The sequence below is a fragment of the Protopterus annectens genome, chromosome 1.part0 (assembly GCF_019279795.1).
Source record: "Protopterus annectens isolate FY-2018-M chromosome 1.part0, PAN1.0, whole genome shotgun sequence".
In the NCBI taxonomy this organism is placed as follows: domain Eukaryota; kingdom Metazoa; phylum Chordata; order Ceratodontiformes; family Protopteridae; genus Protopterus; species Protopterus annectens.
Window position 1 is genome coordinate 1,135,594,161 of NC_056725.1, and position 72,089 is coordinate 1,135,666,249.

Consider the following 72,089-nt stretch of genomic DNA (forward strand, 5'->3'; position numbering starts at 1 on the left):
GGTGATCTTGAATGTTAACCCTGTGTCTTTGAGCCATGGCAATGATGGCAATAGCCTTCACTATTAAACCAGTGTGCAAGCCATTTACCACCACTGCTTTGTGCAACCTGACGCTACACCAGGGGTGATCTTTTCATTCCAGTTCCTGAAGTTGTCATCCCAGTTCCTGAAGATATATTTTCCTATTTTTCTTTTTTTATATATACCTCCATCATCATCTTCTTTTGGCTGTTCCCATTAGGGGTCGCCACAGTGGATCACCTGTTTCCATTTCTTCCTGTCCTCTGCATCTTGCTGTGTCACACCAACCACCTGCATATCCTCTCTCACCACATCCATAAACCTTATCTTAGGCCTTCCTCTTTTCCTGTTACCTGGCAGCTTCATCCTTAGCATCTTTTCCCCAATATACTCAGCATCCCTCCTCAGCACATGTCCAAACCAACGTAATCTTGCCTCTCTGGCTTTGTCTCTAAACCTTCCAACCTGGGCTGACCCTCTAATATACTTATTCCTGATTCTGTCCACCCTCATTACACCCAGTGCAAATCTTAACATCTTTAACTCTGCCACATCCAGCTCTAATGCCTGCCTTTATGTCAGTGTCACTGTCTCCAAACCATATAACATAGCTGGTCTCACTTCCCTCTTGTAGACCTTCCCTTTCACTCTTACTGGTATTCGTCTGTCACAAATCACTCCTGACACTCTTCTCCACCCACTCCATCCTGCCTGTACTCTCTTCTTCACCTCTCTTCCACACTCACCATTACTCTGAACTGTTGGTCCCAAGTATTTAAACTCGCCACCTCTACTCCTTGCATCCTCACCATTCCTCTATCCCCCCGCCATTCACACACATATGTTCTGTCTTAGTCCTGCTGACCTTCATTCCTCTTCTCTCTAGAGTATATCTCCATCTCTCCAGTGTCTCCTCCACCTTTTCCCGACTCTCACTACAGATCACAATGTCATCTGCAAACATCATAGTCCACGGGGACTCCTGTCTGATCTCATCTGTCAACCTGTCCGTCACCATTGCAAATAAGAAAGGGCTCAGAGCTGATCCTTGATGTAATCTCACCTCCACCTCCAAAACCCTTCCAATTAGAGAACAGTGACCTTCCATTTCTTTTTTTTTCTTTTGACTTGCTAACTGATGCTGTCCCATTTCTTGTATAACATTTGCCATCTGATGACAGTTCTCTTTAATGGACATGTTATCACCCCATCCTCTTTGTGGTGTTTAGTTATATTACTTCCTATTACCATCTGTAAAGAGGAAGATGCTGGTGCTTACCACACCCTTCAAACTTATACTATATTTTGTGGTATTCTAGGATGGCAGAAGGGGTCAGGATGTGACAGTTACCCTTAAGATGAATAAGATAAATGATTTTTACTATGTGCCACCAAAAGGTAGTACACTTGTTCTGTGGTGGTATTCATAAAATGTTAAGGATGACTGATAAAATAAACTAACATATACATCCTTATTAGTATGTAGTTTAAAGCAGTTAAGAAATTAGCATAATAAGAAACACTTTAATGCAACTTTCAGTTCCCTGCCATTATGCAATCCATGATATTGTTTGCTTGATTGCTTTATTACATTCTCACTGGCATATCTTTTCTCCAACATCCCAAAGCATTTCAGCTCTCCTGAATACACAGTGGCATAATATTATTCAACACCAAACTACGTTGTAGTCTGTTAAGCTGCCAAGCACAAATGTGTTAGTCTTAATTAAAAAAACAAATAATATTGCCATACCTAGATCTGATTAGCTGAAACCCAAGAGTCAGACACAAATGATTCTTCATAAACAAGATCTAACGTTGTACTGAATGAAATAGCAGAAATGTAATTTCACAGCAAGTGAAACAGCCATTCTTGAGGATTCATAAATAACCCCACTGCAGGTCATGAAGGCCACATTTAAAAGGTCATGTTCCACAATGCATTATTTTTCTGCTCATAAACACATCAGCTGCAATGAGGAAAGGCCTCATTATCAGCTAATTTGCATGTGAATAAGGGTCTATATTAGATAAACGAACGTTTGAAAGTTCGACTGACATATGGCCGACACCATATGATCAAACTTTCAAAAGTTCGATTATCTAATAAAAAAAAATAAACTACACAAAACACCTACCTGAACATTTTAATCAGGGGGCAAGCCCCCCCTGCACTCCCCACTTGGGGGGCTACACACCCCCAAACACACACACGCACTCTTTAAATATACCAACTCCGAGATCACACTACAGTGCAGAAAAGAGAAATCTTCCCATTCCGCGCTGTATGGAGATCTCCGTTACAACATGCAAACATTCAAAAATCCAATCATATGGTGTCAACCATATGACACTCGGAATTTTGAATGTTCAAACATTCAATATAGACCCATCTATGAATCATAGTTATCTACAGCAGAGGGCACTTTATGCAGTAGTTAACAGTGCTGGCTGCATTGTGTTAGCACTGGCTTCCTCACAGTCACTCTTCCACCAACAAGCACAAAGTAAAGAATACACAGGCACACATACCGCATGCACAGTGCTTGTCTCTATTGTCAGGATGTCCACAATGTCTCCTTTTCCCCTGTCCTGTTAATTCATAGATGATTACAGTCAGTCCTTAATGCAAGACATGTAAATGCATGCTAGGGCAAAAGCTTTTGGATTATGAAGTTAAGACTTATGGTTAATATTTCCTGTCCCTTTCCCTTGTATGTCACAAAATGTTGTAGGCATTACATAATGCACAGGATCCTCTTCATATGTTAAAAGAATCCTGCTGAATAATGGGGGGGGGGGGTTGTGTCAAGGGTGCAAGAATCTAATCCCTTTGTGATTCACTCTTTTTTCATTTGTTTATTTGACATTTGTTTACCGGAGTGGTCCAACTGGGTCTACAGAACCCATTTTCAATGGAGGCCTGAGAAGAAAAGCTTCACATACAGTGCAATACAAATATATTATAGTCCAAAAACAATACAATACAAGTGACATGATGAATACTATACAAAATTAAGTTGATAGAATGCAAACTAGGTTATAAGATACACCACACATCTGGACAGTTCTATAGAGTTATATCATTATAGACAATTTTAGTCATTCTAACAACCTATACATAGTCTATGAGTAGATAAAGTGTACAAAAGTAGCATGTAGGTTGTACAATGTATGACACTGATTGTTGTAGTACATGAAAAATAAAATGTTGGTTTCAGTTAGGAAAATAATAGCAGAAGAGTTAGTGATGCAGAAAGATAGTGAGAGAGTTAATACGAATAAAGGCATTACAGACTGACCAGTAACTTAAGGATATGGTATACAAACAGAGAAGGAGTTAGGAGAGATATTAGGATCTTGTAGGCTGTGAAGGAGTGAGATGTGACAGAAGAAGAAAATGAAGCTAGTGAGGAAGAGGAAGAGCTGAGCATTAGGCTGGATTTATACAGGAGCAAAGCCATGAATATTTTAGATGATTTTTTTAAAGAGTCTTTAAAGTGGGTTAGGCCAGGCATAAACCTGGTAGCAAGAATTAGTGAATTTTAGAGACAGAATATGAATATAGAGAGTGACCTGTTTGTTTTTTTTTTTTTGTTGGTTTTGAGATAGCTGAGAGATTTTTGTCTTCTGATCGTAGGGATCAATTTGGTATATAAGGTGTGACTAAGTTGGCTAGTGCAGGGCAGGCAGTAGGCTTGAAAATAAGGTTGTGCAATGTGGACAGCTGAATAAAAGCAAGTTGGTTGGGAAGTTCAAGCCAGTTTAGTTCTAATAGCAGTTTACATTGATGTCCGCTACTCAGAGTTTGTGGTAAACTTAGCTACTTTGTTGTAGCACTGTTGCATCTTGCTTAAGGTAGAAGTTTGTAAATTAGTGAGGATAGGAGCACAGTAAAAAAGGGATAGAAATAAAATGTTTTTTGCTAGATAAACTTTGGTTGTTGTACTTAAGAAATGTTTGTTTCTATATGAGTCCCAGTTTTTGTTGAGTTTTCTTTATATTTTACTGTATATGGTGGTAGAAGGAACGTGTAGATGTTGAAATTATCGGTTACAGTGGAGATGTTTTTAGGGTGGAAGAGTACTATTTTAGTCTTCTTTGGATTAAGAAAGAGTTGGGCATTTTTTTAGCCAGGATTTAACTGCAGTAAAGGACTGTTGAGTTTTTGAAAACAGTTCTGGTAGTGATTGAGCTGTACAGATTGTGATGGAATCATCCACATATTGAATGAGTGTTCCAGGGTGAGAAGTGTGAAGGTTGTTAGTGAAAATGTTGAAGAGTAGGAATCCGAGGATGGAGCCTTGAGGAATTCCAGAAGGGTTGTGGAGAAAGGCTGAGAGTTTGTTGGACCATTTCACTGCTTTTTACAATCATAAGTTGGACAGTGTGTTCAGTAGTAGGGAGTGAGAGACTGTCAAAGGCTTTAGAGAGATCAAGGAATACTGAGGCTGTATAGCATCCTGCATCTCTGACTTTGCTTATGGTGTCTGTGATGATAATAGGGTTGTAGATGTGCTGTGGCTGAGTCAGGAATCATGTTGGGTTTGGTTTTAAAGATTGTTTTGGAGTAGGTATTGCATTATCTGCTGATGGATACCTCTCTTGAGAAATTTGGATATGGGTGACAAGATGGCTATAGGACGGAAATTGGTTAGCGCAATACAGTTGCATCCTTTGTGGATGAGGGTGATGTGAGATTGTTTCCATGAGATTGGTACTTCTGATTCAGATAAAGACCTGTTCATAAGGATACTGACTGGGTAGGTGATTGAGCTGGCAGCCAGTTTGACGTAGTGTGGTGGAAGATTATTAGCCGAGGTGGATCAGGGTTTTGGTTTTTGTAGCAGTTACTTTATGATGTTTGTGGGTATAGGTCAAAATGAGAATGGGTTTTTTATGACATTTTGTTGAGTGGAGGGTTATTAATGATAGGGTTAGAGGTAGTAGATGGTATAGGAGTGGTGCCTAAATAGGTTGTAGAGTGGGGGGTCCAGTGTTAGGCATGTTAGCAGGTCTGCTACTGATTTTATGATGTGCTTGTTAAAGTTTTTGGCTATTTGTGATGGAGGGTATCAGGTGATGGGCTGTGATCTCTTAGCTGTTGGTAGTTTGTTCTAATGGCATAAGCTGGCAGATAATTGCTCAGGGAAATAGACAGTGTACCTGAAGAGATACTTGGTGGGGTGAGATACTAGGATCCAGTCTAGGGTGGATTGGCAGGTAAGATCTTTGCTGTATCTTGTTGGATTATTGATAAGATGTGAAAAAACATACAGATTGATACTATTTATGGGGGAGTTGGAAGCAATCGTCTGCCATTCTATATTAATGTCTCCTAAGATTATTGTTTTGTAATTTACTGTTTGGGATGTCCAGGATAATATATCTTCCAACACTGGTATAGTGTGACTTGGTGGGATATATATTACTATTATGCAAATTCTTTTTGTTGTGTTGAGGTTCAAAAAAGATATCTCTTCCCCTTTCTTTTTAGATCTATCTCATCTGGTTATTGCAAAGTTTGGAGGTATTATTTCAGAGTCTTTTACATTGGGGTGTAGCCATGTTTCAGTAAGGGCTAATATGTCAGGTTTATTTTGATCAGTCCAGGCATGCAGTAGGGCTATTTTATTACATATACTTCCAAGGTTCAGTGTTAGTATGTTTAAATCTTTGGGGTTACTTTTGGGGGTTCAGATTAAAGGGTGGGCCTGGGTTAGAATGCATGTCTCCCTTTTGAGTAGATAAGTGATGAGGAATGAGTACCATGGAATATGTATTTTATACATAGATGATGGTACTGGTGCTAAGTGTAGTTTCATAGGAGGTGAGGAGGCCAATTTGTAAATTAAATAATATGGGAGGGTATAGCGGAAAAGTTGGGCAGAGATATGTGAGAAGCTGTGTTATTTATCAGAGAGATGGTTAGACATGGTTAATGATGTGTATTAGTGAATGGGGGTATGTGACGATATAGTTGTATCAAAGTTGAGACTTAAGAGTAAATATATTAGGTTAATACGAGGATATCTAGTGTGAGGGTGGGTTTACAAATAGTAGAAGTTGTATTTGTAAGTTAGAATGAGATATCAGATGTAAGTAGAGATGTATGTTAGCTAGTGATATCTGAGCAGCTTAAGGTAAGGTTAGAAATGTGTTGTCTTCATGGTGGGCTTTGACAGTTTGGTTAGATGTTTTGTCTTGAAATGTTTGCTACATGGGAGGGGAGATGTGATTGGTCAATAGTAAATTTATGGTGCAGTATTATTTTGATGTGTTTATTAACAGGTATGAAAAAACATAGGAATATTAGGAGAGAAGGAGGTAAGCCTGGAGTTATTTTAAGGTAGTTAGAGGTGGTGTTTGTATAGGGAGGACTGAAGTATAATAAGATGCAAAGAAATGTAGCAGGGGGAAATGAGATTCAAAGTGATGGAGAAAGGGGAAAGCAGATCAGCTTGGTTAAATAAAAGTATGTAAGCTATGAATGTGATGTGGGTGTGGACAGGGTAGACTTGTATATAATTGGATAATGGAATTTTGGGGGGGTGATTTGCTACGGATATGAGTTGAGGCCCTGCTGACAGGTGGGATATGGGGGTAGGGAGGGGAGCGGAATGAGTGGAAGGAATGTAATGGGAATAATCATGTCAACAGAATCGTATCATTGGAAATGTAAGTAGAGTACAATAATCAGTATTTAGACTATTATAGAGTATTTAATGACAGGAATGCAAATGAGAGGTTTAAAGGAAGGGAAATGCAAGGTATTGAGCTGTAGTATAAGGTAGGATTTACTAGATATCACAGAGTTAACACAAAGCAGTGAGAGGGGGTAAAAAGGAAGGAAATTTAAGAGGGGAGACAATGATTTGCAGAGAAATGGAGACAGGGTTGCCAGACATCCTTATTTGAGCAAGACTGTCCCGGGATCAGCAGCCTGATCCCGAGTCCCGCACTGCTAAAATCCCGGTGAAACAGCCTCAGCTTTTTTTTTTTTATTGGCCCATATGCCAGTATATGAGCCAATCAAAAAAAATTGCAAAACGGAGCTACTTATGTTTAATGCAGAACTGCCTGATGTTCTGCATTGAACAAAAGAGGGTCCGCTGTGCAGTTTTTTGATTGGCTCGTATACTGGCCAATCAAAAATCACCAAACACGGAGCTACTTGTGTTTAATGTGGAACTGCAATGTTCCGCATTAAAAACCTTTTTTTGTCCCTACCTGGCCCATTAGAAATCTGGCAACCCTGAATGGAGATGAACAAGAAGGATTATAATAAAGATGGTGCCCAGTGGTGTGCAGAGAGGCATGCAAAGCACATATAGGTTACAGGAGAGTGATTATTTTCAAACATTTACTTTATTTTGGTGTGGTGCAGACCAGAGATTTAAAGCACTGATCTTGGTGTAGGTGTTACTTGAAAATCACGTTGGGTGATGTGTACATTTTTACAACTTTATTTTGGTATGCTGCAGACTGGAGATTGTAGGTGTTACATGAATTCACATTGGGTGATTTGTAGATTTCTACAACTGAGGAAGAAAGGAGAGGTGAAATAGGTTAATGAGACAAGTAACCAGCTGAACAACATAGGTAAGGAAGAAAAGACAGAAAGGGAGACAAGCTGGATCATTCAGAGTATGGGAGAATGTTTACTGTTAATATAGATTAGTAGTAATAGTAGTAAAACAGGTCTAGCTTTTGGTTAAGGGTAGTTCAGAGACAGACAGAATAGTTAGAAATGTGTATGAATAGAGTGAGACTGTTAAGCAGGTATTACAGGTGCAACTAGATTATACACCAGCCTACATTTAAATACATATATCAGACATTAGAAACAGTGCAATTATAGAAGCAGTTTCAGTATTACTATAAAGAGATATCAGTAAATATGACCTTCACCTAAGTAGTACAGATAATATCATAGCAGGATTAATTAGATACCATGTCAGTTAACAGTGATATATCATAGCTCTATCTATAGGCAGTGGAATTTGTTTTTAAAGTCTATCTCTGGTGTCCAGTGATGGAGCAAATGATTATTACCCTCTGTGGGAGGGGAGGATACAGGGTTTGGATTCTGTTTAGTGCCTTTTAAGGCATGCTACTTATCCCTGGAATCTAGTGGTTCCCTGTATCTCTGTTTTTATATATGTGCCTTTAATGCATTCCATATTAAGTATCCCTGGTGTCTAGTGTTCCATCTACCCCATGATCCCATTCTGATTACATGTCATTCAGGCAATCCTGTAAACGGTTATCCTAGGTGACTAGTGATTAACTCCCCCATCCCTGTTCTGTTTATATGCAAATTAGCAATCCTTTAAGAAGTTATCCCCGGTGGTTAGTGGTATTCCCCTCCCCCAATTTCCATCCTGTTTATGAGCTGCTCAAGCACACCTTTAAAGAGTTATCTCTTGGTGTCTGGTGGTTTACCCCCACCCAGTGTTGCAAACTCTGCTCTTCAATCTGTGGGTATGTGGAAGTATGACAGCCACTCTGACCAACCCCCACAGTGAACACCCACACACACAAAACATCGCCCTCCTCACCAGAACACACCCACAGACACTCATCCATTCACCCATGCACAGACACACACACACAGACACGAACAGAGACACACGCACACACTCACACCTGCCTAACTTACCCCCTAGCTCCCCTAATATTATCTCCCAGGCAGACACACCTTCAACCATACAGCCCCTTGTATACACTCAAACACACACACCTCTTGACCTTTACTTAACACTAACCTTTTGTCTGTGATCAATACTACAAGGTGAAAAGGTTAACTGTGCTGATCTTCAGACAGCTCCTGGTAGAGAAAACATAGCTTATTAGCATATGCCCCTTATCTGGACTGCCTCATTATCATCTAGCACGTCTGCACAGACAGCCCACTATAGTGCTGCATGTCTTAAAGGCACTGTAGTAGGGCAGTCTATGAATACAAAAAGGTTACCTCAAATTGAATTCCTCTATTGCTGGCATGCAGCACTATAATAAGGTATTCTTTTAAAATGTTTCTAATATACCGATAACTACTCTCCATAACTGCCAAAGTTTAGTTAAATGATCAGTGAAAACAGTGATTTACTGTCAGCATATATTATCTGCTTGGTTATATCACTGGAAAATGCTCCATTATTTCAATTAAATATAAAATAATAAACATGGGACAACAAAGATCAATATATGAAAAATATACAGATGCTGCTTCAACATTCCAAATACTGTAAAATCAAGATGTCTCTGACTGGTACGCATATTATTCTGATGCAGTAGGCTTTCTATTCACATGCATTTCTAGAAAAGAAAAAGTATGAAACTCCCATGTGTGGCCCCACCTACTGGCCATAAATCACAGTGCTTTATTAGAAACCAAAATTCTGAGGGACAAGGCAACAATGTGAAACAACTTCGGAGACCTTCTGCAAAATTCTGAACAATACACAAGGAAAGCTGGACAAAGCCAAAACAAAGAGGGTGGGCGAAGGCCTCAAAACAGGAACATACTTTAAATATTGTTCTCCTAAAACCAAAGAATTGCTAGAAGAACCAGTTTTGTATTAGCATGCATTTTCACTGGATATGATGCCTGAAACTCAAATGTATTTCACTATTTAGTAAATCCACCCCCCCCCCCAACAAACCTCCAAGACCACAAAATCTATGAGAAATGGAACAAAGCATGAGGTAAAAATCTGGACATTCTAGGATATTAAGTTTCAAGCTCAAATGTCGTTCACTATTTAGTGACTGCACCCCCGCACCCCACCCCAGTGATGTGCCCAAACCACAAATGCCATGAGAAATGGACCAAAGCATGAGGCCAGTTCTGAACACTGAAAATTCTGGACAGATGAGAGATATGCCATTGACTCTAATTTACTTAAAATTTATTTGAATAGCGTAAAATATCACAATGTATTCTGCACAATAAACAATATAAAGCTCCCACTTCACACTCCACCAAACACCAGTAAACCTCAGTGCATAGAACCAAATGTTTATTGTCCTGATTCAACCTGTCATGTTTGATGCCTAGCTCAAACCTCTGACAACCCATGCTCCTCAATGTTTAGTGACTTTATTTTTTTACTAAAATGGTAAAGATGGTGGAGCATGTGCCCCAGAGGCCTCCAACTACACATGTGCCCTAGGAAAATGCCATCCTCCACATTCAAAAAAAATTGGAAGTGGTACTTATGATCCTAGCTTTGTCAGTTTCCCCCTGTCCCCTGACCACTCATGATTTCATGGCTTGAGTTAGGCATGAGATGTGCTCACCCAGTGACCCAGTACAATACCCCTTGCTTAGTTGTTGTTCATTACTGAAGTTGGGCAAAACTAGATGTCCTTTCCAGTCTTACCTGTAAAGCAGGAGTTTATCACCACTGCCTTGTCCTTATGTATCCTGGTCCCTATCTCTGTCTTTGCCTGGTAAACACCCAACTCTGCTAAACAAAGCCAGTGGTTAGAAGGAAGGCAGACTAGATCAGTTTTCCTCCTTCCACCTATATCCCTCACATAAATGACACTCACTGTGCAAACTTTGGACAACGCATTTTCTGGAGAAAAATGTGCATTATGAAGTTCCTTTCAAGAGACTGTTCACTGACTTCTCAAACTGTTTTCCCTACAGCTAATCCAAAGAACAAGGAAACAGACTATTAGATTGCTTCCAACTTAAAAGGTTAATTTCTTTCAACATTTGTAAGGTATTGATTCTATGCATGTTTTTCACCTTAACTGTAGCAATCTTAAAAGCTCCATTAATATGTTTTATTCAAATAGAAGATATATGGGCAGCTGTTAATAGTTCAATTAATTCTAATTTTATAAAAAAGCAACACAGATCATGCTAGCTGCTTTTCATATTGGCATATTATTCAACTTATAACAACAGACTTGTAAAAAGGACAATGTTATGCATTGAGTCAACCTTTTTTTCCTACAGATGTCTACTGATATTACTATGGCGTATAAGACAAGGGACTTGGTCACTAACAGAATTTACCATCATATTCCTGTCTACATCATCAGAAGAAGAGATCCAATACGGATAACAACGAAGGTGTACGGGAAACAAAAAGAAGGGCAGTTGGAAAGTACACAGAAGGGGCAAAAGTAACAAAGTGAAGATATGCAAAACTGAGGGGTATAGACAAGAAAGAAAGGAATGTATAAAAAAGGTAAAAGAAGAGTAAGCCAAAGGAAGGAAAGAGGCTAAGAGAAAAAAATAATATGTGTGAGGAAAAAAAAACGGAATTGTGCTGAAGCTCATCATCACAGAAGTAAACAAGAGAAGGAAGGGTAAGGAGATATAGACAAATAAAGTGATGTTAGTGGAACAGAGTTAGGATAATGCATGACAATGTCAGAACCTAGGAAGAAAATGGATGAACTGTAAGCACTTATAGCAGAAAATGAGAAGAGTGTAGATGAGATAGCAGAACCATGGGTAAGTAGCAAAATGGGATGGTACACGCTGGTACCAGTTAAGTGCCACTTTCAAAAATGATGTCATTAGCAAACATGGTCGAGGTTTGATAGCATACCCAGAAAGAATGTATTGTGTTCATTTTAGAAGTTGTTTTGAGGCTACACTTGTTAGGTGGGGAGGGGGGCTACCTACATAAAGGTGATGTACAGTTCCAAAAATCCTGGCCATGTCTCTGGCCACCTCCTATAATCAATACGTTGTTAAGTTATTTGGAAAGAATATAAATATTATGCACTTACTGATTATTCAGGAAGATATTATAGGAGAAGGGATCACCGAAACTATCAAATGTCTTCTCCACTGATGTGCAAAACTGAAGAGCAGCTTATATGACTACATACAGGCATTTAGTTACAACATCATTTAAATTCATGGTTAAAATGTCTTATGTCTTCTCTTCTTCTGTTTTACATTGAGATGCATTACATTCTTTTCTTGAAATTTGTACTAATCCGAGTGAATTTAACAACTTGCTCTCAGATTTATTCAAGACATGACCTGCATCTACTGTGTGGGCTTCTTATATGTTTGCAATGTTTATGGTACTAGTACTAGTGTCTAGATGTTTTAGTGAAACTATGCAAGGTTACTATAAAACGTTTTATTTTCTTCAATGCATGTATTCTTTTTTCCTGATGCTGCTAAATGTTCAAAATGAAATATGTATATATATATATATATATATATATATATATATATATAGTTCCCCTTCACAAGATCGAATGGATGGACGCTCGAAATTCATAATCCTGAGACCAGAATCTCGAACTTCCATTCACTTGAAATTGAGAATGGGAGCCTGAGGTTTAGAAAAATAAAAAGTTAACTTACCTTATTGCAGGGGGCCAGGACCCCCTGTACCCTAGCAGTTTAAATGTGAATGTTCCGTGACTGCACTATAGTGGAGGAATGGAAAATCTTCAGTTTTGCACTTACGCATATAGAGCGGAATGAGAGATTTCCCTTTCCTTCACTATAGTGCGATCTCGGAGTAGGTATATTTAAGTAGGGGGGGGTGTGCAGGGGGGCAAAGCCTCCCTGCAATAACATTTGAAAGGTGTTAATTTTTTTTTTGTCCCTTTCATATGTTCAAGTTTCTCTAAATTTGAGATTCTGGTTTCGAGTTTATGACTTTCGAGTTTAGAAAAATTCGATCATATGAAGGGGAACCATATATATATATATATATATATATATATATATATATATATATATATATATATATTTGATGCCCATTTTGTCTTTGTGTGGAGCACGAAGATTATAGCTGTCGTTGAGCACCTTATGGATAAATCTGTGTGGTGGTACACAGTAGTAAGTTTCTCATGGCATGTTCCTTTTATTGTTTTGCAAGCCTCACATCTGTTGACTTGTTGGAACAGGTCTTTGCACCCTGGCTGACTTGGGATATTGCTGTGCATGTATTGACTGCTTCTCATTCTATTTTGTATGTTACCCTCAATTAGGCTTAATTCCAAGATGTCTTTGAAGTGACCCTTTAGATGGGCTGAATATTTACCTGGTGGTCTGAGGTGGGAACAGCCCACCAAGTTTGTAAGGGAGCATTTTCTCTGGCTGGGTGCAGTAACTGTTTCATTTTCTAAATAGCCAGAAGTATCTCAGCTCTTTAATATCTTTAGTGACAGTGTAAAGCACAGCCAAGGTTACAGTATGCATCAGTCACTTAATTAAGTTAATTAAGTTACTTTAGCGCATTCTGAACTACAAAAGCATGGAGTTGCCATGATGTCTAAGTGTTATGCTTGGGGTTAGGCAGCTATGCATATAAAGCCATAGCTGAACCTCTGATTTTTTTTGCTTTCATCCCTTCTTTGTCAATCCTTTCTGGTACTACAGTTACAGAAAACCTACACCTGATTGAAGTTTATTAGGCAAAATACACCACTGTGTATTGCATGGTCAAATTTGTGCAAAGGGGTATGCATGCTTAGCACTCTCTCTCTGTGGACGTTTCTTAACAGGAATATGATGTATCCGAGCTGCCTCATGTTTTGTCTTTGTGCTTTCCTTCTGGAAGGTTGTTGAATAAACTATTGAGAGTCATTTGCAGATTGCAATGAGTTTTCCTATGCCTTACAAGGACATTAATGTTTCATATGCATGTCCTCTTGTGTTCCTTATGCTGTTTTTCTCCACTGATTCATATGCAGATACAAAACATTTTGCATCTATAATCTTGAATTCTTGAGCATATAGGGTGCATGGAGCATGGGGCTGCTATGGAAGTAACTTTTCCTGCAATGACAGAATATCATACTTTCTGCTGATCCACTCTAGTTATGGAGTGGAACATGAGGATGTCATTAATCACTTCTAGTCATTTTACCTGGTTCATTAGGGATCAGTTCCAAAGAGATCCCTTACTTAGATGAATAGTGATTTTATTTAGTTATTTATGCCTCACTACAGGTGATACAGACAAAGGTATGTCCTGTAATATAGAATTAGACACAGTTAAATATCTTTTTTGTGGTTCTAATACATTCTTGGGTGAGAGTCTGTACACTGAGATGCTCAATAATGTGGAAAATCGGTTGTATTGGGGGTTGCACAAACACTACAACATACATGCATCTGACAAGCATGGGAAACATGAACTACAAAGCATAAGACACACCGATTACATGGAACCATTCATTACCAACCGTCAAGAAAGTCAAAGCAAAGAAAAACAAGTGCTGTAGTCAAAGAAAAAATGGACAAATGTTGCATTAATCATTGAAATAGATACACCGAGAAATTATAATGTCCTTTTTACTGAGACATAAAGTCATAAACTGCAGGGATATGCAAGCAGAAACTAGAAGGTTAAAGACATGCAGACTTCCAGTGGAGAGCTGGAACATCAGGGCTCATAAAAACAAATTTTCAAGCAGACTTGAATATGCTGCCAGTACATGTACCTCCATGTGAACAACAGAAGGATGCAATTCAGAGAGAGAACTTTTGGCAAACATTAAAGACTGAAGTAATACTAGTATCATGAATATTGATAATATCATGACTTAGGAATGGGGTCCAGGTATTAGAAATCTAAATGTTTGGAGAAATTAAAAAGGGAGTTTATGTCCAGGAATACTTGTTTTGACTTACTCAGACACTTTTTTTGCTTTGCAACTACTGTGTAGAAGAAAGGAACTGTGTTAATCAGTTTATCTCTCTAGCCTATATAAACTCATATTTTTGTTCATGTTTTAAGGCATGTGATGGGTATTGTTCACTTTCTATCTAATTTTTTAGAATGGTATCAATCAGGTGGGTGATGTGGAATGTCAATAGAATGTAAGATAAAAAAGTCAGAACTGAATTGTTGCAGTTTAATTCACTTTTTCTTCTTATCTGTTTCATCCAAGACACTCACACAATTGCATGCTTAACAACAAACATTTAAAGAAATCGAAGTAGTGAGGCACTCAGTACAAACTACAAAGCAGGAGTAGCTATCCTCTTATACAGACTGGTGTCAGTAAATAATGGAAGAATGATACAGACTGGTGTACTGCAGGCAATAAATATTTCAATTCTCAGGACCCACTTTGCTGAGTCCCAAGATGTGGAGACTGAATGTTCAAAAATACAGATTTACAAATCTAGGTCCGGGATTGCAATTTCTAGGAATATTCCCCATGGTAGTCTTGCAGTATCTCTCTCTCTCTCTCTCTATATATATATATATATATATATATATATATATATATATATATATATATATATATATATATATATATATATATATATACACACACACTTATACACACACACATTTTTGGGGAGAGGGGCCTTGCCCCCCTGAAAAAAAAACATATTTAAAGGGGAAGACTGATATGCTCACTTAGACTGATCAAGAGGGGGTATCAGGGATATCTGGTATAAATAATAGGGGGAGATGGGGGATCTTAGTGCACTGGTTAACTTAACTGACCCTTACTGGATAACCTTCTCTATGAAGGAGCAATACACAAATTGTTTTCTTTTCTTTTTTTTATGACTATCTGCACAGCAAATGCCCCCTGCCCCCATTCTGGTCCAACTTCTGTGTTGGGTAGAAAACACAGACATCATTAAGACATTTATCCAAGATCATGTAACAGTACATCTTATGCAGCTAGACATGCAGTATTTAAATGCTGACTGTTCCTAATGTGCAACAAATGCACTATGGATGGACAAAGCCAAAGCTGGCTGCATTAGTGATACTGTAATGCAACAAGTACAGGCAATTGATACATCAACAGGGAATTATGCTAAGAGACAGATGATAGGTGAGGCTCAGTGACTATTACCCAAATGCAATAATGTATGCAGTTTGTGGTATCAAAGCATAATGCAGTGGATTTGTAAGCTCGGAATGAAGCCGACAAGTGTAACTCTGCAGTATCTCAAGAGTTAAACGCACACATTTTTGACATGATGCTATGTTAGATGAGTCATGCCAGCTAATACAGAAGCATGAATGGTATGCAGTATGTGAGATTCTGGGGTCTATATCAGCATATTGAATGCTGAAAACGCCGAATGCAATTTCATTGAACTGAAATGTTCGAAATCACAAAACAGCGAACTAATGGAACATCGATTTCTTTCCCAGGGAAAGAAATCGGTGTTCCGTGCGAAAAAAAAAAATTTTAAATACTTTAAATACTGACAGAGGTGGGGGGCTTCACTCCCCACACCGCCTAATGTGGGGAGCTGTGCCCCCCAGACCACCCTACTTAAATATAGCAACTCCGAGACCACTCTACAGTGGAGGAAATAGCAAACTCTGATGACAGCCCACCAATTTCTTTCCCTGGGAACAAAAGTGATGTTCTGTCAGTTCACTCTTCTGAGATTTCGAACATTTCAGTTCGATGAAATTAACTTCGGCGTTTTCAACATTCAAAATGCTGATAGGAACCCAGATTCTGGGAGACAGATTCTTAAGGGTGTTCTAGTAGTCTGTGCACTTGGCACAATCTCAAGAAACAACAAAGGACTTCCTAGATTCTCTCATTTTCACTGATGAGATACTTGCTGAAATAAGATTGCTAGTTGCTGAAAAAACTCTCATGTCTGAATGGGCCTCTTATTCTGTCCTGTAAATTGGTTTCAAGGGAAATGCCTTTGTCACCTGTAAGATTTATAAATATCTATGAGATGGACACACCGTTCTGCAAAAAGTATTGCATAATATCATAAATCTCATTACCAAATGTGAAAATAATCACTTTGACATCACTCCATATAGATCTTCCTCTGTGGTTAAGTGTGAGACAGAAATTCTCCTTAGGGTATTATTAGATAGGGTTGATAAGGCCTGGTTACCTCTTCTAGTCTTCCTATGGTTTTAGTATATGGCATGGATAAGGCATGGTTTTTCATGCTAAGTAAATATCAAGTGAGCTTCATCCATGATAAGCATTCCTTTTCTCATTTGCATATAGTGGTATATGCCATTCAAGCCTATAGCTCCTTATGGTGTCCAGACCTTTTTTGGTTCTGGATTCTTAAACTGAGCAACTTACGTATTCAAAAGTGCAAGGACGTATTAATAAAATGACATGAAGATTTTTAACCTATGATGTCCTGCAGTAGAGAAATTAATCACTTCATGGGATGCAATAAACTCTATGTAGGCTTCGTGTGAAGCATATACAGAGTTTAAATGTGTGCACGGTGATGCGTAGTGAACAGCAGCACTAATTAACTATTCATGCCAAGCACCACATTTAAACATAAATAAGTGCAGTTTTTGTAGCTGACAACAGTGTTGCTGGGCAGGAAGCCATGTAATGTAACACAAATCGCAAACCTGCTTACCTCAGAGCACAGTAGGTTAGCGGGATTCCACAGAATGCCAAAATGATTACCAGGGCTAAGCATATAGTTATGTATATGGTCCAAACACAGAACAGGAAAGTGTATACAGTGAAGAGTATTGTGAAATCCCATCTCAGGCATTCTGTACAGAAGTTGTGTAAATGATCTGTAAGGATACATGGACTGCCATGTAAAATAAACACTAAGGCGAAGTGTGTGTATTGAATAGGGACACACAGATGAATTGTAGGAATGAACACATGGAAAGAGGACAGGTGAAACAATGTAATGTACAGCAGATGAGGGCATGACAATGGAAGACATGTAGCAGAAACACCAATCACATATCAATATGGTACAGTATGGACTGCACAGTGAAAATGTGTATTATGTGACTGTCACACAAGGTGACATAACAGTGGGGAAGATGTCTGTGTGAGATAAGCATCTTTACATGAACAATACAGAGAACAGCTATCAGGAATGTTAAATACAATTGGGGTAGGACGCATATTGTGAAGCCATGCAAATTGATTTGCCTGAATATGGGTGCAATTTCAGCAGAGGTTTCCAGCAAGTGAGACACAGGCAAAGGCTCATAGACAACAGCAAAAGAAGCAACCACAATCATGGACATTGTCAGAATAATACCACCAGTAATCTCATGTCTCTGGCATAACATATGTGATTTAGAGTGATCAGAGATGGCTCTGCACAAACACACTTGTACAGATATTATGACATGTCCACACTCTATGAGGGTAATCAGACACATGTCCTGACACTGCAATATCTGCTGGAGCTATTAGGAGGGACTGCTATACCTGCATGTGACATTACGATCAATACAGGCTAGTTTATTGGTGTGCATGGCATATATATATATATATATATATATATATATATATATATATATGGCTTCAGAATATGGTAATAAAAGTGTCCCGCATGCTTTTGTAAAAGGCTGTCTGTAATGTCAAGCAAGTACGTGCACACACACACACACACACACACACACACACACACACACACACACACATACCATATTCTGGCACTGCTGCTGTCCAGTTAACATTGCACAAATGCTGTTGGCATCATTGCTTGGGTTTGTTCACTACCAGTGAACACCATTACAGGAATTGGTGGGAAACATTAATTGTCATTGCTCTAGTTTGGGTGGTAGACATGTCTGGAGTTAGAGGGGAAGCTCTCCGGTTTAGTAATATGGAAGTGGGGTGTTCTGGAGTCCAGGATATTTACTGGACTCATGGTAAAGCATCACAGCCAAAAGCTTCTGCAGGATGAATATTCTGACTCCCAGTACAAGTCTGAGGCTTGGAGTAGCTTGTCTAGGCTGTATCCAGTGCTACTGACATCCTATACACTGGAGAACAGTGTAGGCACCATTTTAATGACCTATAGAGGTGCACAAGGGATACCTTCAGCCAGTGGTCAAATGAATTTCAAACTGCTGACAACTCACAGCTGTGTAAGTATGATAATAGAGAGTATTTGTAATACATAGAAAGCTAAATATAGGCAAGACGGATATGCATAATGATCTTCTGTTCTTGTCTGTTCTTTCCACAGCTAATGCCAAAAGAGAGCTCAATAGATGGGGCCATGCTGATTGAATGGAGAGGCTAAAGGAAGCAAGTGGTTTGTATGCAGCACAAGAGAAGTATTTCTGTAGCTTTAAAAGTTAAAGATAGATTTTTGGATTTTTATACAGCTGTAGCAAATTGAGCATTCATATCCAAACTGTAAAAGCAAGTATGCATGCATTACTCTGTAGTACACACAATCTTTAGGAGTCAAGTATAAGACCGTAGTCAGAGGTTGTGGGTTCAAATATCACAAGTAACAACTATACAATGCTGCATTATTTATTTAATAATATTAGATTAACTTAAACTCTATACAAGTAGAATAACTGGCCTGCTAAATGTAATTTGTACATTTGGACCAAACATGTGCAGTATATGCACATTTCAAGGATTACTTTCAGCAATCTGTAGTTATAATGTATAGTTGTTAGGACATATACTTAAATGTAATACTTGAGATAAAATAGTTGTATAATTGTGTTAATACATTGTATGTCACATATGATCGTACTAACGTTATCTCTTTTTTTCTCTCACCCAACCATTATATCTCTTTTTTTACTTTCCATTATGTGTTGTCAAAATGTCTCTATGCAATCCATCTGTACCAAATCATTAAACGCTTGACAACACAATGAGGTAGGCCAATCCCAGTGGATCACCCTGCCACTGGTACACTGGCTCCAACACCAATGTCCAGCACATTTGGGACCCAACCTAGCAGCACTGCCTCTGTGGCCCCTGCACTATCTGTGCCCTCAAGTAGCACTGCTCTGGCAGCTGGTGCTATGGTATCCTCAGGAAGCACTGGCAGAGGTGGAGATTTCATGACCCACCAACAGATACCAGGTTTGGTGCATAGGGTTGTGCACTGCACCACTGGTGTACACCTATGCCAGATGGAGAGATGGCTCTCCTTCATGGTACGTAAGAGGGGATGTCAGGCACTTCAGCAACCAGTGGAGTAAGGGTACAGTGATGACAGTCCAGTGGGTGAAGATTAGATTCTCACTGTCACATGTTTGACAGGCATGAGCCTGTGTTGTCCCCACCCTCACCCCAATCATAGTGTCCCCCAACGTTTTGTGTTCCTCACCATCCATGACTCTTGTCTTCTTTGTCTTATTTGTTTGCATTTGCTTCCTCACTTACCCAACTAACCTGATGCAGAAATACCTATATCCCTTACCCAGCATTTCTATCTTACTGAATTAAAAAAATGGGCATCTGCCCCCCCCCCCCAAAAAAAAAAATTGTCCCATACATAGCTTTCCATTTCGTACATGCATCTTCTTGACACACTTAATTTGGTCCAATTGGCTATATATCATGATTGCATTGTTGTGATAGTCAAAATTCAGATAATATACTGCACATAGTTTCATCTTGCACTGTTGAAGAAATGGATAGCTGTGGTTCTTTCCTACCATCCTCCTGCACATTCCTGTATTGCTTTCCCTTTGTTCTTCCCCCTATTTGCTCCCCATTTCACCACTTTCCTATGTACCCCATTTTAACATCTATAATCTGGTTCACAAATAGAATTATGCACAACACACATAAGTACCAGAAAAAGGAATGGATCCCTTCATTTTATGGCTTTTATGTTTGCACAGAATTTGGCATGACGCATCAATGCCAAGTGACGGTTTGCGGCCCTAGAATGCTGTGATTACCTCTATGCAATGCTGCTTAGACCCGCTATGCTATGCTATGTGAACACACAGCAACACATGTACTATAAAAAGCTAATGTCATTGCATTATCACTGTTTTTTAAAAAGTATTAGATACATGTGGATTTGAATACAGTATCTTCTAGGGTCAAAAAGAAATGTGTCAGTGCATTTACACCACAGAGAAAGCTAAGAAGCAGGTGTGTTTCATAGACTCAGTACTAACTCTCAGAATTTTAGCAATGCAGCTCGTGCTTGCACACTGCTTAACTATGCACAAACAGGGAAAGTAATGAAAATGCATATCTTGTCTGTACAAACACTTTGCCAACCATTGCACAAACCTGCTGCTCCAGCTGCTCTATGAAGAATCACTATTAGCACGTATTAGTGCTATTTACTGTCCATTTACTCTTTATGCCATGAAACTACATGCTACATGTGAAAACATAACAAACTGAAGGCCCTGTCTAACAATATGTGAGATATTTACAATGCAGCCATGTACTGACTACCCCCATGCACTGCAACACTGGTCTCTCAGTACTTGTTCACAAATATATCAACTATACTATATAAATGAATAACACATTTGTGATATGCAATGCACATCAATTTGGTAATGTGCAGAAGTAGAACTATCTTTACAGCTGAACATGCCTACACATCCATCAAATGACCCTGGGAACTATTACCCCATAAGCCTAACCTGCCTTATCTGAAAGGTTATAGAAAGAATCATCATGGACTTTATCCACAAGGATATAGGCAATATTCAAAACTCTTGAACTAACCCAGTTTGGTTTTGTCAAGAGTATATATTGCTTATTAAACCTAATGGACTTCTTCGAGAATGTCACCAAAAACCTGGATAAGATAAAACAGTACATACTACCTATTTTGATTTAGCCAAGGCCTTTGTCACAATCCCTATTCAGGTTTCATAGAGAAACTATCCCATGTGTAAACTGGGCACAGTCATATGGAATCCCCCAACGATGTTCACATATTACAGAAAAGGCTAACATAGACAAATGACTGGTGCCATACTCATAGACTGAAACTTAACACAAAAAATGCCTCATTGTCCACATTGGCAAACAAGTAGCCCCTGCTAATTATGATATCCATAGCACCCTTATAAGCTCAAACTCAGTGGGGTGAGACTTGGGAACACTAGCTGATAGAAATCTAAAATTCAATCACCTGTTGTCCATAGTGGTAAGAAAAGCATTCTATATTGTGCACTTCATAAATAAGGCCATCACATCCAAGACTAGGAGTTCATCACTCCACTGTACTCTACCCTTATCAGATCAATAACTGAGTACAATGATCCATTCTGTATATACCTCACCAGACACCTGCAGCAGCTGGAGAGACCACAGAGGTTTCTGACCAAGATAATCCAGGCCTACAAAACATGACATACATGGATAGACTAAAAGCCCTGTCACTATACTCAGTATCATACAGGCTGCTGAGTGGTGACCTGTGCCTGACCTACAGAACAGTCTCAGACCCTGCCCTAATGAAAATGCTGGACATCTGCAAATCAAATGGGACAAGAATAACTTGCTCCAGGGATCTCAACCTAGCCTGTGACATAAAAAGAACATGCTGGAGACATAGATATGTCTCCCAGCAATTACCACTCCTCTGGAGTAGGCTCCCACTGCATGTGAAGCAGAACTCCTCAATGACCCTATTCAAGTGCAACCTTGACAACTGGATGAGTGACCATAAATTCACCCCAGAGATGGCATCTATGTCCCTCATGGACACAGGCATTCATTGTTGATCACAAAATATCTCTGCTTTCAAAGACCATTGAACTATGGTCAATAAGGGTACTCAGGTTTTTATACAGCTAGACTTGTAAAGGCTGTAGGGCCATTAGCCTAGTAACCTCCTATGAACCTATGAAATTATGCAGGCCTCCCAACATCTTCTCTCCTACATCCACTGCTAATGTCATCCACTATAAGTTGTCCTGCAGCCTTGTGAAAGTCAGACTTGTGCTGTGGAACTTGCGTAAAGTATGGAGCTCTGTAGTCTGTATACTTTGATACATAGGGGGGGTTCTGTTCTCATTACAGTCAACTGTGTGTGTGTGTGTGTGTGTGTGTGTGTGTGTGTGTGTGTGTGTGTGTGTGTGTGTGTGTGTGTGTCTAGCCAGAAGAGCATAAGTGTATATCCTGCAGTTAACATTTCAATCCCATTGATTGATAGTATTTTGACACTTGCACATGCCTACATATCTGTTTCATGAAGGCCTCCCAACATCTTCTCTCCAACATCCACTAAAGGTGTCATCCAATATAAGTTGTCCTGCAGCTTTGTAAAAGTCAGACTTGTGCTGTGTTTGCTTGCTTATAAGTACTGAGCTCTGTAGTCTGTATACTTAGATAGGTATGGGGTTCTGTTCTTACTGCAGTCAACTGGGGTGTGTGTGTGTGTGTGTGTGTGTGTGTGTGTGTGTGTGTGTGTGTGTGTGTGTGTGTGTGTGTGTGTGTGTGTGTGTGTGTGTGTGTGTGTGTGTGTGTGTGTGTGTGTGTGTGTGTGTGTGTGTGTGTGTGTGTGTGTACATTTGCTTGACATTACAGAGAGCCTTTTGCACCAGCATGTGGGGCACTGTTATTACCATAGTTTCCTCAACAGACACTGCTGATGTCATCAGCTTTAAAGTGTTGTTTGAGACACTCCAAGATAGACTTGAGCTGTGGTGCTTGTCTCAAATACAGAGTTCTGTAGCCTGTGTACTTAGGTAGGGGTTCCATTTTCACTGCAGTCAACTGCAGTGTGTGTGTGTGTGTGTGTGTGTGTGTGTGTGTGTGTGTGTGTGTGTGTGTGTGTGTGTGTGTGTGTGATGTGGAGTGATGACCTCCTAGTCTTGGATGTGATGGCCTTATTTATGAAGTGCACAATATAGAATGCTTTTCTTACCACTATGGACAACAGGTGATTGAATTTTAGATTTCTATCAGCTAGTGTTCCCAAGTCTCACCCCACTGAGTTTGAGTTTATAAGGGTGCTATGGATATCATAATTAGCAGGGGCTACTTGTTTGCCAATGTGGACAATGAGGCATTTTTTGTGTTAAGTTTCAGTCTATGAGTATGGCACCAGTCATTTGTCTATGTTAGCCTTTTCTGTAATATGTGAACATCGTTGGGGGATTCCATATGACTGTGCCCCGTTTACACATGGGATAGTTTCTCTATGAAACCTGAATGGGGATTGTGACAAAGGCCTTGGCTAAATCAAAATAGGTAGTATGTACTGTTTTATCTTATCCAGGTTTTTGGTGACATTCTCGAAGAAGTCCACTAGGTTTACTAAGCAATATATACTCTTGACAAAACCAAACTGGGTTAGTTCAAGAGTTTTGAATGTTGCCTATATCCTTGTGGATAAAGTCCATGATGATTCTTTCTATAACCTTTCAGATAAGGCAGGTTAGGCTTATGGGGTAATAGTTCCCAGGGTCATTTGATGGATGTGTAGGCATGTTCAGCTGTAAAGATAGTTCTACTTCTGCACATTACCAAATTGATGTGCATTGCATATCACAAATTTGTTATTCATTTATATAGTATAGTTGATATATTTGTGAACAAGTACTGAGAGACCAGTGTTGCAGTGCATGGGGGTAGTCAGTACATGGCTGCATTGTAAATATCTCACATATTGTTAGACAGGGCCTTCAGTTTGTTATGTTTTCACATGTAGCATGTAGTTTCATGGCATAAAGAGTAAATGGACAGTAAATAGCACTAATACGTGCTAATAGTGATTCTTCATAGAGCAGCTGGAGCAGCAGGTTTGTGCAATGGTTGGCAAAGTGTTTGTACAGACAAGATATGCATTTCCATTACTTTCCCTGTTTGTGCATAGTTAAGCAGTGTGCAAGCACGAGCTGCATTGCTAAAATTCTAAGAGTTAGTACTGAGTCTATGAAACACACCTGCTTCTTAGCTTTCTCTGTGGTGTAAATGCACTGACACATTTCTTTTTGACCCTAGAAGATACTGTATTCAAATCCACATGTATCTAATACTTTTTAAAAAACAGTGATAATGCAATGACATTAGCTTTTTATAGTACATGGGTTGCTGTGTGTTCACATAGCATAGCATAGCAGGTCTAAGCAGCATTGCATAGAGGTAATCACAGCATTCTAGGGCCGCTAACCGTCACTTGGCATTGATGTGCCATGCCAAATTCTGTGCAAACATAAAAGCCATAAAATGAAGGGATCCATTCCTTTTTCTGGTACTTATGTGTGTTGTGCATAATTCTATTTGTGAACCAGATTATAGATGTTAAAATGGGGTACATAGGAAAGTGGTGAAATGGGGAGCAAACAGGGGGAAGAACAAAGGGAAAGCAATACAGGAATGTGCAGGAGGATGGTAGGAAAGAACCATAGCTATCCATTTCTTCAACAGTGCAAGATGAAACTATGTGCAGTATATTATCTGAATTTTGACTATCACCTCCAGAAAGAGGAGTGACAACAATGCAATCATGATATATAGCCAATTGGACCAAGTTAAGTGTGTCAAGAAGACGCATGTATGAAATGGAGAGCTATGTATGGGACATTTTTTTTTTGGGGGGGCAGATGCCCATTTTTTTAATTCAGTAAGATAGAAATGCTGGGTAAGGGATATAGGTATTTCTGCATCAGGTTAGTTGGGTAAGTGAGGAAGCAAATGCAAACAAATAAGACAAAGAAGACAAGAGTCATGGATGGTGAGGAACACAAAAGTTTGGGGGACACTATGATTGGGGTGAGGGTGGGGACAACACAGGCTCATGCCTGTCAAACATGTGACAGTGAGAATCTAATCTTCACCCACTGGACTGTCATCACTGTCCCCTTACTCCATTGGTTGCTGAAGTGCCTGACATCCCCTCTTACGTACCATGAAGGAAAGCCATCTCTCCATCTGGCATAGGTGTACACCAGTGGTGCAGTGCACAACCCTATGCACCAAACCTGGTATCTGTTGGTGGGTCATGAAATCTCCACCTCTGCCAGTGCTTCCTGAGGATACCACAGCACCAGCTGCCAGAGCAGTGCTACTTGAGGGCACAGATAGTGCAGTGGCCACAGAGGCAGTGCTGCTAGGTTGGGTCCCAAATGTGCTGGACATTGGTGTTGGAGCCAGTGTACCAGTGGCAGGCTGATCCACTGGGATTGGCCTACCTCATTGTGTTGTCAAGCATTTAATGATTTGGTACAGATGGATTGCATAGAGACATTTTGACAACACATAATGGAAAGTAAAAAAAGAGATATAATGGTTGGGTGAGAGAAAAAAAGAGATAACGTTAGTACGATCATATGTGACATACAATGTATTAACACAATTATACAACTATTTTATCTCAAGTATTACATTTAAGTCTATGTCCTAACAACTGTACATTATAACTACAGATTGCTGAAAGTAATCCTTGAAATGTGCATATACTGCACATGTTTGGTCCAAATGTACAAATTACAGTTAGCAGGCCATTTATTCTACTTGTATAGAGTTTAAGTTAATCTAATATTATTAAATAAATAATGCAGCATTGTATAGTTGTTACTTGTGATATTTGAACCCACAACCTCTGACTACGGTCTTATACTTGACTCCTAAAGATTGTTTGTACTACAGAGTAATGCATGCATACTTGCTTTTACAGTTAGGATATGAATGCTCAATTTGCTACAGCTGTATAAAAATCCAAAAATCTATCTTTAACTTTTAAAGCTACAGAAATACTTCTCTTGTGCTGCATACAAACCACTTACTTCCTTTAACCTCTCCATTCAATCAGCATGACCCCATCTATTGAGCTCTCTTTTGGCATTAGCTGTGGAAAGAACAGACAAGAACAGAAGATCATTATGCATATCCATCTTGCCTATATTTAGCTTTCTATGTATTACAAATACTCTCTATTATCATACTTACACAGCTGTGAGATGTCAGCAGTTTGAAATTCATTTGACCACTGGCTGAAGGTATCCCTTGTGCACCTCTATAGGTCATTAAAATGGTGCCTACACTGTTCTCCAGTGTATAGGATGTCAGTAGCACTGGATACAGCCTAGACAAGCTACTCCAAGCCTCAGACTTGTACTGGGAGTCAGAATATTCATCCTGCAGAAGCTTTTGGCTGTGGTGCTTTACCATGAGTCCAATAAATATCCTGGACTCCAGAACACCCCACTTCCATATTACTAAACCAGAGAGCTTCCCCTCTAACTCCAGACATGTCTACCACCCAAACTAAAGCAATGACAATTAATGTTTCCTACCAATTCCTGTAATGGTGTTTACTGGTAGTGAACAAACCCAAGCAATGATGCCAACAGCATTTGTGCAATGTTAACTGGACAGCAGCAGTGCCAAGCAAGGAGGAAAGAAGTATTTTAAACTGGAAGGTTAATCTGACAATTGACCTTAGTTTGAGTGGTGTTTTCTGTTGTAGCTTGGAAATAGATATTGAAAATTGTAAAGTACATCTTAGTTGAGTTAAGTTTACTGACATACACTGCGGACATACATGTCATGACCTGACATATTTGTTTTTGGCTTTATACACTGGTAAAATTGATTTTTAAAGTGTGAGATTCAAACCTAGGCATAAGGGACAAAACATTTTCTTCCACAGTGGTGATTTTCCATCTTTGCCACAGAAGAAGTGCTGCTCACACATAGTCAGGAATCATTCATAAATTCAGGCGAACGTGTGAGGTCTTACATATGTATGTGTGTGACCTGACAAGGTTCTTGTATATAGATCCAGTTGTATATGTCTTATTTAATTGTAAAAGCCATCCAAGTCCAGATAGCAGAGTAATACATACAGAAATATGGTAGACAGTATACTCTCAGTCATACATCTGAAAACACAATAAGGGTGTCTTATCCCTCATACATATAATTCATATCAGCTCCACTATCAAAAGTGTTATAAGTGACAGTGAATATAATGGGAAATGAAACAACAGTAAAAATATGTGGAATATCCTGTATTAGAACCCAGGACCATGTGTATGGCACCCCCACGTTTACACCTGTTGCCCCAAGAATGTTGAAATAACACTTGCATATTCTTCAGTTCATTGCTATAGACTGCACTGTCACAACAGTAAAAATAGGTTGCACACCCTGTACTAGAACACAGGATCATCTGTATTCCAGCCCTACACTTACTCCTGCTACCACAGGATTAATTACATGACAGTATCATAATTTCCTACTCATTCTTAAGTTCTCTGTGTTAACTGATGTGCAATGCTGCTTAGCATGTTTGTGCAGTGCCATACAGAATTAATTGAATGTATCCTTTTTCAGTGATTGACTGTCTGCAGGTATTCAATGCCTGCAGGTGTTGAAGAACCTTGCTAACCGCCACACAACATTGCTTAGTGGATTTGTGAGATGGAAAGCAAAAATTGCAACAATGTATCCTTTTTGACCTTTACACTTTTACAGACACCCTGTCTACAGGTGTTCTGTCTCCTTCCTGTGTGGGTCGCTAGTCCAGGTTTATGCACTGCTTAGCATCATACAAATGAGATAAGCATAGTCAAACCTGGCATTCATTTTTCTCCCATTTCCCTTGTTTATGTAAAGCCATGCACTCTGCAAATACTGGCCATAAAAAATTGTAAAGGAAAACTAGTTGAAATGAATAAAAGCAATCTATGAAATAAACACTACAAAATGTTAGTACATATGAAATAGTTCTACATAGGTCTGGATTTGAACTCTCACTCCAATGAACCTTCAGAACACAATAAGGGTGCCCTATCCCTCTTTACCACACAAACAGCTTTGCGGCAGGGAACCAAAATCATTCTGCACACAACCAACTGCAACATCATCCACAGTACTAAGAAACCACATAGCAGTTATTTGTATATGTATTAATTTCGGATGTAGTGCACTGAATGATCACACAACCATGTATGACTATTGCTTGCAAAAATGCAGCTCTGTCTTACCTCTCTGTGTTTGTTGCTCATTCTTGTCTTATCTGACCAGTAACTGAGACATGCAGTCTGTAAGCCATTCTGTATTATTGTCCTTAAAATGTGTGAGCATATTCAACGGCAATAATATACAGTTGTCAACAAATTAAGCAGTTGGATGTTAATGAACAGTACCTGTGAATTGTGTGCTGCTTACTTACATTTCCAACCTTGATAAAATGACATATATACACTTTGAATGTATAACCTGACACACCTACTGAAGGTAGAGCAATCTGCATTGCTGTTGTCTTTTCCTTCTTCCTAACAGCAATCATTCACTGTTGCAATACATTATTTATATCTGCTACACAGAACCACGTATTTGGGATTCAGCAAGTCTAATGAGTTCAAACCTCATTTGTATATTCACAGTGCTCACAGCCATGAATCTACCTTAAAAAGGCAACCATGTAGCTATGGAACCTGAAGGTGAGGAGACTTGTTTATGTGAAGAACACATAAAAGGCTATTTCTTTGAGATATATCTGCACAGAAGACTACTGAACTTGAGTAGATATGCTTGCATTTTTAGCTCTATACTGCATATGTTGAAATGTCATTAAGAAAAATCTGTTTAATATATATATATATATATATATATATATATATATATATATATATATATTAATTAATTAGCAAATGCTACTGTTACCTGTTTACATTACTTAGAAGAGTACTGATGGCATGGGCAAGTTTGTCAAGGCATTTCATGGGTAAACATGATTGGCAATAGCTTAAAATGGAATATGCTCTGTTAAATCAGTACACGTGTCAGGAGCAGTTCTTTTGTTAGCACTTTTAGCATTTCGCTAATGGTTTGTTAGAAACATGTGCCATTTGCTTGTTCTTTTTGGGGTGGGGAGCAAAGCTGCATTTCAGTTTTGGCACAAACAAGGATATGTTGCTAGTCTTACTCTCCCTTGTTTTGTATCCAGCTTTGCTTTGTGTGTGAATGTAATATGTTACAACCACACAATTCCTGTTGTTCATATTTCAAATATCTGTTTTATATTTGTTCAGTAGGTAACAGTGAAATGCTGCTTATTCTGTTTTATCTGGAAACAGGAACTTTTTAGTTATATGAAATTACGTGTATTATCTTTCTGTTGTGTTTTAGGTCACCTAGGACTATGGCACCATGGTGCTTTTCTACTTGAGAAGGAACGTGAAGATATGTCAGTTAGAATGCAAATTTGGCAGCAGATAGTAGCAAATGCAAATGCAGTAGGCAGCCACAGCAGGGCATATGATCAGGTGCACCATAGGGTCACTGATATGATGTTATCTGCATGAAGGAGAGCAGCTGCAGTGGCCCATGACTGAATGGGTACCAGATGGGACCTGCTACAGAGCCACCACTAACAGCAAATGAAGAGTTCCTGTCCACTGTCAGGGATCTAGACAGCTCCCAGGAAAGTGCAGAACAGTCTATCCTTGACATTGGTGCTACTGTTTTACTGTTTTAGGGACAGTAAGAGTGTCCCAGGAGGAGCTTTGAGGTAGGCTTATGTATCTAAATTGTTAAATACTCTTGCATAGCAAAATATTTTCAGCAATATATTAGTTCTGTTTAACAATAAATTGTTTGGTGGGGGATTGTATAGTGCTACAGTTATATTCTGATTGATTACACATGGGCTTAGGTTGGACTTGTCGTCAAAGTTCTTGTTGAAAGTATAGTTAATGGACATATAAAGGGAAAAAAGTTTTACCTCCTATATTACTATTAATTGTGATGATGGAGTACTTACCTTTTGCTTAACAGCCACCACCATCATCAAAGTCTACTGATACTCTGATATCAGGTGGTAGAAGTCCCACACTTCCACTGATGGGACCACCTGTGATAATAAGCAACAAACACAGGAACAATTAATACCTACACTACTATAAGTCCAATATATGCTGACAAAATAACAGTGGTGCCACTGTTAGACAGTACAGCAATACACACAGCAGTCCTGACATAAAAATCACACAATAAAATATTTCTTTGAATTGCTCATCAATAATGACATAAAATGTTTGGCTTACCATGTGCAGATGATGGTATGCTCTGTATGCCAGATAGTTCTGGAAGAAGTTAAGCAAAAGGTATGGACAACATCAACCCAATTAACAGTAACACAGGGGTAATACTTTTCCCCCTTTATATGTCCATTAACTATACTTTAAACAAGAACTCGGATGACAAGTACAACCTAAGCCCATGTGCAATCAATCAGAATGTGTTGTTAACTGTAGCAATATTCAATCCCCCCAAAAAAAAAAATTCTTGTGAAACAGAACTAACGTGTTGATTTAAATTGTTTTACTATAGAACAGCATTTAACAGCTGAGATACAGAAGCCTAACTGGAAGCTCCTTCTAGGACATACTTGCTGTCCCTGAAACAGTAGCACCAATGTCAAGGACATGCTATTCTGTACTTTCCAGGTAGCTGTCTGGATCCCTGACAATGGACAGGAAAACTTAATTTGTTGTTAGTGCTGGCTCTGTAGCAGATCCCCCAGGCTGGCTCTGTAGCAGGCTCCCCACTAGTGCTGGCTCTGTAGCAGGCTCCCCACTACCTATACAATCACAAGCTACTGCAGCTGCTCTCCTCCATGCAGAGGAGATCATGTCATTGGCCTTATGGTGCACCTAGTCATATGTCTTGCTGTGGCCACCCAATGCATTGACGTCTGCAAAGATCTGCTGCCACATTTGCATTCTGCCTGACATATCTCCACATCTCTTCTCCAGTAGGAAGGCACCATGTTGCCTAAAAGCTTCAACAATAACCTGATTCTCAGGGTTAGAAAAGGGTAGTTTTCGAGAATTTAGACACCTGGGTGACATAGTCCTAGTTGTCCTAAAGACAACAGAAGGATAATACACATAAGTATCACATAACTGTAAAATAACTGTTCCCAGATAAAACAGAAAGGGCAGCATTTCAGTATTACCCACTGCAGAAACATAAAACAGTCTAGAGATTTGAAATATGAACAACAGGCTGGATGCAAAAAAAGGAGAGTAACAATAGCAACATGTCCTTGTCTGTGCAATAACAGAAATGCAGCTTTGCTCCCCCATCCCAAAAGAACAGGTAAATTACACATTTTGCTGACAAACCATCTTGGACATTTTAAAAGTGCTATCAAATGGACTGTCCCTGAAATGTCTACAGATTTAACACAGAACATTCCATAACTCAAAATGTATGACCCACAGAACTATATTACAGTAGACTTCAATGTACAGGACACAGAACCAGTCATTCCCAAACAAAATTCCTTTATTAAAATGACTGTATCAGGCCAAAATTTTGATTAAAACAGCAGTGTCAAGCGCTTTTGTCTCTGACCATTCAAAGACTTTTTCAAAGACAAAATGCATACAAAAGGCAACCATTTAAATACATTAAAATAAACAAACCCTTGCAATTCCACCAATAATAAAATCACAATAATTAAAACAATCCAGACTTAAAGGCAACATACTGAACAGCATGAAAAAATCCCAACCATATGTTTAATCCATACAAACAAAGTAAGGGGCAGCATGGCTAAACAGTGGAAGATGGGCAATATAAAACATAAAACGTGTATATATGTGATCTAGTAAAAAGCAATTACTTAAAGGAATACCATGGATATCAAGAGTACTATAAGTCCAAGACTGAAACAACAAGCATGATTTTTTTTCTGCTGTAATAACTGCTAGAATGGTCATTAATAGTTGAGAGAAAATAAGGAAATCACAATTACTTGTCATATTTGTCTTTATAACTGATGCCATTTAAGTCATCACCAATAAGATCTGCCCAGTCATTCATCCAACAAGGTACTATATGCATCTGGGAAGACATCATACAGACAGATATAAGGGTTGCTTTTGCCTTCACCATCTTTGTTGCAAATGAAGTCATTTTTTCTGTAGTTGTAATCCTACTCTTTGGGTGGAGAAATAAACTACCAATGACACATCAGGGACCCATTACTTTTTCTTCCTTGCAAGTATACATCTCCATAAATATTCTATTGAAGCTTATTTCCAAGCAGTAGTTTGGTGAGCTGAAAGCCCACCCTCCAGAATGATCTTTCCATCACTTCTCCTCTGAGGAATTCTGGTAATATGTTTCTTTGCTCCAACTCCCATCCCTTCTTACGAGTGCCATCCAGCTACTAAGTCCCTAACTCAGATTGCCTGATCCATAGTCAGGGCTTTATCCTTCTATGTCTGCAGAGCTGGCTAAGTCACTTATCAGTGTAATGTGTTGTCTATAAAAAACTTCATTAAGCAATGGTGGTATATGGAGGTGTAACACAAAAGCCTCTTATCAAGACATCCACATAACAAGATAAATTAACTGCATGGAGGTCACCATTAAAGTTGGAAGACTGACAAAATACAGTCAACCATGGGTACTAAATCTCTGTTCAATGCCCTTAGGTGCACTGTAAGTTTTGAGAGTTTATGTTGAAGAAGCAGCAAAGGTGTAGGCTGTAATAAGTCATGTTACAGATATGGAGGACTACATAGAATTAAATTAGAATTACAGACAAAGACTAAAGAAAATATAAGCCCACAACAAAATGTATCCACTCTTCTTTAGATAACAGCATATTAGATGTTACATGTAAACAAACAAAAACAGGATGGTAAGGATATACCAGTGCCAATTGAAGTTATAAGAGAGTAGACACTGAGCATGGATATTTTGACAATTTTTTCACAAGACACTTTAATAGGGTACAGTATGCAAACAAATGCAACAAAGGAAGGGAAAGCAGAACAAATAAGAAAGAAATGAGACAGAAGAAATGTCTCTGAGAAAAATAAAAGGAAAACTATAATTGTTATAAGAGAAAGCGTAAAGAGAATATTTCTAAGGAAAAGGAGATGAGTAGACAGATTATATTTTTGTGGTTTACTCAGGTATATGATGGAGGATCATCAGCTAAAGGATCAAAAATGCGTAGTGAAAAGTAAGAAATATTTAATGAGACTGAAGGTTGAAAATAAGTATTAATATTATCTGACAGAAGTAAAGTATTTGCAATATTTGTTCAGTATAATCCCATTACAAGACAAGACAAGGATACCTAAGGAAGCAAACTCTTTGCAATTATTAGCAAAGATAAGATGTGTAAAAAGATAGTGAAGACAGAAATGATGTTGAAAAATGTCCCAGTAAATAAAACACCCAAAGGAGATGAGACCTTGCAGGAATTAGTACAAAAGGAAGAAAATTTGGTTGATGTCAACAGAGAAAGCAATATGCCACTTAGGTAGGAAATTGATATCACTAGATGAAATAGATACACAAGGTGTTTTAGATGGTAGCATAGGAGAAGGCACTTAAGATACTTTTTTAGTTGTGTAGGCTCCTTTAGTTAGTGGCTTGGGCACTTATTTTTGTAGAAAACATACAATGTTAGCTGTATTTGCTGAGGTACATGGTTTGATTCCCTCAGCCTTCATTTGCCTACTATGTGACCTTGAGAAATTAATTTAACTATACAGTGCTTAAGGGCAACTGGAAGGTGGGCTGGGCTCCTCAAAGGTCTGCTGGACTGCAAGCCTAGTAAATAAAAATATGAACCTGTGAACCTATGAAACTTAAATGTTCATAGAATGATTGTTTGCTAGTGTAATAGAAAAGCTATCTTTAAACTCCCAAACTCCCAAAGCTTCACATGTGCAAGGACATTGTGGTTATAAAGATTTCTGAAGAAACAGATTTTTTTTTTTTTTTTTTTTGCAAATCCACAACAGAAATACTTCTGTGAAAAGGCTTAGGCTATGAATCAATTAGAAGAAGAACTGAAATGAAAAATGCATATTTGATTAAGTATTTAATGATTATAAGGTAAACTATACTGAAATAAGAGTCCTGGAAAATGATAAGTATTTTAAATTATGGACACGTTACACTGCTGGTATATAGGGAAAAGACTGCTGGTTTATATTTTTGAGATGTTTTTTGTCTCTTAGGCAAATTTTCATCATGGACTACAGATAATAAACATAGATATAGGCACATTTAAATGTATTCATAAATACATGAAATATTATAAAGAAGGAGTTCCTGGGGATGGATGCTATAGTAAGAGTCATTGTTTATCTCAATGTAACTACAGAAGCAAGGGTGAAAGAAAATGACTAAACCTTGGATTTTGTGGGCTATAACTATTTTTATTGTAATAGAGAAGAACTTCATGGATCCAGAAGTTGTGCCATGTTGTTACTAAAGACAAGTGTTAGGGTTGCGAAAGTGCAGTATTTCACCAGTATTGAAACATGTATATGCTGCATCTTCCTCACTATAAGAAAAACAATGAATATATAAAAGTTGCAAGACTTTAAAAGCCACTTAATGAAAAGACGTTGCATATATTTTTCCAACTTTCTACAAAGTATATTAAATTACCCTAAACCTCTCTAAAACAAATTGGGAGAAAAAGAAAATTCGAGTTATAAGAAGAGATTATTTACAGAGTACTTAAACAATGCTAGCACTTGAAACAAATAATTACAAAATACAAAGACACAACAACAACATGAGGAAATATATTTTTTACACAGAATGTATATCAGAAAATATTGCAAAAAAAGAAGATGAACTATAACTATCACTAACCACAAAATACCACATTTTTACCATGACAGAATAGGCTTTCCAGTTATTTAACTGATTGAGGATAGAAATGTGAGAGAGGAGTGTAGGTTTATTATTAACTATATTTACCCTGGGAAATTATTTTTAACAATAAATATACAAATGAGATGAAGAAACTCTCAAGGAGCAATGTTCTGTGATTTATGATTAAAGGAGAAGACTGATAACTAGTACTGCAACAATCTGCAAGTAGTAAACTTAGTATAACCATCAGATCACTGATAAATGAAACACACTCTTTAGGAAAGGAAGCTAAAATCAAAGGAAATATTATAAAACAATAGTATGCTTGAAAGGATAAAAAGTTTTTTGTATAAACTATCCAAAATATATTACAAGGATGAAAAATAATAGGAAGCATGTTTATAATTATATAAGATATGTCTTAAGAAACTTCTTGCAGGAGCAATTACTTCTGAAAACAGAATGGTGGGAGTTGAAAGGAAATGGTTGACGATGAGGGACCATTTCTGTCAAGTCTTTCATTGTAACATTGGAACTATGAAAAAGTTAGTTGGTGAGTCACTATACTTGAACAGAGAAAAGCTTACTAACATGTTAATTACAGTGAATGACAAAAGATGGCATTAGGGTATGATGTAGTGACCAGCAAAGATATAAGAATGATGAAGGAACAGCTGGGGCACCCTTAATAGAACAATGTGCCAAGATATGGAAAGGAAAACAGGCCATTTTGAACCTACTTTAAAAACATGGGAATTCCTCAAAATATTGCTTATTACAGACCTATACATATGCAATCAAATTCATTAAAAACCACAGAAAGGTTGCTATTAGGTAAACTACTACGTAACTTAAAGGAGAATGAAAAACACAGTGTACATTGGCTTGCATATTGTAAGGCATATACATGGTAAGTTGTAATCACTATTTATATACCACTGCTTTTGATCATCTTATTCACCAGCTTATTTATTCATTTATTTATTTAGTTATTTTTTTTTATTTATTTACATTTGTTTACCGGGAAAGTCTGACTGGGCCAGAAGCCCATTTTCAGCAGAGGCCCAGTGAGAAAAGCTTTTGATAAGTACATTAAGTCAAATGGGTCTGTCACTGCACCCAAAAGATTGTATAGTGTCCTACTTATCAGACAGAACAAGGATGTTGGATAATTGATGACATTGTGGGAAATATTATAGAATATTGACAAGGAGATCATCACAAATGACTCTAGAGTCTTTAACTTCATCTGTTATATATGTTTGAACATTAGATCCTTCATGATGCTAGGAGTTTAAACAAGAAACTGTACTCCTCGGAAGAACTCCTCACTTTAGAAGATGCTGATGTTTGTGTAGTCACAGATACATGGTTCACAGATTCATACAGGGCTACAATGCCTTCCATATGTTCAGACCATAACTGAGTGTGAAAGAACCTAAGGAGGAGGTGTATCCATCTTCATTAAGGATCAGTACACCTGAAGACTGATGAAACAATATGACTCTCATGAGCTACTTCATGTCCAGTTAACTATAGGCAAAGCCTCCTACCACATCATAGGTCCCCACTATGAAACAGGAAAAGCATACTGCATACCTGGACTTACTGGAGTCATTTGCCATACAGCCCAAAACCTTACTCATCAGTGATTTTAATTATCATACCATTGGCTGGGAAACATACATGACCACACACATGCTGGCTGAGAGGTTCTTGGACTTTATCTATGCAAATGCTCTGGAACAGCTAACCAACACACCCACAAGAAGCTCAAATATCCTGGACATAGTACTCACTAACATGGGATAGTATGTCCACCCTGATAAGACTGGACCATAAATCAGTCTTGTTCAATGTAATTATAAGACCAGATACCCCATCAAGTTCAATAACACTTAATTTTTCAACAACAAGCTACCTCTTACTAAGTCATGGTATAAGAAGTTTCAAAGCCCCGTCAAACACAGATAACATGGACTGATATGCAGAGGTGTACTCCAATGCCCTATATAACCACTTAAGCAATTGTATAGAATTAGCTGTACCTTAGAAGATTAAAACCAGATCTTGCCGAAAAAACAAGCCACCCTGTTGGACCCCTAGTTTAAACAGGCTATACAACAAGAAAAAGAAACTAATGTACAAGAACAAGAGGGAATTGGCTCAGCAGAAGAAGAAATCCCTCTCTAGCTTAAACAAACAAATTAGAGATCTTGTCAAGTCCTTCAAAGCTAGTTATGAAGCAAAAATAGCCTCCCTAGCTAAGGATAATCACAAGGCGTTCTTTAACTGCATCCAGAATCTAAAAGGGAATACCCAACTATGTGCTGAACTGATTGCAGATGGCACCACCCATACTCAGCCTGAGGTAATAGCCAACCTGCTAGCTGTCCGATTTGGAGCAAACTTCACCACCTGTCCCCTCCAGTCATCCGTCAAAGTATGCATGTCACCATTCCTCAGCCTATTATTTCAAGAGAGGAGGTCAACTTGTCAATCGCCAAGTCCAAAAATATGGCATAAATGAGACCAGCTTGCCTTTTAAACAACTTAAAACATGACCTAGAAGACCCACTTGGATCCTTGTTTAACCACAGCCTGCAAACTGGCTATGTTCTGGCAGAATGGAGGAAACCCACAGTAATTTCACTGCACAAAGGGTGACCATCAACAGAGCTTGACTAGCCTCATCTGCAAGGCCATGGAAAGAATCATTATGGACGTTATTAAAAGGGACATAGGTAATCTCCAAACTCTGGACCCAACCCAGTTTAGATTTGTTAAAGGTAGATCCTGTCTGTTAAACATGGTTGACATCTTTGAGAAAGTCACCAGGGCCCTGGATGAGGGAAAGACAGTGCATATCGCCTACTTTGACCTAGCCAAGGCATGTGACAAAATCCTCCACTCAGGTAATATAGCGAAACTCTTGCAATTGGGAATTAACCCCTACATTATTAGATGGGTTGGCAACTGACTTACTGACAGGACACATACTGTCAAATGGGTGACTTCACTTCTAGCAAAAGACCAGTCACCAGTGGCCTACTACAGGGTTCTGTGCTGGGCCTCTTACTGTTTGGAATTTATTTCCAGGAAGTCCAGGCAAACTTGGACAACCTGTGGATGACCAAGTTCACTGATGACTGCAAACTGGGAGCAATAATTGAGTCCCCCAACAATGTTAATATACTGCAGACATGGTTGTTTGTCTTTTCGGCTTTTCCCGGTTAGGGGTCGCCACAGCGGAACTCCAGTCCACTAATGATTGGCAGTATATTTTTTATGGTGCTGAGTTGCCAGCCCGAAGCCCAACCTTCAGCGAAGGCACACCCATTCACGCATGTCTTTCGGTGGCCACTTGACCATGGGGAGGACATGCAGACTCCACACAGAAGGCACTCCAGCCGTGAATTGAACAGGAGAAACTCTTGCGGTGAGGCAACAATGCTACCGCTGTACCACCACAATACTGCAGACAGGGTTAATGCAAACAAATGATTTGTGCCAAAGCCATAGATTACAAATAGAAGCAAAAAAATACATTATTATTCCCTTTGGGAAAGCTAACATCCCTGCTATTTACATTATAGACAGCACCCTACCCCCAAGTGTAGACCCAGTGGTACATGATCCTGGTACTCAGGTTGATAGCAAACTGAACTTGGACCACCACGTATCTGCATTAGTAAGGAAATCCTTCTATGTGGCACATCTTCTAAGTAAAGGCATCACTTCTAGATCTAAGGATGTTATTATTCCATTATACTCAGCCCCCATGAGACCAATAATTGAGTACAATGTTCCCTTTTGTATGTACCTCACAAGAGACCTGCAACAATTGGAGATACCACAGAAGTTTCTCACCAAGAAATTACAGGGTACACAAAACAAATCTTATGGGGAAAGACTGAAAGCCCTGTCACTGTACTCTGTCTCCTACAGGTTGCTAAGGGTTGACCTGTGCCTGGGTTACAGGGCAGTCTCTTACCTGGCCCTGATGAAACTGCTACACATTTGTAAATCAAAGTGCATGAGGGCCACTCACTCCAGGGATCTTAACCTAGCCTCTGGCATGAACAGGTCAAGCTGGAGGGACAGAAACATCTCCCAGAGACTGCCACTTCTCTGGAACAAGCTTCCAATTCACCTGAAACAGAGTACCTCCCTGATCCTTTTCAAAAACCTAGATCAATGGATGGGTGACTTCAAATTAATTCCTGGAGTGGCACCCATGTCCCTCCTGGATAGAGAAAATCATTATTAACTACAATAGATCCTTACCTCTGTGAACTTCACTCACCTAACCACCAGCAATTGTAGCAGCTTAGGATAAATATGGCTTGGCTCATAAGGGCTCTAGTGCTATAAGCCTAGTAACCTTCTATGAACCTAATAGATATTTGTTATATCACTATGCTGTTGAAATGAAGTTAGGAAAAGGTAATGGAGCTGAAGATTTTAACATCCTGCAAACTGGCCACAAGTAAGGGATGTATACTTCAATCCGATTATGGAAATAGTGTTGGAAATTGAGAAGTATTACCCAGCTGAGTAACAAAAAGTCTTAGATGACCATACACATAGTAGGATTCCATGAACTGCACAAATGCATCAACACTCACTCGTAGCTCTGTCTTCAGTACTTACAGTTAGTAAAAACAGCAGGTATTGCCTCAGGTGTTAAATAATCCAGAAACATACAGTGGATATAAAAAGTTTGCAAATATTGCCAAGTCAAGATGTGCCATGCTAATAGACTCCTACCCAAGAAGACCGTATGCTGTAATGAAATCAAAAAGTGTTTCAACAAAGTATCAGTTTAAGCACATGCACACTTATGCAACCAGCTTATTGTACTTTTTTATTTTTTATATTTTTCCCCTAACAGATTTGTTTGTTTTTCAATTGAATTTTACAGGTTATAGGTCACATTAAAGGTGGGAAACGTTTTGAAATGATTTATCGTGGTCTCACTTTTTTATATCACAAAAAACTGGCATTTTAACAGGGGTGTGTACATTTTTATATTCCCTGTAAACTTCCTCGCTGTTAAACTGAAGGACTTATTTGACCCATACAATTCAGGAAACCCATTAACTGCACTTTCCACCAAGCATTTTGACAGAAATGGAAAAAGCAGCCATGCATATCACATCTTGGAAAATTGAAGTGAACACTTTTTATAGCTGCTGGTTCAAAATCCATCAGTACACACTGTGATGAAGGAGCAAAGTCCAAATCAGCAGACAACTCAAATATTAAATTCAATATCACGTTATAGGATTGTGTAAGATTTAGAGCCCATTAAATGATAAATAAATGATAGACTCCATGCACAGCCACCATGTAGAATTACTCCATGCATACTATATAATTGCTGCAGCACTATTCTTTTTAATACATACGTTTCATCACAAAGCCACATACCATAAGGAGCTAAATCTACCAGATTCCAAGAAGTGGACAGCACAAAACATTATAGTCATTACCTGCCTTCTTCATAAACATAAATGAGCCAACCCTTAACAGCCAGTCAAAAGGATCAACTTCCATGAGAGTTTTGGTGACATCCTCTTCCTCTTAATATGGCAAAATCCTGAACCATGTTGACAGTCTGCTATAGCTGTGCCTATTAATTAATTGAAATACCATGTCTTCAGAAACATCTGTCAGAACACCCTCCACTATTTCACTAGGAAGATCCCTTTCAAACAAAACCTTATGCAGCATGGTATCCACAACAATGTACTTCTGCACCTCAGCAGGATCAGAGGAATGCATATGTACAGTACACCTCAACAACCCTTCCCAAGTAGATAAAGGAATGGTTACAGCATGTCCATGACATCAGTGTCTGTTCTTTCATATACATCCCCAGAATTGTTACTCCTTCACGTGCCTTTCCAATAAATAAACATATCCACAAATAGTCACTAGCGAATTTCCTTTTTGTAGCACCACTGTATCATGCACAGATCCAAGCAAACCAACAGAACAAGGGCTACTGTCAACATTTTCACAAACCTGCTCTGATCAATATGCACTAAATCCTCTCCCATACACTGAAATTACTACTAGAAACTGCCACTCTAAACTAGAGCTGAAACATTGGGGACTCACGTCTTGACAAGTCCTTCAGAAGTATGCACAGCCATACACTGTCCTCACAAAAGGGACATCTACATACTCTGAATGTCTTCACAGTACTCAGAAAACATGATACTAACCAACAAGGCTTAACAATTCTATCATTCAGGCACTGTGCCACATTCTCTGTAATCTATTTAACTCTATCACATTCTTCACTATTTTTTGCTTCACAAGTATCATTGTTCACTGTAATCTGAGTTTGCTCATTTGTACTACGACAAATCTCCTTCACTAAAACATAATTTGCTCATTCATATTATACCTCTCTCTCTCTCTCTCTCTCTCTATACATATATATATATGTATGTGTGTGTATGTGTGTGTGCGTGTGTGTGTGTGTGTATGAAATCAGACATTTTCTGTATTCTGATAAGACATACACTAGAAATCAAAAGTATTCTTTGCATATCATGTATGAAATGCTTCAAAGAATCTAGAGGTCATCAGAAAGAAATTCACCAGGTTAATTAAGGATGTGTAAAATCTGGAATATGGAAGAATATTAAAATACCTAAAGCTATTCTCATTACAGTTTAGACAGCTGAGCGGTGATCTTATTCAGCTGTATAAAACAATAAAGGATGAAATTTGCCTGAAATTGCCTCAGCTTGTATAAATGATGAAACACTACAGACATAAAGTTATTAGGAAGAGCAAGTCTGCTAGAACAGTCAGACAGGGTCATGGGACATTGAATTCTCTTCCAAAAGAAGGAAAGACACAGCAAAAATAGTGAAGCCGTTAGAGTAGCTATAAACAATCATTTCAATAAAATATGCTATCAACTTTATGTATACAAAATGTACCTTCAACCCAAGCCTGTAAAACTGTATTGCATTTTTATATAATAATTTTCTGATAATATGAATGTTATCTTATTTATTTTTACATACTTTATTTAGTTATTTATTTAAATTTGTTTACCAGGGTAGAATACTGATCAAACAATGATCGATTGCAGGATCAGCCTGGGTTATATCATAATCTAAAAAACAATGTACAGTGTACGAATAACAATGGTTTACAATTATGAGTAAGCATAGGGAATCTGGCAGACAATATATACACAGAAGATCTAACAAGCCAAATATATTTACAGTATATAATTGGAAAGAAAATGTAGCACAGAGTTAAGTAAGAAAACTAGAAATGGTGGAAATATGAATAGTAGTTGTTAGGTTAATGAAACTAATAGAAACAAGTAAAATGAAAGAGGAGATTAGATTATATGTGTAGTGGGTTGAGAGAAGTAATGATGTGGTAAGTTGAATCACAGCTTACAATGAGTGACTTAGGTGGATCAGATGTATGGGACATGAAGGCACTACCAGTTAGAGATATTGGTTTATGTGACTTGTCCTTTGGATGGACAGCTACATCCAAACTGTTTTTATTAAATATTGTTTGAACTGTGGTCTGAAAATGGAGCACTTTGTGTGATCAGTTATGCTATGAAGAAGGGACTACCATAGTACTGGGGCCAGCACAGAGAAGCAATGGCTAGTAGAGTGTAGTTTGAGAGAAGGGGTTTGTAGAGAGCAACCGTATCTGGAAAGGCTTCTTAGGTTATAGGTTTGAGTTACAGTAAGAAGCTTGAGAGAGAAAGAGAGAGAGAGAGAGAGGAAGGGGTGCCAAGTTTCATTATTTTGAAGAGTAAAAAGCCAAGGAAAATATTTGATCTGGCTTGTACGGAAGCCACTTAGCTTTAGAAATAGTAGGTGGTACTTCCATGGGGAGTTAGCTATGATCATTGGAAATGGTCAGAAGGATGGTAGTGTTTTTGACAGAGGCCAGTGCAAACAACGGGATACCATACTCAAGCTGTGTAAAGAGGATGCTTTTTTCTATAGCAGCCCTTGCTGGATGTGAGAGAAATTGAGATATTTGGACTGCTGATCCTGGCTCTCAGCTTTTCTATATGCTCATGGACGTTTACTGACTGGTCTAGCCAGATTCCTAAATATCACAAACAAGTGCTGGTTCGAATGGTATTGTTATCATGGTCAAGGAAACTAAGGGATTGGGGGAGGAGCTTGAAAATGTTTTATGTCTGCCAAATAACACGGACTTTATTTTTTGGCATTGAGCAGAAGTTTATTGGAGTTTAGCCAGGACTGTAACCGAACAAGGTCCTTTTGAAGTGCATTTTCTTTGATTCCTACATAAGAATCTTGTTATAACAAGGCTCATTTAAGAATCTCCCCTCAATAACAGATTTATTGGTCTGTTCTCATTCAAATGTGGTCAAAAAGTGCCTTGAAAATAGCTGCACACCCATAGAAATGTGTGCAAAACTGAAACCCTGTTAAATTTATGCACAAAAGAATCTGGGGAAAGTGAGCTGTAAAAATATATGAGCTGTAATGAAAAATATCCTTTTTATAATAATACTTCCCTCCTTCAGTTGGAAGCCTCGGTGGTACAGTTGTAGTGTTGTTGCCTCACAGCAAGAGGGTCTCTTGTTCATTTCTAGGTTGGAGTGCCTTCTGTGTGGAGTCTGCATGTCCTCCCCATGGTCAAGTGGCATTTGAAAGACATGCATGAATGAGTGTGCCTTTGTTGAAGGTTGGGTGTCAGGCTAGCAATTCGGCACCATAAAAAATCTACTGCCAATCATTAGCAGACCAGACTTCCACTGTGGTGACCCCTAACTGGAAAAAGCTGAAAAGACAAACAACAAATTTCCCTCCTTCAGTTGATAGGCCAAGTCTCTTTTGAACTGTTTGAATTTCTGTTCACAGAAAAAAATATGGTAAATGAGCAAGGCACAGCCACTACCTGGGAGTTACAAGTAGTAGAAAAAATTATGATTGGACCACTGATCACAACTTCCCTATGTAATTATAAAAAGAGTTACATTTGGGGTAGGATAACTCCTTCTCAAACACTAAAACAATGTTGCTAAGATTTCTCAAGCATGTAGAGTGATGACAAGTGAAAGAGCTCTACATCTCATTCCAAGATGTGAATTGAGTTTGCTCCACTGTCAGATCTCTTTGCCATTACTAGTACTACAGGTGTTACATAGTAGAAAGGCCAATAACCTGCAGTACATGTGTTAACATACAGGTGGAGATATAATGCAGACTGCAGTAGGCTGTGGGGGAGCTGAGGGTACTACTCAGGAACAACAGTGTTCTGAACGAGCTGCCCCTTTGTTTATGTGGGACAGCTCCAAACTTCTTTTTTAGCATGCTCAAGATGTACTTTTATACAGCAGCTCCTTTAGCTTGCCATTGTTATATCTATGGCCATAGCAATGAATGCATGACAGAGATTTCACTGCCCTGCTTGCAGTATTACCTCCAACATACAGATGGCACTGTGGTGATGGACATCTTTGGGGGCTTTCAGCTCCATCAGTATGTCAGAACTAGTATTGCAGGCATCACATCTATTTATTTATTTATCCATCCATCCATCCATCCTCTGAAGGCCCACTTTATCTCTAATAAGGTTGCAAGGACGCTGGAGCTTATTCCAATAGCCAGTGGGAGCAAGACATTTGATACCCATTCTGGAAAGGGTGCCAGTCTAAAACAGAATGCACACACACACACACACACACACACACACACACACACACACACACACACACACACACACACACACACACACACACACACACACACACACACACACACACACACACACCTACTGAATGTCTTTGGGAGCTGACAGGACAATTAAGCACTTGCTGAATACCTATAAGGATGCATGGGAGACATGCAAACTCGAGACAGAAAGCAAACTACCTGATAATTGCATTGTAGACCTTCCTATGTGGCAGCAAGGAATAGGCTCAATGTCTACAATACCAATTCAGGCTCGATGTCTACAGTACCAACTCTGACATGCAGATGGAGATGTGAGGACAGCCAACATTGGTGGACTTTGCCAGCTACTTCACAGAAACTTTCTGAATGTCACTACCAGTTAATGTTGAGTAATTTAAGACATACATTGCTTTTGGTATTAGAGTAGTATTGTAGGATGGCAAAGACTAACCGCAGTGCTACCATGAATGTTGTAGTATCCAGACCCTGGTTTGGTAAGGGCTCTCAGAATGCATTTCTCAAATATGCAACAAGCTAATTATGATGGGCAACCGAATAATAATCCTCTATGAAATGTATAAAACATAAGTAGATTCAGCAGTAAGCGGTTAAATCAGGTAAAGCATTGTAGCATTACAGTGGCAAGTGGCAGCAAGCTCTACTTTGTGGTTTATATAATTTCTAGTACAGTAAATATTTAAAATCCCTATAATGTATTAGTTACCAATAACTTAAGAATTCTATACATACTATCACACTCCCAATGTAAAAGCAGTGACATATATATATATATATATATATATATATATATATATATATATATATATATATATATATATATATATGGATCTACCTGACAACACCGATGCACTACAACACCGACAACGAAATCACCGACATCACATAACCGAAAGTTCACAAACACGAAACCTCACATGCCCGACACACCACAATCCCAACAACCAACAAACAAAACAAATCCCCTGTCCAAAAAGCACACACACAACACAAGCACACCAAAATCCTTACAAACCCACACTAAATCTTACATACACAACTATCTACAACCTTAACCCAAACCCTAACCCTAAGGTCCATCACTATCGCACATTCACCTAACCCGCGCCCTAACCCTAACTCACTTAACCCGCCCCAACCCTAAAGACTGTCACTATTGCACACTCACCTAACCCACCCCCTAAACCTAACTCACTTAACCCGCCCCTAACCCTAAAGACTGTCACTATCGCACATTCACCTAACCCGCGCCCTAACCCTAACTCACTTAACCCGCCCCTAACCCTAAAGACTGTCACTATCGCACACTCACCTAACCTGCGCCCTAACCCTAACTCACTTAACCCACCCCTATCCCTAGAGTCCGTCAATATTGCACACTTACCTTACTCGCACCCTAACCCTAACGTCCGTCACTACCGCATACTTACACAGCCTTTTCACATGTCGGTGTTCTCAGCTTCAGGGTTTTCATCCATCGATCATCTCACTTTTCGATCTTCTGGTGTCAGTGTTCTCATCGTCGGCGTTGTCAGCTTTCGGCGTTGTCAGGTAGACCCATATATATATATATATATATATATATATATATATTTTTTTTTTTTTTTTAATATACATATATATATATATATATATATATATATATATATTTTAATATACATATATATGTATAGTAAAGTTTAAATTAACTAGTTCTGGCAACAAAATACTTTATTTGATGGTGTATTTTGATGTAAAATAGTCCTTTCATCAAAGGTTACACAATTTGTGAGGAGTATCACATTTCTGTCTGGATTTTAAATATGAGTGCTGCTTCATTTAGGCTCTGTAAATAAATCTGTTTTTAGGTTTTGCAATCAAATGCCAGAATGATAGCTAAGAGATCTGTATTCATACAGTTAAATGTACCTTTGTAGGTTTCCAGTTATAAATATTTTTTTTCCAAAAATGTTCATCGTAGGCATTTCATGGTATTACCCAATAAACTATAACACTGTAACACTGTCATTGTGCACTACTTCATAAAAAGACATTTTACAGCTGCTTTATGGAGATTCTTGCTCTTATTTTGTGAACTCAGGTGTCATAGTGGAATGATGCAATCACAGTGCAACAGTTAGCAATCCCATAAATCACATGCTGAAAATGTTCTTTCTGAACGTTTACAATCCGTAGAGTTACACATAAATATGTGCCATGTTTCTGCAAGCACTACAGCAGAGAGGACAAAGGCAATGCATTGCGTATAAGCTTTATCTAGGTGTGCATGTACTTATTTTTGGTAATAGGGTTGATTCTCTTTACTGTGTGAGTTTGAGGAAGTTGCTCTTTGTTGCCTTTAAAAAGAGACAATTTTATCTTGCATGTCATGTAATTAAACATGTATACAAATTCTGGATCATAACTTTGGTAATTTGCAATAATTCCATACTGAACCTCCAGAAAGCACAACTTGGAGATGCAAATTCACATTCTTCCTTAGTTATTAGGCCTTGGATTTCACATGACCAGGGAGAGGGGCAGGAATGCAGGAGCAATCACAGTGTGGCAGAAAGTTACACTTGATCAGTTATACTTTAAGCCCTTGATATGCTAAGTTACACAAGATTAGATGTAAGCATGTTGCAGGGCATTGCAGTGGAGGAATATTCAACCTCCCTGCTAATATTTACACACCCAAGTTCCTCCTCACACACTTCCAGCTTTGCCCATGTTTGTCTCCCAGTTCCGTGGAGACAGGCCATGGGCTGACTTCCCAGCATATCACATCTTTCTAGCCACTGAAAAAGATAAGTAGACTTAACCTCACTATACCCCACCCCTCCCCCACACTGTATTTGAACCCCGGTCACAGTCACAGTTGGAGCTTCATCCCTCACTACACCATGGAACCAAAAATGTAAAGTGTATAAATTACCTTTTAAGTAGTAACAAGCTACAGGTGAAGCAGCAAATCAAGGTTAAAATAAATACATTTTTATAAGCATTTGGAATGTATCTAAAGAGATCTTGGTTCATGCCTCTCAGCTGTCCAGATTTTCGCAGAATGTCCAGATGTTTGCCTCATATTTTAGGTGTGTTTCTCATAAAATGTGTGATTTTCTGGCAAATCAGTGGGATGATATGAGGATAGAAGTCACTAAATAATGACATACATTTGAGTTTCAGACTTCATATCCATCAAAAAAATACATATTAACACAAACTCTGTTATTCCAGCAACTTTGTAAATTTATAAGAGCAATAGTAAAAATCTGTTCCTATTTTGGGGCTTTTGTCCCCCTATATTGTCATGCTTTGTCCAGATTTCTGGAGGTTAAGAGGTATGGATTTGTCCTGTTCTGAGTAACTCTGTATGTCCTTACATTCAACACTGAAGTATTCATTCCCTGCCATAAAGCCCATCATCCGGCCAGTCTAACAAAGTCTACTACTGCTTTAAGGTACGCTGAATGTCAACTGCACACTCCTCAAGTAGCGTAGGTCGTAAAGGTGAAGTTCAGACGTACTACCCCCAGAACATCTTTGCTGCCAGTCCAAACGCTGTTTTTAACCATCAGTCTGCTTGCCTCTGTCCGTTTTTTGCCATTTGTTTCTGTTTATTGGCGTCTTAGTGATTTCTCCTTTTGCTGAAGTCCTCACCATTGCAGATAAGTACTCCATTGGGGTTTTTGTTTTTTTTGTGCCATTTTGAGGGTTAATGTCATCCATGAAGGGTAAATGCCAGTGTGAGAGAAAGATTCCCCATAAAGACCACCACGATAAGTGCCTTTTATGCCTAGAAGCTTCTCATGACTATAGTCTTGTTGTATTTGTCAGCTATTTGTCCTGAAAACCCTTTGAGTAGGCTTTCTTCTCTTTCATTGTGTCTTGAGAACCAGAGTCTTAAGCTGCTTACTAAAGATACTATGGCTGGAACTTCCTGCCCGGAGGGTCAGCCATCAGGGAAGAAAAAGCTGAAAAGGGTAAGACTGGAATTTCCACTGTCCAGCCTCTGCCGGGGGTTTCTCCCAAGGTTATTACAAACCCAGAGACTCGTCTGGTTGTGTTGTCAGATTCCTTTGCCATGTCCAGGTTAGAGGCCGATGAGGATCTGGTGAGCAGCACATCCGACAAGGCTTTACAGAAGTCCATTTCAGGCATTCGGGGGGAACCATGGTTGAGTGTTTCAGAAGGGTCTAGGGGGGTTCCACAGTTTCTTCTTAGGGAAAAAGTTCCTACTACAGTTGTGGAATGCCATCCTGTGTCAGGACCCTCTCAGTTTTCTAGGACGGACGTCCCCTTAAAAAAAAAAAAAAAAAAGAAAAGTAGACATATTTCTTCTGCTCCTAGGAATCCAGAAAGTGAGTGGCAGGTCTTTACTCAGGGGTTATTTAATGCTTTACTGTCATTAAGTCCTCCTCAAGGGGTTTCAGTTCCTGATCCTCCTTGGTCTTCTTCTTCACCTAAAAGGTCCAGGGAATTAGAGTTTTCTGAGGAAGAGTTGGATTCTGATGAAGAATCCCACTTATTCTACCCCGATTCCTTTTTTAGACTATGGGTCTGAGGAGGAGGAGGACTCTAATAGTCCTGATACTCCATCTTAGGAAATTTCTTTTGGGGACACAATCTCTAGGTTGTTGGGATTTTTTAACTGGGATTGTGCCCAGGGTTTGGATATCCATCAGAGGTGCTATGAGTTACTGCAGATGCAATCTCTTAAACCTGCGGCTATTCCTCCTGTCTTGGCTGCTTTACTAGATGCTTTTTTTAATGCCTCTAAAGTGCCTGATTCTCTGCCCCCTGCTCCCAAGAAGTCTGATAGGTTTTATAGGGTGCCTAAGAACTGTTACGTTTTGTTCAAATGCCCTGCTGCTGACCCCTCTGTGGTATCTGTAGCCTCTGATAAGCAGTCTAAATTGCTTTCTTCATCCAAGTTACCTCCTTCTGACAAGGTCAACAGACCCATGGACAGGCTGGGTAAGAAGGTTTATACTTCTGCTACCGTAGTTTTTAGGGCTATTAATTATCAGACCCATATGTCTAGGTATGTGTTGGCTCTTCTTTCTCAGGCTTGTCAGCTTTTTCCTGATCTTCCAGACTCTTCTGCTCTTTCCTTGCTAGGGACTTCCTCTCAAGTAGTTTGTCATTCTATCAGATGTAGTTATGATGCAGTGGATGCTTCTTTTAGGGATTCTGCTTTCGGTTCAGTACTGAGGAGGTATTCTTGGCTTAGGCTTTAACCTCTACCTGATGATATTAAGGCTAAGTTGATGGATGCTCCTCTGCATAATAAACCTTTGTTTGGGGAAGTGGCTGCTGGTTTGTTTAAGTCTCTTCAGGACAAGGGGAAGGTCTTCCAGGAGCTTAAACATGTCTTTGTGTCTCCTGTGCCTAAATTTCAGAGAAACTGCCCTTGTAAGCTAGCCTATGTTTGTAGGCAATCTTGCCCTCTTGCTAAATGTAAAAAGGGTAGTAAATGGACTCCTCCTGCAAAGGTCACTTAGACTGCAGGGATTCTAAAGCCTTCCTTTCATGACAAACCAGGTGCTGTTTGACTATCCCCCTGTTCAAAACCAAATTCCTCTTTCTCTTTACTTTATTTTCTCTTCCTGTTTGGCTTCAAATCACCCATGATTATTGGGTTCTCTCAATCATTCGTCAGGGTACTTCATGGTGTGGAATTCCTGTCCTTTTATGGGCATTCCTCAGCCTCCCTGGGAAAACTTCCTTTTTTCCCAGAGATACTTTGAGATCTCTTGTCTCAGGGTACTATTAAAGAGGTGCCTGTGTTCCAAAGGGGGAAGGAGGTTTATTCATGAATGTTTCTAGTGCCTAGAAAGGAAGGTACTTGGAGACCAGTTCTAGACCTCTATAATCAAAACGCTTTTCTGAAGGTGCCTTCCTTTCAGATGCTGTCCCTTAAGACCCTTTTTCCTCTCTTGCTACCTCAGGCCTTTCTGGGGTCTCTGGATCTCAAATATGCTTATCTCCATATTCAGATCCATCTTCTTTTCAGGACATTTTTGTGTTTCTGTGTTGCTTCCTGGTATTTTCAGTTCTGTGCTTTGCCCTTTGGCCTTTCTATTGCCCCAAGGATGTTCACCAAATGCCTCGGTCCTGTGATTACTTTTTGCAGGCTTCAAGGGATCCAAATATTTCTTTACTTGGACAACACGCTGATTCAGGCATCCTCTCCAGAGGCCCTTTTGCAAAATCTTCATCTTTACCATTTCTCTTCTTCAAAGTCTGGCATTCATGATAAACTTCAAAAAGTCTTTCCTGACTCCTTCTCAGGATCATATCTTTCTGGGTTGTAGGATACAGACGGTGCCAATGCTGGGATCCCTGCCTCCTCCAAAGGCCTTAACTCTCATTTCTCACTTTCAAACTCTTCTTCCCCTGACATCCATTACAACTAGGGGGTTTCTTAGAGCTCTGGGGTTCATGGCAACTGCCATTCCAATGCTTCCTCTGGCCAAACTTCACATGAGGAAGTCCCAGTAGTTTCTGAAGTCGGTGTGGCTTCAACATGAGCATCCTCTAGACTTTACAGTTCCTCTTCTCCCATGTCTCAAGAAGGAACTTCTGTGGTGGATTAAGCAGTTGTCTCTGAATCCAGGACTCCCATTTCCTCCTCCTTTTCCCTCTCAGGATCTGTTCATAAATGCTTCAGATGTGGGATGGGGAGCAACCTTTGGCTCCCTGAAGGTTCAGGGAGTGCAGTCACCTTGTCAGCAGAAGGAGCACGTCAACATCAAAGAGATGAGGGCTCTTATGCTGCCTCCTCAGGCCTTTTACCCTCTTTTCTCTCTGGGGCCCCTCAAGGTATTCATGGACAATACCACAGTTATGTGGTGTATCTACAAACAGGGGGGAACAAGTTCTTACCTTTTTTGCCGGCTGGCACTTCTGGTATGGGATCTAGCTGTCAAGTATCAAGTGACTATTCAGGCAATTTATATTCCTTCAGATCAGAACATTGAGGCAGACACACTGAGCAGGTCCTTCACTTAATCCCACAAATGGATGTTTCACAGAGATGTGTTTCTGGACATTGTTCACCAGTGGGGTACTACTCAAGTAAATCTCTTTGCCTCCTGTCTGAACAGACAACTTCTTCTGTTTTGTGCTGGGTCCTCTGGCATGGAAGGTGGGCACCTTCTCATTTTCTTGGAAGGGGATGTTTCTTTATTCATTTCCTTCCCTTCCTCTCATTCCAAGAGTTCTGTTCAAGATTCAAAAGGATGCTTCCAACCTTTTGTTGGTAACTCCCTTTTGGCTTCGACAGAATGGGTTCCTTCTACTTCTGCATCTAGGTGGATCTACTCACACAAGACAAGGGATCTCTCATCCATCCCCACCTATCCATGCTTCAACTGACACTCTGGGTGATAGGGTCCCTCATAGACAGCTTTTTTCTGAAGACTTGCTGTAGGTCCTGCAGGAGGCCCGGATGCCTACTACTAGGAAATCCTACTTATCTAAATGGAAGAGGTTTTCTATTTGGTATCTTTCTCATGACCTGGACCCACTTACTGACTGTGGGTGTTCCTTTGGCTCTCTCTTATTTGTGTGAATTGCGCAATGCTGGTTTGGCCTATTCTTTTATTAAGGCCACTTATCAGCTCTTTCTGCTTGTCTGCCTTTAACTTTGCCATTACCTTCTGGATTTGAAGCTAAGCAATTTCTTAAAGGGGTTCTTAATATTAGATCTCCCAGGAAGCCTGTTCCTCCTCCCTGGGATCTTCATTTTGTTCTGGAGAAATTGACTCAGGCTCCTTTTGAGGCTGCTGTTTCAGCCTCCTTGCAACATTGTTCTTGGAAGACAGTTCTTTTGTTAGCTCTTACTTCTGCCAGATGGGTGTCTGAGTTGCAAGCCCTTATGGCTTGTCCACCTTTTTTGATTTTTCTTGAGGACAGGGTGTCCTTGTGCACTAACCCTTCTTTTATGCCCAAAGTGATTAATGAGATGTCACTTAATCAGTATATTAATTTGGCTACGTTTTTCCACTCTCAGCAATCTGACAGTGAGAAGGCACTGCATACCTTAGATGCTCATAGTCAGATCATTTGTATGTTTGTTTCCTTTCATCCTAAGTCTTTAGGATTGGCTGTTTCCAATCAAATTATTTCTACTTGAATTTCGAAGGCTATTTCTTTTTGTTACACTTTTCATGGCAAGAGCCTTCCTTCTTCTGTAAAGGCTCATTCTACTAGAGCTGTGGCTTCTTCTGGTGTTTTATTCAAGGGTCCAGACACTAATTCTATTCTTGAAGCAGCTACCTGGACTTCTGTGCATGCCTTCACCAAGCATTACAAGATTACAAGTTGGACGGTATCTCCAGAGCTAGAGCTGGTTTTCCTCATGCCATTCTTCATGGCTTCTTAGAAGGCTCTACTGCTCCTTCCTCCTCCCAAGTTTCTTCTTGAGCTTTGGCACTCTCCCATAAGTAATGAATACTGCAGTGGTGAATGTAAGAAAATAGTACAGTTCTGAAAAATCTTACCATAACAGTAGATGTTCTTGCCTTCACCACTGCAGTATTCACTCCCTCCCTCCATCCCCTAGTCTTTTTCCCTTCCTGAATGTGCAGGTTCTCTTTGGTTTTCCTTGGACTGCTGTTCCTACAGGGGCAATCAATTCTGGGGGTGGTACGCCTGAATGTCACCTTTATGCCCTATGCTATGTGAGGGGTATGTAGGTGATGTTCAGTGTACCTTAAAGCAAAGGTAGACTTTGGTAGACTGGCCGGATGATGGGCTTTATGGCAGGGAATCCCATAAGTAATGAATACTGCAGCAATGAAGGCAAGGACATATACAGTTATGGCAAGATTTTACACAACTGTACTTTCCCTACCTTTCCCCACTGTTTCTGTTGTTTTATCATAAATAAAGAATTATTGTGGTGTTCTAGTTCATTTTTCTTCTGTATTCTCCAGTACTGAATGAATGGAAATGCAGGTGGAATGTTACGGCCGGTGAGAATGCTGTTGTTTAATGATTCAGTACACACTGAGTAACATAAGCTTTTATTACAGACCAGGCTCCAATTGAATAAATGACAGTGAAATCAAGAGACCTAGACTGAAAAAGTAAGTAACGTTAGAGGGAGGCTTTTCTACTACCAATAAACAATTGTAATTTAAATTATTAACAGTATTTAATTTTTATAAGGTGCTTATGTGCATCAGATGAGTGTGGTAGTCACTGAAACAGTACTATTGTTGTATTTATTATGTGCTTCAGTTTTACTTTCAGGGCTCAGTTAATTTTTTTTTTCACCAATTGTAAAGGCATAAGCCATGTTTATGATTAAGGATTATTGTAAATCTGGCAGTTAATTTATTTGTGATACTGTCAAATTCCAGATAAAGACATATTTTTCAAGTGCTCTAATCAGATTTTACTCATAGGCAGAACAGTTAATATGACAGTTTTTTCATTTTTCTTACCCCTTTTACAGTAATGACTAAATATATTTATAAACAGTAATAAAAATAAAAAAGTGAGCCACCAAGGCAGTATTTGAGTGAAACACTAGTTTATTTAACATTAAACACTGTCAAAGTAAAACCAACTAAGCGCTTTCACCAAGAAACATGAATTTGCTTCATTAGTCAGTCAATTATGATGTAACTTCCTTTATATACTCTAATTACTTAAGCAACTATTCATTATTTTGCTTGCATCAATGAAATTACCCTGACTAAACATAAAGGGGTACTTACGTATTATCACAACCAGATTTTCGAGATTGCGGAATTTATTCTGTTTATGAGTAGACAGGTTAATTAAGCTGGAAACAGGAGTGGAAGCAAGTAAGGAATACTGTGGCACACACGGTATGAGACAGGGAGAGGAATAACTGCCAGTTTTTTTACTCCTGCCTGGCGTGTCTCACTGGGCCGCTGAACTCCGCACTGCAACAGCACATGACAGATCCTGCCTTCCTGATCACAAGCACAGCAAAGGCAACTTAACCAGGAGTATGTCGTATGAATGTTCATGGCCAGTAGTCAAGTGTTATTGTTTCCCACTGTTGACATTTGTCCGTTAATGTCGTACAAATGTCAGAAAATCTGTTTGCTTTTACAATGAAGAATATTTTAGCAAGGGTTAACAAACCAAACTGAAAATTGTCAGTGTTGCTGTTGAAGTATGCACTTTACTGCCGGCACGGGTGGTTCTATCTCTTCCCTGCATTAACATATATATTTGAACCTTTAGTACAAAGTCAGCTTTGTTTGGAATTCAGACATGATTGCACTTTCTGTCATTGACAGGGTTTTTTTAACCTGACATGCATTTTATTGGCAGCATGTGTGCTGCTAATTCATTTCTGCATTAACTGTAAACGTAAAGATGTATACGTGTACCTCAAGAAATAGAGAAACATTCTCAAGGAATTACAGCAGGTTTACACTGCTCAGTTACTATCAAATGTCAGCTTAACCCTTTCAATTCATAGGTTCATAGGTAGGTACTAGGCTATCCTATACAAGCCTAGCCAAAAAATGTACTCTGGCTTTCGCCACCCAAGAAAATTATTTTCCTGTGCCCCTGTCGAGCAGAGCCACAGAACTGATCCCCGGGGTGAATTTCCCATTTCCCATCCAATCATCAAGATTTTTCTTGAAGAGTGTTACTGAGGAGCTCTGTTTGACATAGATAGGTAGTCTGTTCCAGAGTATGGGAAGTCTCTGGGACAGGAATCTATCCCTCCAGCATGTTCTGTTTATTGTGGTGACAAGGTTAAGGTCCCTAGACCGTGTAGCTCGGAGGGATTGGGATTTCTTTAAGTGGAGCATGTCCAACAGCTCTGGGTTTGACATAGCTTTGTATGTTAGGCAGAGATCGCCCCTGAGTAGGCGATATGCGATGGAGTAAAGCTGTAGTTTTTTGAGACGGTCTGCATAGGGCATCTGTTTGAGGCCAGTAATCCTCTTTGTGAGGTATTTCTGTGGTCTTTCCAGTTGTTGTAGATGTCTTGTGAGGTACATACCAAAAGGGGTGCTGTACTCTATAATGGGTCTAATGAGTGATGAGTAGAGGGGAACAATGACCTCTTTTTTTCTGGATGAGAATCCTTTTGTGATGAGATGAGCCACGTAGAAGGATTTCCTGACCACTGTGGCGATGTGATTATCAAAGGAGAAACTACTGTCCACCTGTGTCCCAAGGTCTCTTATCACATTTTCGGCATTAAGTAGACTACCAGCTATGTGGTAGTTCATGGGTACAGAGTTTTTACCAAAGGGAATGACAATACACTTTTTGGCATTGAGCTTCAGGCCATGGCTTTGACACCAGTTATCTGTCTCAGTGAGACCCTTTTGTAGTTTGTCCACATCGTTAGGATTTTCGATTATGGCTCTTAGTTTGCAGTCATCTGCAAACTTTGTTAGCCAAAGACCTTCTGTGTTGGCCTGCACTTCAGAGAAGTAGATACTAAACAGGAGAGTACTCAGGAATGAACCCTGTGGTACTCCACTTGTCACTGGTCTGATGTCAGATTTGGAATCTGCTACTTTCACAGTGTGGGTTCTGTCCGTGAGCCAGTTGGCAACCCATCTTGTGACATAGGGACTTATACCTAGTTTAGTGAGCTTATCTATAATTCCAGAGTGGGAGATGGTGTTGAAAGCCTTGGTGAGATCTAGATAAGCTGTGTGAACCATTTTACCCTCATCTATGGCATTGGTGACTGCTTCAAAGAAGTCAATCAGGTTTAGGAGACATGATCTGCCTTTTACAAATCCAAACTGAGTAGGGTCCAGAGTTTGGAGATTACCAATGTCTTTGTTTATGAGTTCCATGATGATACATTCCATGGCCTTGCAGACCAGGCTCGTCAGGCTAATGGGGCGGTAGTTCCCGGGGTCTGTCGTGGCTCCCCCTTTGTGGAGTGGGATAACTGTTGCGGTGTGCCATTCAGTGGGTACAAAGCCTGAGGTGAGGCTATGATTGAACATGGTACTTAGGTAGGGTGCCAGTTCATTCTGTAGTTCGTGTAGAATGCAGCCTGGGATATTGTCAGGTCCCATGGATGCTGTGTTCTTGGCTTTGGAGAGTGTGTTTTTTACCTGTGCAGCCGTGATTATAGGAACTTTGCATTCTTCCGGTATAGAGATGGGCCCTCTAGGGGGTGAGAGGGGGGTAAAGTTACATTGAACCTATCTGCTAGGATGTTGGCAATATCAGTTGGTTCTGTATATTTAGTGCCATTATGCTGTAACTCAGAGCAGATCTGAGTGTTCCCATTTAGATTCTTGACATAGCTATAGAATGCTTTGTGGTTGTCTTTAGAGTCAGTGGCAATTTTGTTTTCGCAACTAGCTTTGAAGGATTTTATGAGGGATCTCAGCTTCTTACTGAGGTTGACCAGGGAGTTCCTCCAGTCATGGGATTTTACTCTTTTTTGCAACAGTTTCTTTCTTCTGTTGTAGAGTCTGTTTATGGCAGAGGACCACCAGATTGGCTTCCTTTTTTTGGAGGATAACATCTTGGTTCTATTAGGGATAGCATGATCCATGCACTTGTGTAAGTGCTTATAAAGTGCATTTGTGTAGGATTCGGCAGTCATACCTCTATTGTCCATCTGCATGGGTGTCATGAAGTTTGCCACTTCTGTCTTAAGAAGTGTGAAGTTGGCTTTTGAGAAGTTTTTTACAATGATTTCCCTAATTGGGGCTGGGGGTGGGATGTGGATGTCTAGGCTGATTAGCTTGTGGTCGGATCTGACCAACGAGGAATTGACCTCTGGTGTGGAACACCGGTTTCCCATGCTGGTAATGACCAGGTCTAGGATATTGCTGCCCCTGGTGGGGGTGTGAATAAGTTGATACAAGGCATTGGAATTTATGAATTCTAGAAAACGTTGAGCAAAAGAGTTGGTACATGAGTAGTTTTCCCAGTTAATGGTGGGGTAGTTGAAATCGCCCAATTATTAGGGTGTTGGGTTGTACCCTAATACTTTCCAGTATATCAAGAAATGAGGAGTGTGAATCCTGGGGCATGGTGGGGGGTCTGTAGCAAGCTACAATTTGGATTGCGGTCTTGCCCAGAGTTAGTTGCACTTGGATAATCTCGGATGCATTATGCTGTGCAACTAGCCTGGAGGTGTGGATATCCTTAATGAATATGGACATGCCTCCACCTTTAGTGCTTCTTTCTGGGTTAGGTGGCCGAAAGGTGTGGTATGAATTGAAACCTGGTAATGCAGGGGTGCTCTCTAGAGCTTTGAACCAGGTCTCTGTCACTGCACAGATGTCAATGTTCTCCATTTTAAGGAGTGCCTCGAGTGAGTGCATTTAGAGGTTTAGACTTCTAGCATTGAGTAGCATTACCCTCAGATTTTGCTTGCTTGTACCTGTTACGGTGGTGAATTTGTCATTTGAACCTTGCCTAAAAAAGGCACTATATGGGTGGCAAGAGCCTTAGCCAGTATCCGGAATCCTAAGAGCGACAGGTGCAGGCCATCTCTGGCAAATCATCGTGGACTGTCGATCATGTCGTCCCAGGCAGACAAATACTGGATCCCCTTAGAATGACACCAGAAGCTTAGCCAATTGTTGAAGTCAATCATTTTGTCCTTGTACTGTGGTATCATTCTGGGTGATAGCAGGATGCTACTCAGGGTTAGGGTCATACCTGCCTGGGATACAAGATCGGAGAGCTCCTCCATGTCTCTTTTCATGTAGTCCAGGGAGGTACGTCTCAGGTCATTCACACCAACATGGACAATGACAGTGTCATATTTGTACTTATTGTGGAGTGACCTGAGTGCATGCGTTATCCCCTTGAACTTAACCCTTTCAATTCCCATTGAACTTTTTTGCCGTACTTCAGGCGACAATACATTATGTGTTAGTGGTAGTTGTTTCATCTTTTAGACAGCAGCCCTGACAATTGAAGCATGTGTGTGTAATACATGGAAAAACAGAGGGAAGACTGGTGCAATTGTTTTCCTTCCGGACTTGAATCAAAAGTTATTATTCATTAGTTCTTCTTCTTCAATTCATTAGTAAACATGTAAAAAAACAGTTTAGGGTGTTTTCTGCAGTAGTTCTTATTATAGCATGTGATTTTCGCAGCTGCGAAAATCTGGTTGCGATAATACGTAAGTACCCTTAAAGGCATACTGCCCTGAATATGTAATGTACACAGTAACATGCTTTAAACCACAATAATAAGTACTTTCAAGATAAAAATATTAGTAATAGTACTAATGTTGTTGTTACTAATAATGAACATAATAATATAAAACAGTTAAAATAAACTTAAAAATTCAAAACATAGTTGATCTGTTTGTTGCAGTCATATAAGTGTTTTCACAGTACACTTAAAATTAAACCTCTGCTGCCCTTTGCTTCAAAAAGGGAGCTATTGAATAATAATCATTTACACCTGGCTTGCAGCAAGCATTTAGTCTCAGTTGCCACTTAGTTTCTCTGGCTTCTAATTCTAATTCATCATCCCCACCCCTAGAGTCACTCTGTCAATGATAAATAATAAAAATTTCTTGTAGTTGGGACATTCTAGAGTGTGAACATATAAAGCATTGTTCATTTTTTTTTATTTTTAATGTCTCCAAGGTGCTCAGTAATGCGATCCCTTAGCTTTCTTTTGGTCTTGCCTACGTATGCCTAGGGCATGATAAGCATGTAGCTAAATAAACCACCATAGTGGTGTTGCAGTTGCACCTGCCTGGGCATCCTATAATACGTTCAAAACTTCCTATAAAGACATTCGTACCATCATTTATATTTTACAGGTCTTGCAAACACCACATTTGTACAATTGTGATTTAAATTATTAACAGTATTTAATTTTTTATAAGGTGCTTATGTGCATCAGATGAGTATGGTAGTCACTGAAACAGTACTATTGTTTGTATATCAATGACCTGCGCTTGCCTTGTTTTCTGTTGTCACTTTCAAGAACATTCTTTATATTACGCCCTCTACTGTACACAACCTTAGGTTTATGCCCTAACCTTTCCTTCATTTCTTTGTCAAAATGAGTTTCCCATATGTTATTAACACTTGATACCAAGTTTGATGTTTCTGTATTGTATTGTAATACCAAAACATTGGTGTCTAGCTTAGCTGTGTTGGTTCTATTAATGTTTAGACCTGCTTTCAAAATAGGCTTAAATGTAGTATTTCTTTTAAGCATAACTTCTCTCTTCACTTTCAGCAGGCGACTTAAGGGGTAGCCTCTATTTAGGAACATTCCAATTAATGTATAGATCTCTTTTTTAAATGTTTCATCGCTACTAATGAGCCTAGATAACCTGACCATTTGGCCTTTTATTACACCCTTCCTCTGATGGAAGGGGTGGCAACTGTTGTAGTGCAGTAACATATTAAGTTCATAGATTCATAGGTAGGTACTGGGCTATCTGCCCGAAGGCATTTATAAGCTTAGCTGTAATGTGTTGGCTTTCGCCGCCCCCTTAGATTAGCTCCCTGTGCCTCTGTCCAGCAGAGTCATTGAAGTGATCCCTGGGGTAAGCTTTCTGTTCTCCATCCATTTGTCAAGGTTTCTCTTGAAGAGGGTTAGTGAGGAGCTCTGCCTAATGTAGACTGGATTCTTGTTGCAGAGCATGGGAAGTTTCTGGGACAGGAATCTATCCCTCCAGCACATCCTATTTATTGTTGTGGTGAGGTTTAGATCCCTGGAGCATGTGGCTCGAGGGGATATGGTTTTCTTTAGGTGGAGCATGTCCATCAATTCTGGGTTGGACATGGCCTTGTGTGTCAAGCAGAGATCACCCCTGAGTAGGTGGAATGCAACCGAGTACAGCTGGAGTTTCTTTAGTCGAACTGCATAGGGCATCTGCTTGATGCCAGTGATCCTCTTGGTGAGGTACTTCTGTAGTCTTTCCAGTTGTTGCAGGTGTCTTGTAAAGTACATCTCAAATGGGGCATTGTACACTATGATGGGTCTGATGAGTGATGTGTAGAGGGGCCCAATGACCTCTTTCGATCTGGATGCAGACCCTTTTGTGATTAGGTGGGCCACATAGAAGGATTTTCTAACCACTTTGGCAATGTGGTTATCAAAGGAGAGGTTACTATCTACTTGGGTCCCCAGATCCCTTATTACGTCTTCTGTATTTAGGGGCTACCACCTTTGTGGTAGTTTGTGGGTACTTTGTTTTTTTTCCAAATGGGATAACTATGCACTTTTTGTCATTTAGCTTGAGGCCATGGTTTTGACACCAGGTATCTGCCTCACCGAGACCCTTTTGGAGGATGTCTGTGTCAGCAGGAGAGTCAGTTATAGCCCCTAGTCTGCAGTCATCTGCGAACTTGGTCAGCCGTAGTCCTCCTCTGCTTGCCTGTACCTCTGAGAAGTATATGCCGAACAGGAGGGGTCCTAGGACTATGCCCTGGGGAATGCCACTTGTAACTGGTTTAGAGTCAGACCTAGCTCCCACAACTCTTACCATGTGGGTTCTGTCCGTGAGCCAGGTGGCAACCCATCTCATGACATAGGGGTTTATGTTCAGGCTGGTGAGCTTGTCTATAATACCTGAGTGGGGAATGGTGTCGAAGGCCTTTGCAAGGTCTAGGTAGGCTGTGTGGACCACCTTTCCCTCATCTATAGCCTTGGTAACTGTCTCAAAGAAGTCCACCAGGTTTAGGAGGCATGATCTGCCCTTAACAAAGCCGAACTGGGTAGGGTTCAGTGTTTAGAGGCTCCCAATGTCTCTGTTAATGAGATCCATGATGATGCGCTCCATAGCTTTGCAGACCAAGCTAGTCAGGCTTATAGGGTGATAGTTCCAGGGGTCCGTTGTGGCTCCACCTTTGTGGAGCGGAATAACCGTTGCTGTGCACCACTCTGTGGGCATGTAGTCTGTGGAGAGGCTGAGTTTAAACAGTGTGTTTAGGTGAGGGGTTAGTTCATCTTTGAGCTTGTGTAGGACGCAGCCTGGGACACTGTCCGGTCCCACTGATGCTGTGTTTTTGGCTTTGGAGAGGGCTGTTTTAACCTGAGTGTCTGTGATTTCAGGGGCACTGCATTCTTCTGGTATAGTTATGGACCCCTTTGGGGGTGAGAGGGGGGGTGAAGTTTGCACTGAACCTGTCTGCCAGGATGTTGGTTATATCAGTCGGTTCAGTGTATTTTGTGCCATTCTGCACTAATTCCGAGCAGATCTGAGAATTGATTTTTGACATAGATAAAGAATGCCTTGTGGTTATCTTTGGAGTCCATGGCAATTTTTCTTTCGAAGCTATCTTTGGATAATTTTATGAGGGATTGTAGTTTCTTGCTGATACTGATCAGGGATGTCTTCCCTTCTTGGGATTTTACTCTTTTCTGTACTAGTTTCCTCCTTCTATTATATAGTTTGTTTATGGCAGGGGTCCACCAGACTGGTTTCCTTTTCTTGGAGGAGTGAGTCTTGGTTTTGTTTGGGATAGCATGATCCATGCATTCTTGTAGGTGCCTGTAGAGTGCATTAGTAAAGGATTTTGCAGCTTAGACAACATTATCCTTTAGCATGGGGGCTTTGAAACTTCCCACCTTGGTCTTAAGTAACGTGAAGTTTGCTTTTGAAAAGTTTTTCATGGTGGTTTCTTTGACCGGGGGTGGTGGCAGAATGTGGATATCCAGAGTGATTGGTTTATGGTCAGATCTAACCAGCGAGGGGTTAACCTCTGGTGTGGAACACCAGTCACCCATGTTGGTGATGAACAGGTCCAATATGTTGTCACCTCTGGTGGGGGTGTTAACCAGTTGATCAAGGGCATTTGAGTTTATAAATTCTAGGAAATGTTGGGCAAGGGAGTTTGTACTTGAGTAGTTCTCTCAGTTAATGTTTGGGTAATTTAAATCACCCAATATCAAGGTGTTTGGTAGGACCTTTATGTGGAGGTCCTGGGACATGGTGGGTGATCTGTAGCAAGCTATAATTTGAAAAGCAGTTTTGCCTGTTGTTAGTTGCATGTGGATGATCTCTGAAGCATAGTGCTGTGCCACTAACCTGGAGGTGTGGGTATCCTTGATGAATATGGATACTCCCCTGCCTTTTGTATTTCGGTCCGGGTTTTGTGGCCGAAATGTATGATATGAGTTGTAGCCTGGTAGTGCTGGGGTGCTGTCATGAGCCTTAAACCAGGTTTCTATTACTGCACATATATTGATTTTCTCCATACTGAGGAGTGCCTCGAGTGTGTTTGCATTTTGAGGTTTAGACTTCTGGCATTGAGTAGCATTACCCTCAGTTTTCTGTTACTTGCACTATTTACAGTGGTGGGTTTGTCTTTTGAGCCTTGCCTAAAAAAGGCACTATGGGGGTGGCAAGAGCCTTGGCCAGTATTCGAAAGCCTAAGGGTAACAGGTGCAAGCCATCTCTAGTGAAGCAGCGTGGCTTGTTGAGCATGTCATCCCAGGCTGACAGACACTGGATCCCCTTTGAATGACACCAGAAGCTTAGCCAATTGTTGAAATTGATCATTTTTTCCCTATACCGTGGTATCATTCTTGGTGAGGTCAGGATGCTACTCAGGGTCAGTGTCATACCGGCCTGGGTTACACGATCAGAGAGCTCCTCCATGTCTCTTTTCATGTAGTCCAGAGAGGTACAGCTCATTCACACCAACAAGGACAATGACAGAGTCATATTTGTACTTGTTCTAGAGTGACCTGAGTGCTTGTGTCATGTGGCGGATCCTGACACCCAACAGGCAGCTAACAGTAACCTTCCCCTTGTTCAGCCTAGTGAGTGGGACATCAGTGTTCCCGACTATAGAGTCACCTATTACTAGTGTGTTGGGTATGTTATTTTGCCTTAATGGCAGTGATTGTGTGGCACACTGGTTTTGTGAATTATGTGTTTCATGGTTTGTGTTGGGAGAGTGGAGGTTGCTTGGATGTCTGCTTTGGAGATCTCTGTTGCTTTTGCAGATTTTTATTTAGAGCCTCCAAGTCTGTTTTCGTGTATTTATGTGTGTTATTTGCCGGTGCTAGTTTCATAGATCTATGTGAGACTGGTGGTGTGATGCAAGTAATTCCCTTCTCTTCTTGACTGCCTGGTCCAGTCTTGGTTTGAGAGAGCTTAGCCTCCAGTTTGGCTGTATAATTGCATCTCTCGCATGTATTAGTGTTTGGTGGAAGGAGGAGAGGGTTGTCTGAGTACATGAGGCAATTGTAACATTGCCTCAAAATGCCCAGATTCACCAGTTGGACCGGGGAGTACACCTGAAACTGCCCTTTGGACATGCCTGGATAGGTACAGTGAACTGTTTTACTGATTGGCTGGTAGTGTTGAATAGAGAGCCTTATCCTTCTCTACAGTATAGGGAGGTCTAGTGCTAAGGTTTATTAGTGCTTGCTATGTGTTTTGAGCAAGTGCCGGGATGAGAAGGAAATGGTTTGAGTGCTTAAGTTGAAAGTTTGTCTAGTTCCAAGGGAAAAATTGAAGAGTAGACTTTGTGAAGCCGGGAATAGTTATACCCTAGCTAATCAGCACTGCCCAGTGCACAAAACCACGCAAATGCGGGTTTTATAGCAGGGAAACTAAAAAGATAGAAATTAGCCCAAAATGGCCAATAAACTACTAATTTCTGGGCAGAAACCAGTCCTCCAGGTACAGATAGGCTTGTCAAAGCTCCATCTCTCACAGTGAACAGAGAAACTTCCTTCTATCCAAGTAAGGTATGGGCAAACACAGAAACTTGTAACACAGCCCTGAATTCAGCACTAACCTGAAAACTGGATTGCACTAGCTTAGAAAGGTGGGAAAACAAGTATATTTTTTGTTTTTGTTTCAGAAAATAAAGCAGATACAATAAAAAAAACATTAAAAGCACAGAAATGGCTATCACACTTGAGTGTGTAGCCTACAACAGTTAAACAGGTAATTTAAACACAAAAACAACTTTGTTAAAGTGCAGGCAGTAAAATAAGTACAATATGTAGCTGAAACAAGCTTTTTAAATCACAGAAACTCTAGAAAATCAGTGTTTTAGGCAGAATTATCTAAAGGCAGCAAGAAAATGCAGAAAAAATTATACTTAATTTCTCCAAAGTCTCACTTTGTCTCTCTGCTGCAGTAGAACTCTGCAGGACACCAGGCAGGAGCTTGCTGAGCTGTATACTAGCGCAAAAACCTCACAAATGCGGGTTTTATAGCAGGGAAATGAAAGAGATAGAAATTAGCCCAAAATGGCCAATAAACTACTAATTTCCAGGCTGAAACCACTCCTCCAGGGACAGATAGGCTGCTCAAAGCTCCCTCTCTCACAGTGAACAGAGAAACTTTCTTCTATCCAAGTAAGAATATGTTTCCTTTCTGTGAATGCTACTGGCCAAGGTGCCCCCAGCAATGTCCTTAGTCAACTCAATATCTAAAAATTCTATCTTATCACAGTGCCATTTATATGTGAACTCAAGGAAAGTGGTCGTGCCGTTGATGTATTTTACAAAGTCATTCATCATATGTTCCTCTCCTCGCCATAAAATTAGTATGTCATCCAGAAACCTCACATACAACAATACACTGGCCATAAAGGCAGAGGAAAAAACATATTTTCTCTCCCATTCTAGGAGAACCAGATTCACAAATCTAGGGGCACATTTGGCCCCCATAGCCACTCTTGCTTCCTGATGATAGAATTCACCTTCAAAAATCATAAAGTTATTAGTCAAGACCACTTCCATGAGTCCAAACTAATAAATTGACCTTGGATTGATCTATTGATTTGCTACCCATCAAACTTTCCCTGAAGAAATCTAACCCTTCATTGTGGGGGATTACTGAGAACAAGCTGATCACGTCCACAGTTAGGAAACAAAAATCCATGTTCTCTGTATTTATTTGTCTTAATAATTCCAAACAGTGCCATGTGTCTTTCAGTATATGCTGTGCCTCACTTACCACTAAACTTGCCCATTTATCTATATATGTTGCTATTGGTTCAGTTTTAGAACTTTGGGCTGCTACTATCAGCCTAAAGGGAGGATTGTACACATTTTTATGAATCTTTGGTATTCCAAAGATTACTGGTGTTCTTGGTTTCTCAACTGTTAAATATTTTATTTCCACAATTTCTACTTCATTTTGAAATAGAGCATCAAATAAAACAACATCAATCCTGACATAAGCTCTATTAACAGCATTTTTTGAAGTCCTGCTATAAGTTGTGGTGTCATTTAATATTTCAAACTTTTTATGAACTGTAGTCTATGTGAGACATAATGACTACCCCCCACCCTTGTCTGGTTTCATTACACAATACATCTTGTTTCCTGCCAATTCATTCAAAATAATGGCTTCATCTCTTGTGAGATTGTTAGTGTTATATTTGGTCTCTTCGACTATTTTTCTAAGTTGTTGTTCACATAATTTCTTACAGGATGATATAAGTGGGTGACTGGGGGGATGAATGTGCTCTTACATTTGGCCCCCAAGTTCTTGTCCAAGCCTACTTTATTGTTTTTGAAATATAAACTGAGATTCAGTTTTCTAGTATACAGTTTTAAGTTAATCAAAACATTTGCAATGTCAGTCTTATAGTTAGGTACAAAAATATCCCTTTTTAAACAAGTTGAAATGGCCTTCACTAACAATGACATCGCTGTAATTGTAAATATAAAAACCATCACTTTCCAAAATATTACATTCCATTGCAACTTCAAAACAATCATTTTCAACTACATTCAATGAGTCTTGATCAGACATAGAAGTTGTGTTAAATAACTCAGTAAATTAAAGTGTCTCCTCCACCCCTGCTGTTGTCCCTTGTTGAAATAAGTGCTGTTTCTGTTGCTCTGAACATTGTAGTTCTGCCTGCCCCAGGGGGTCCGTTTCCCTTGATTTTTCAGTCTCTCGGATCTCCTTAGTTGTTGACTCTCCTGAAAAGAATAATCATTATTCCCCCTGGTATTGCCAAGCCCACTTTCACCATCAGAATTGTTCTGAATATTTTCATTATTTTGAGGGATATTCTCATACACATTTCCCTGGGGCTGTTTTCTCCCTATATATGCTTGATTATTTGAATAGTCAGCCCTGTCTTTGTCAAGCTTACGTTGCTTTCTCAAACTGTTCTCTTTTACAAAGTTATTAATGTCTTTAAGAACATTCTCATACTTAAATTTGCATTGCTCAAAAAGTAAATCTGAAATAATACTTTGATTTAAAACTGAAATCTCATTTTGCAAAAGAGCCAACTTACTGTTGTTTCTGATAATGATGTCTATCATTTCAAAGCCTGTCTTGTCAAATAAAGCCACAAGTTCTCGAAAAGCAGACGACCACTCCTCAATCCCCAAAGGCTGTTTCCAGACTCGTAAGCCTTTGGGAATTTGTTTGAGAGCAACTTGTATCTTTCGGCTTATCCCGGTTAGGGGTCGCCACAACGGAACTCCGGTCCGCTAATGTTTGGTAGTCTGATTTGTTTAAAAACGCATTGTCTAGCTGAAGTGTTTTGTACTTTCTATACAGCTTTTCAAAGGTACTTAACTGCATTTTTAATGACATTCCTTGATTGGAAATAGCATTTTCATTGAAAAAATCTGCCTCAAATTCTGTAAACCATTAATTCAGGTCTGTATTAACTCTATCTGGCCTCATGGTCACTGGGGTGGTCCTCGTTGATTCCTGGGCCATGTGGGGATGCAGAGTAAACAGTTCAGCTTTTTAGTCAGTCACGGTATTGGTAGATACACTCATCGATCTTCCTACCATCACTACAGGAGTTAGTCTCTGAATAGACTGGTTAAGTTGAACCAGCAAGGTTTCCATAATTACTTCTAACCAAAATAATGCTATAAAAAAAGTGTTTCCTCGCAAAAAAAGCTACTGAGCTCAAAATAAATAAAAGATAACAAAAAACAAGCCAAATGACTCAAAAACTTGTAAACAGCAATAAAAATAAAAAAAGTGAGCCATCAAGGCAGTATTTGCATGAAACACTAGTTTATTTAACATTAAACACTGTCATAGTAAAACCAACTGAGCACTTTCGCCAAGAAACATGAATTGGCTTCATCAGAGTCACTCAATTGTGATGCAATTTCCTTTATATACTCTAATTACTTAGGCAACTATTCATGATTTTGCTTGCATCAGTGAAATTACCCTGACTAAACTTAAAGGCATTATTCCTCTGAATATGTAATGTACACAATAACATGCTGTAAACCACAATAATAAGTACATCCAAGATAAAAATATTAGTAGAAAGTGTCAACAGAAAACAAGGCAAGCACATGTCATTGATGTACAAATGTGGTGCTTGCAAGACCTGTAAAAATATAAATGATAATATGAATCTCTTTATAGGAAGTTTTGAACATACTATAGTATGCCCGGGCAGGTGCAACTGCAACGCCACTATGGTGGTTTATTTAGCTACATGCTTATCATGCACTGGTTTCTATGTTGGCAAGACCAAAAGAAAGATAAGCGATCACATTACCGAGAACCTTAGAGACATTAAAAATAAAAAAAAATGAACAATGCTTTATATGTTCACACTCTAGAATGTCCCAACTACAAGAGATTTTTATTCTTTGTCATTGATAGAGTACAGAGTGACCCTAGGGGTGGGGATGATGAATTAGAATTAGAAGCCAGAGAAACTAAGTGGCAACTGAGACTAAATGCTTGTTGCAAGCCAGGTTTAAATAATTATTGTTCAGTAGCTCCCTTTTTGAAGCAAGGGGCAGACGAGGTTTCATTTTAAGTTTACTGTGAAAACACTTATCTGACTGCAACAAACAGATCAACTATGTTTTGAATTTTTAAGTTTATTTTAAGTATGTTTTGTATTATTATGTTCATTATTAGTAACAACAACATTAGTACTATTACTAATATTTTTATCTTGAATGTACTTATTATTGTGGTTTACAGCATGTTATTGTGTAGATTACATATTCAGGGGAAGTATGCCTTTAAGTTTAGTCAGGGTAATTTCACCGATGCAAGCAAAATCGTGGGGTCTATATCATTTGAACGAAAGTTCAAAATGTCGATCACTGTAAACAGCGAAAATGCCGATAATCTGATCCTTTATTGCCCCCGGCTAATTATATATACCAACTCCGAGATCGCACTACAGTGAGGAAAGGACAAATTTCCCGATCTTCACTGTACCGCAATCTCACAAAACAGACATCAATTACCGCTTTTTCGCTGTTTGCAGCAATCGACATTTTGAACTTTCATTCAAATGATATGGACCCAAATCATGAATAGTTGCTTAAGTAACTAGATTATATAAAGGAAATTGCATCATAACTGAGTGACTCTGATGAAGCCAATTTATGTTTCTTGGCAAAAGCGCTTAGTTGGTTTTACTTTGAAAGTGTTTAATGTTAAATAAACTAGTGTTTCATGCAAATACTGCCTTGGTGGCTTGCTTTTTTATTTTTATTACTGTTTACAAGTTTTTGAGCCATTTGTCTTGTTTTTCGTTATACTAATTATATTTAATTTCATTTTGACATACTAAACATGGATATACATGCAATATATATATATATATATATATATATATATATATATATATATATATATATATATATATATATATATAAGTTAACAGCAGGTATGTTATTCAGTAAGGTCTGCACATTTCAGCATTTATCATGTAAGTTGCAGATCTTATTTAACTGACAGTTAATCTTTCTCAAGCCCCCATAAAAATTGACGTGACTGATTTATGCTTCCTTTTATTATTTTTCTGCTGATTTATCTTTTAAATGATCTACCTACCAGTTAAAACATACAGTCTAATTAATTAAGAAGGTTGATTCAATTACCTACCGCTCTTTAGAAATAAATGTTTGCATTTTTTCAGGGCCATCAACCCTACTCTTTTTTAACAGATTTTGTTATGCCAGTGCCTGTTAATTACCTTTAGGAAATTAAATATTTATTTCCTGTTAAGCTCACTCTTGTGCTAAACTTATTCAAAGTAAGATAGTTCAGCTTTTATTGGCATAGCTTCTTGGATAAACTCTGCACCAGTTTTGGTGCTGGTCTCTGAAGTGCCTCTATTCCAACTATGCTCTTATATAGACAATAACAAAATATTCAACATGGGGTATCAGCAAGGAACAACACAGACTAATAAGAAATGTTTGTATTTTACTGATGGTGTTTTTATTCACTAATCATTACAGTATAGAGGTATACTTCTTATTCCCATATCACAAACATGCGCAGACATACACACACACACACACACACACACACACACACACACACACGCACACACACACACACACACACACACACACACACACACACACACAGCTTTTTACAACAGGACATTTAATGTGACTCATTTTAGTTTCCTTTCTGCCTGCTGCTTCATTGTATAATACTTACGTAGAAGTCTGTGTCTTTGATTATTAGTTTTGCAGCTGAGTAACTTAACTTTATATGACTCAAATGACTCCCAAAAGGCTGCCAAGTCCCACGTTATCCTAACTGCCTATGACTGTGTATTAATTATGAATGACAGTGAAAAGCACTGTACTCTCTCTTGCTCCTGCAGTAAACACAACTGCACTACTTTCTCTGGGCAATAATAAAATACAAAAAACAGGAATAAGAGTGGTTTCTTGGGTTACTGGTTTTAGTGATGATAGTGGATCATAATGTTAAATTCAACCTGCATATCCAAAATTGCATATAAAAATCAGTAAAAACTAGGGATGCTTTAGAGAGACAAAAACTCTCTTACCAACTCAACTAAAACTACACTTGCTACTACTTACCTCCTCCCATCACTACTTTATAGAGCTCCCATCTTTGCTAACCATGAGGCATTACAAAAATCAAAATTTGAAAAATGCTATAAAAATGGCTAAATTTGCAGCAAATACACCTTTCAGAATCCACCACTGTATAGCAATAAAAATCCTAAACTGGTTAGAATTACCCCATCAACTAACATATACACAGCTTCTTACCACCTATAACTTTATCTAGTGTACACTGCTTTTCCAAAACTAAATGCCATTCTATACAACTGTCCCAGTCAGTCATTACAATCTAATAACCAAAAACTCCTCTCTGTCCACAAACTAGTAAAATCGTCTGGGCATGGTATGTACTCATACCATGTTGCTAAGGCCTGGAACTCCTTAACTGTATCCTTCAGGTCAATACCCTCCCTCCAGTCCTTTAAAACCATTCTAAAATGCTTACTATCAAAATGTGGCATTGTTCTTCTACAACTCCAAGATAAACGATATCCCTAATTATGAAGAGGTACCTATCCACACCTTTACACATCCTTACTCTCCCTCTTTCATTCACTTCCTTACTTCAATCAATTTCTCTCCCCAACTCTCTTTCTAAATATTAGAGTTAATACCAGATGGAGAACTGAGATTTGTATAAGAGGGACATAATCGATTTTAATGGAAAACAATATGAAAGTATTATGCCCTGGAAGGGTCTATGTCATATCATCGAAGGATGGCATCACCAAATGGCATTTCATCAGAAATGCCATTCATCAAATCCCCCCTTATATGTTGCACCCCCCACACCTCTTGCTAATTATATATATCAACTCCGAGATCACATTACAGTGGGGAAAGGGCAAATTCCTGATCCCTACTGTAATGTGATCTCAGTCAGAATGGTTTGATGAATGGCATGTTTGACAAAATGCCATTCAAAATGCCATTCGACAATATCATCCTTTGATGATATGATATAGACCCCTTCTGGAATTGTGACTGACTCATTAGTTGGAGAAATGGCTTCTAAGTTTGCCTTGACTTCTGTGAATTTAATATCAAACAATAGAGGGCCTAGTACAGAACCCTGTGCTACTGCACTGTTCACTGGCCTCTTGCTACAGTTGAATTCACACACTTTGACTTTGTGCCCTGTTGGTGATCCATTGTGCTACCCACTTGGTGATGTAGTAGTTTATGGCCAGTTGAGACAGTTTCTCTGTAATACCTGAGTGTGGAATTGTCAAAAGCCTTGGCCAGTTCTAGGATTGCCATCCATCTTGAATACTTCCAGACTGTCCAGAATTAAGGGACACTGTCTGGAAAATGGAG